This window comes from Eublepharis macularius, chromosome 1 (assembly GCF_028583425.1).
Source record: "Eublepharis macularius isolate TG4126 chromosome 1, MPM_Emac_v1.0, whole genome shotgun sequence".
Lineage (NCBI taxonomy): Eukaryota > Metazoa > Chordata > Lepidosauria > Squamata > Eublepharidae > Eublepharis > Eublepharis macularius.
In genome coordinates this window covers 72,501,743-72,573,831 of record NC_072790.1, presented here as the reverse complement: position 1 = coordinate 72,573,831, position 72,089 = coordinate 72,501,743, and the positions used below count along the sequence as shown (strand labels likewise).

Genomic DNA, 72,089 nt, shown 5'->3' with positions numbered 1-72,089 from the left:
GATGTGTTGGTAGACCACCTAGTGTCCGCCCGCTACCTGTCGGCCCTAGACTTGACGAAGGGCTACTGGCAAGTGCCCGTGCGGCCAGCGGACCGGGAGAAGACAGCCTTTGCCACCCCACGAGGCCTCTTCCAGTTCAAGAAGATGCCGTTTGGTCTACATGGGGCAGCTGCCACGTTTCAGCGGCTGGTGGACCAAGTGCTGGGAGAGTGCCGGGCGTATGCAATGGCGTACATAGATGACATCATCATCTTCAGCCCGGACTGGCCCACCCACCTCCAACACTTGGAAGCTGTCATGAGGGCCCTCCAGCGAGCCGGACTACGGGCTAACCCAAAGAAGAGCCACCTGGGGTTCCAGGAACTCCAGTACCTGGGCTTTGTGGTCGGGGGAGGCCGAGTTCGCCCACCACCAGACAAGGTGGCCTCAATAGCTGATGCCCCCCAGCCCCGGACCAAGAAGCAGGTCCGACGTTTCCTGGGACTACTGGGGTATTACGGGCGGTTCATCCCCCACTTTGCCTCCTGAGCCGCCCCCCTGACAGACTGCTTAAAGAAGGGGCTGCCCAACCAAGTCCGGTGGACCCCAGCACTAGAAGCAGCTTTCAAGGACCTGCGTTCAGCCCTCTCTAATACCACAGCCCTGTGGAACCCGGACTTTGACCGACCCTTTACGCTGGCCACAGACGCTTCTGACACCGGCCTTGGGGCAGTCCTGACTCAGGAACGTGACAGAACCGACGTCCCCATCCTCTTCCTGAGTCGGAAGCTGCAGCCCGCAGAGAGGCGCTATGCAACAGTGGAGCGGGAGGCCCTAGCGGTCAAGTGGGCAGTGGGGGCCCTGCAATACTACCTGGCCAATAATCCCTTTGTCCTACTAACGGACCATGCGCCCCTGCAGTGGCTCCACCACATGAAGGCACACAACCCCCGTGTGCTGCGGTGGTACCTCTCCCTCCTCCCCTTCCGGTTCACCATCAAGTACCGCAAGGGGGCGCAGCATGTGGATGCGGACTTCATGTCCCGCATGTTTGAGTCTGACCCTGACCCCCACAACTCAAAGCTAAGCGGGGGGTGTGTGTCCGGGGTCTGGGTCCCAGCCCCCAGACTTGGTAGGAGGGAACAGCGGGTCAGCCGGGCTGACGGCCAAACAGAGGGGGCAGCCAGCAGACAGCAGGTCAACTGGTCAGCCAGCTGACAGCAGGTCAACCGGTCTGACTGGCAGGCAGAGGGGGCAGCTGGGGGACAGTAGGTCAACCCCTCCCACAGGCAAATGGAGCCAGAACCTGCCGGTGCCAGGGGCAAGGGGCAAAAGCCCAGGGCCTCAGGAGGCAGGGGGAGACGGAGAGAGGCCAGCGAGTCCCACTCCCCTAGGGAGGGAAAGGAGGCTAGGCAAGGCGGAAGGGGGCAAGGGCAGAGGGATTGGGAGCCCAGCAGTCACCCACCCAAAGACCTTACCTGAGGAGGAGAAGCAGCAGCAGCCCCAACAACCCAAAGCCATGCCCCAGCTAGAAAATAGTAGCCTGGCCCAGGAGTTGCCAAAAGCCAAGCCACTCCAGGTGGGGCTATTGGAGGCACTCTGCAGGAAGCCCTGGGCAACCAGCCAAGGAGCCGCAGCTGGACCCACCTTCAGCCATCAGCTCTGCCAGGGAGGCTGGGCTGCTAGCCAGGGGACTGCAGCTGGACATGCCTTCAGCAATCAGCCAAGGCAGGGAGGCTGGGTAGCCAGAGAACAAGGCACAGCTGGTGCTGGTCAGTGGGGCCAGATCAGCTACCCCAGCTGCAACTGCTTGGTGCAGCCCAAGGCCAGGCTGGAAGAGGGGTGGGGCAGTAGAAGGAAGCCCTATAAAAGCTGGCTGGGAAGAGCCCTGTGTGGTGGGTGTGAGTGAGGAGTGATGATGTGGAGTGAGAGCAGTAAGATGCAAGGGTGGAGGTTTGGAGGAGAGTTCTGGAAGGAGGAGATGAAGGAGGACGCAGAGGGTAAGCAGGCCAGGTTGAGCAGGCCAGCGAGTGGACTGAGAGGGAGTCTGGGTGAGGTATACCGCCCCTCCTTCCACAGAGCAGGGTCCTGCAGAATCCCTGGCCCCCCTGTGACGTCAGGAGCAGACCGCCCAGTGCCACGCCCAGCGGCAGCGGCGGCAAGCCCTGACAACATGCATCTGACGAGGAGAACTGGATTCTCGAGAGCTTATGCTACATTAAATTTGTTTTGTCTTAAAGGTGCTGCTGGACTCTTTTTGATTTTCCTTATAATTATCACCATCCCATGGCCACCCAAGACCCATGTGTTCAGTTGGGTGGTTTGATTAACTGGAATACTGGATCTCCCAGCAAGCCAAACAGTTTCTAATCAGTGTGCCCAAACACTTGTCTTATTTGAAGCAATATTCACATGTCGCTAATTGTCAGCCCTAGAAAACATCAATAACTGCAACGGTTAAACGTTGCAGACAATTATGATCCAGGAGCAATATAGGTTTACACGTCTCTCTAACATCGCTCATGTTCCATCATGTCGCTATGCACTCTCTTCAGAGGCGGAGGAACCGTGTCCTGATGCTCAGGAGGAACCGCAGAGTGAAGGCGACTCAAGCTCATTGCAGCAGGGTGGCGGAAAGGGTGAGTTTGGACACATGGAAGCTTGTGACATCTCAGTGATGATTGTCACATTCATAAATCTGCTGTTTTATTAATCCTTATTTTGCAGAAGGATAGAATGATGCTCGGTATTGTCTTTTTCCAATTTTTATAACGGAAGAAGTGATTTTCTGAAAACAGGCAACAAAGGAGCATTTCATATTCACGCGGTGCTTACTCTGCTCGTTATTGGAAAACAGAGCACGCGTGTGGTGGGTTATGAGTGTTTTGTTCAGGGAATGAGTGTCATGACTAAACTGCAACATTCTATCAATGTTGGTTTTTTTTCCTGTGGTGAGATTTTAACAGCTGAGATTATTTTGCCACTGTTTGCTTCAAGAATCAATTTGCGCTCGATGGTTCTTGTTTCCCTACCACTGTACTGAACAACAGTGGTCCAGACCCTTGGTCCATGGTGGTGCACTGTTCTGAGCTAGCAGTGACTGTTTTCTTTGTGTCTCCTTCAGATTCCACATCAACATCCATGGCTGAGGCTTCCCCGGGGTCACGCCTTGAACGTATAAAGAGCAGAAGACGGAGAAATGCGGGATTGTTTGCAGTCGCTGATAAGATGATCAGTCAGGGGAGGAGCATAAGGCCCAAATTGCTGAATGGCGCATTGATAGGGAGGAAAGCGTAAGGTGGCATGATGAGGAAAAAAAAATTCAAAATGATTTTATTGAGGCGACACGTCAGGAGAGCATATACTTTAGGCGGGCGTGGGATGATAACCTTCAGGTCATGCAGTCTGCTGTCCTGACACTGCAAACTCTTGGTGAAATTCTGGTCAATCAACAGAGGGCAAAATCTCCAAAGGAAAAGGCCTTGCAAGATACTGCCACAGAGAACATCGCACCGCGGTTGGGTGGAGCCAAACGTGCCTGTGTTGGCCGTGCCAGAGCTAGACTGACTCTCTAGTGTTTCATTGACATGTCAGTACAGCACGCTATCTTTGGCCTTCTTTCATATGTGTTGCATGCTACAATCATTTGGTGGCTGAGTGTTTTGTGTTTGGTGTGTGAAACAAATTTCTCTTGTTACTAAAAAGTTAACCAGAAATTAAAATAGAAAATGCATCACAGCACCTTGTTTTGACCAACAATGAACACAATAAACTTTATTGTTAAATCACATAAACTTGGTTTTGTTTTTTTTTTAAATGAGAGAAACTTTATATTTCAGGAAGAGGGTCTGGAAGCCTGGCAGGCACTTGTGTCTCCTCTACTTCTCGGAGGCGCCTCTCCACATTGTCCAGACGCCTGCCAAAACGCATCATGCGTCCCTCGTTGGTGGACATTCTTCTCTGGATGCTGTTCACTGAACAGTAAAAAAAGGAACCTCATGACTATGAGGATTTTTATTTTTTACTGGTGGGAGGGCGGGAATCCAAACTAATCCACTTACGTGTGGCAGAGAGGCGCCGGTCCATACTGTCCAGATTCCTAAGGACATCATCAATAGTGTGCGTTGACACTGGCTGCTCTGCGGTTTGCTGTGTGTCACTAGAGGGGCCGGGTTGTGGGGAGGGTCGTGTCTCGTGCACATCCTCAGTCTCCCCTGTGAGGGCCACAGGAAAAAAAAATGTAACATTGAGGTCACACACAACACGATTTTACCAAATAGCATTGTGATTCTTCAATGCACTGTTATCAAGTTCAAAGAACATGCTCAACACCAACAGCAAAAGTGCAAATTCAAGGTTTCATGACGATATTAGGTGTTGATCACTGAGTGGAAGAAATAAATATTCTTTCAATTGATGCAATAAAGGGTGAGAGTGGACGTCTAGGGAGGAATATATATTGCATGTCTTCAGAATGCTGAGAAATAGTGTCAAGATAACAATTATATCAATTAATATATGGGTGCTGTTATGCCAACAAACCAAACAGACAATGCATGCAAATTTTAAGAATTAGTTGTGGGTTTTCCAAACAATGCCAGATGCATGAAATCTAATTGATGATGTCTGCTCACCTGCGTGGGCGTCCTCTGGCTCCACAGCAGCGCTCCCTGGAGAGGCCTCCTCCTCAGTTGGGTGCTCTGTCGCCTCCTCTGTCTCCTCCTGCGACTCAGCCTCCACCTGAGGCTCGTCTTGGCGGCGAAGAAGAGCTGTAAACCATGGAAAACAGAACAGTGAATCACCACCATCGCATTTTGGAGAAGGGCAGAACATCACATCCTGTCATTTGAGGGGCATCATGATTGTTCCCAATAAAGGTCCCCCATCGCATGATGCTGACAAACTCCCTGGGCATTTTGAGCACACAGTTTATTTTTGGGTAGGATCATGCCAATCATTTGCTGTCCGCCCCTCTTTCTCCAAATTTGCACCTTGACGGTAAGCACAAAAATGTCTACAGCATAGCACTGGTTGGATAAGCATGTATGAAGGGAATTTGGAGGGTTCTATTTACTGAGGGTGGCATTCGAAAGACGTGTCATAATATGGGGTGCTATTCAGTCTTATGAATCGAGAGTCTATCAAAACCAGAGATGTGCTAACATTAACACAGCAGGTGTAATAGTGCTGGTTGTTCAAAGGAGTTTTGAATAAACTCGGGATTGGATTGAACCCGCCACCCTCGTAAAAATTGTCTCCACAGCACTCACCAGCGTGATGGCATGTGCTCCAGCTGGGTTTTCCTGCCGCTTCCCAAAGCCTCATCATCTGCGCGAAGTGGGGTGGCCTCGCTCTCTGCCTGGGGATACCTTGCCGTGCCTCCAAGGAGTCGTAGAAGGCTGCCTTGACTCGTTTGAATTTCGAGCGGCATTGCTCCGTGGATCGCTGAAACCCCATCTCTCGCATACAGGAAGATACGCGGCCGAAAAGATGACGGTTAGGGAGGTGGGTGCTCTTCATCACCTGTCCCGCTTTTCCTGAACGTTGAATGATTTTCAGGAGCGTGTCCACCTCCGAATCCGTCCAGAAAACACCCTTTCCACTGGAAGCCATTATCTCAGCGGGTCGGTATGCCGACTGTGTTGTAATATGGCTGGGCGCGCGCAGGCGATTTTGATACTTTCGAAAATCAGCTGGTTTTTTGGGCGGGAGAATCAAGACTACGGATACTCGGATGCGCATTTTCGCTGAATAAAATACACCTTTTATTTTTTTAGACCCTTGCTCAGCCACCTGAAAATTGAAGTGCGCTTTTCCTGCAAGTTACTGCAACACTTTGACAGATTTTTGAAAATCATGATGAGTCCTGTGGCTCCTTTCAGAATAACTACTTTTATTGTGGAACAAGCTTCAGAGAATCAATTGCTATTCCTCAGCAGCACGGTATTCGAGAACTTGATTCTTGAAAGCTTATTCTACAATAAAAATGGTTAGTCTGAAAGGTGCTACAGGAGTCTTTTAAATTTCTCCACCACAGACTAACACGGCTAACTCCTCCACAACTATGCAAATCATGGACACTGTCAATGTGAGCGGTTCCAGAGAACAGCACAGTTCTATTCTCAGCCAGGGCCAAACACTTTATTATTTTTTTCTTACTTTGCAGTTGGAAAAATATAGTCTTCCACCAATTGAATAAAGGTCCTTGAGAAAAAGTGACTTTTGGGGACCGGCAGAATAAAAAATCTGTAATCAGAGCACCCTTGTAAATCAATTAAAAGAAAGGACAATTTCTTTGTGAATCGCAGCCATTCCCAGTCCCAATGACCGTGACAATTCCATGTCCACTAGCCAAACACACATATTGCAATCTCATGGAAACAGTATTAATGAAGAAGTGCCTCCACCCACCAACCAGCCCTGCTAGGCGGACAAGACCCCAGCACATTTAACTCCAAAAGAACGATGTGGCTGTGTGGTTGATTCCACTATAGGGGGAGCATTCAACCTGCTGAAGTGTGAACAGTGCACAACATCCCGCAGTTCGGGGGTTGTCGCAACAGCGAGTACCCCTCACCCTGTTTTCACTCATTTTTCGACACTCCCACATCCATCTTCACAGCAAAGGGCGGCCATCTCTTAACTCGCATGAGGTGTCTCTTTTGCGACTTATAAAATCCTTTCTTTGGCACCAAAAAGCACACGGACAAGCATCAGATTTTTCAAACAGATAACAAGCTTTATGGTTAAGTTTTGCTACAGAAGAGAAAAACATCTAAAGAGAGGCATTGTTAAAACACAGGTGAGCAATAATTTTTACCAAGATACCTATATCAAAAGAGAACTACAGTGGTGTGCGGCCAGAAGCCATATGCCGAGCCAAGGCTTCACGTACCCGCTTCCCTGCCCCAAGTTGCCCAGCATTAGAGGGAATGTCCTCCTCCTCGTCACACTCAATCCTGACTTCGGCTGGTGACTGTAGTGAAGACAGGACAGGATGTCCCTTCTCTTCGCAGATGTTGTGTAGCACAACGCAAGCTGTCACTACAGAAACCACGTTCTGCTCTCTCACTTGCAGACGTCTGGAAAGACACCGCCATCTTGATTTCAGATGACCGAAACATCTCTCAACAGTGTTCCTAGCCCGACATAATCGCCGATCAAAATTTCGATGGTGTTCTGCAACCGCTGACCTCCCGTATGGCTTCATAAGCCAAGGTCGCATGGGGTACGCACCGTCGGCAATAACGAGTGGTGGGACCAAGACACCATCCAAGTCGAGGCACGGATTTCCTGGGACAAGTGACCCGGCGTCCATGGCCAGACAAAAGGCAGAATGAGAGAAGACAAAGGCGTCATGATTTTTGCCGCTCCAGCCCACCTCTGCATCAATGAAACGTCCACTGGCATCTACAGTCCCCTGAAGAAGGATAGATGAAAAGTTTTTGCGGTTTCCATATTGGTCAGGACGACCTCCTGGAGCGCATATCGGGATGTGGGATCCATCTATGGCACCAATGCAGTGTGGAAAACCCAAATTCCGAAATCCTTCCATTACCTGTTAAAAGAACGAAAAGAAGACACACAAGTAAGCAAATGACAGTGCTTCACAGTAATTCCATCCTCGCAGCGACCTTGATGAACATAGATTCCGTTAAATTTTTAAACGGTTGTTTTTGGTGAAATGCCAAATGCTATGTGCCCGTGGGGCCATGGGTGAATGAGTGGTCTGAAATTGAGAATATAAGTTAGAAATTTGATTTCTGACAGGCGGGGACAAAGAAAAGGAAACAGTCAGATCCCAGTACTGCCTTCATTGTGCGCTGAAAGATTCTCTGGCGAGCATGTTCATTTTTAAAAGAATGCCAACATTGAAAAGACAGCAAGTCAAAACACACTGCAGAGAAAAAACTGATGGCCGTGGACTCGCACAGCTAGCGTCAACCACCCTTTTATTTGTGGCCTGCATATCTCGCCCATCATAAGGAACAGCAAGCTTAGAAGGGGCAAGTGTCGGCCGAAACGATTCGGTGGACGGTATAGCGGCAGCACAGCACCAAAATTCAAAAGTACTCACCAAGCCAATGTCGGGACCAAGACAGACGGTTTTGGAAAACAGCTCTACCTCCACGGCAAAACAGAATTCCATCAAGGAGGCTGCCACTGTGGAGCGTCCTATCCCAAACAGGTCACTGGCCACCTAAAAGCTGCAGCCATTGGCAAGACACCAAACCGCTACTGCAACTCTTCTTTCTACTGAGAGAGGAGCGCGCATGGTGGTGGTCTGGCGCTGGAGACGCAGGCGAAGAACCTCCACCAGTTCAAGAAAGGTCACCTTTGTCATCCTGAATCGCATCATCCAAGCATGGTCATCCCACTGTTGCGACACTATTCTGTCCCACCAATGGAGGCTCCTTGGGCATACCTAATGCTCCCTTGGCTCCTCCAGCTCCGCCAAAACATACCAGCGGCGTATCTTGTTCCTAGGAGGAGCACGGGCCAGGCGATGGAATGTTGAACGCCGGTGGCGAAATAAAAGAAGCATTGCTGCTGCACGTCTACGACGGGACATGTGCCACCTGTGAAATAGCATCATGGACGTGGTGCACCGCAGCATCATCAAAACTACCTGCGCCATAAGGAACAGGATGGTTTCACGAGGAGCCATGATGTGCAATCCGAAAACCCACCTACTACCCACAGAGATGAAAACTCTACGGACCCAATATCAAAAGACATTTCAAAATTGCCCGCCAAAACAGGGGACCAATCACTGCAGACTATCGATGGCGGGAGGAGAAAGAGCCAATCAGCGCCAAATACTGGGGTGTGATTTCGACAGGACATGATAGTATCGTGTCAGTATACCGACCGCCTAACAAAATTTTTTTTAAAAAAAAACAACGCGACTTTTCAGAGCAGAACCACGCCCCCTCCCGTTCATTGCGGGTTTTATTGAGGGGATGTGATCAAGGTGTTGCGCGAAAAAAACGGAAGTCGGAAGGTGATGTGAACACGCGCGTGATTGTTGCGACCTCGGACATGACGCAATGATATCGGAAAACAAGCGGGAGGTAAGGTAGTGTGGAATCGACCTATCCATACATCCGATACAGACTTGTTTCCCTCCTTTTCTCCCCCCTCCCCACCCCAAGAGGAATGACCACAAGAATCATCTACTTTATATCTTTAACCATGAGCACACTCTCTGGAGTTTCGTTAATATGATTTGGTTGGTCTCTCCTCCTCTTACCCATCTTATATATCTAGACCATTTCTTCCTTATCATTAATGTCTTATTTTCCCATGTCTTATCCTGTTTTAGTATCGATAGAATGTCTGATTCGATCCATTCATATAAATACCAATTCCATCTTTCCAAAGTCCATTTAGAGGCATCTTTCCATCCATACGCTATTACACCATGGGCAGCTATAATCATGGCTTTTAACAAGGGCTGTCTGTCTTCCTGTACTTTATTATTCCCCCAGATGCCCATAAATAGGATCTCCCCATTTAAATTTATCTCAGCATCGCAAAGCTCCTTCACCTTTCCCAATATCATTTGCCAGAAGACTGTTACTTTAGAGCATTCCCACACATCCCCAGCAATGTCCCTTTAAAATGCATGCGGTTAAACGAGGTAATCGGCAGGGCTTATTATAAAAGATAAGGGAGTGTCCTCCCTCACTACCGATGTTGTATCTGGGAACCTATTGTGGATGTTGATTGTGGAGAAAGGAATACACTGGAAGGCAAGACATGTGAGTATTTAATATCAGAGCATTAATTGGCAGTATGATAATCATAATACTTATGAGGATTGTATATTTTAGGGCAAATTGGCTGAATTTGGACCCTCTTGATAAAGCCCTGCGAAACAGGACAATTGCTAGCGCCTGTTGAGTGGTTCTCAGCAGCTTTTGGACCCTGTCTGCACCTACGTTGGTGGCCCTCCTCTACAGCGTTGCCTCACCAATTCTTATTGAGAAGAACAGAGGATTAAAAACCATCCTGCAGAGGCTCTGAGGACTGTGCCACACCCCAGTAGGGTAGTGGAAGGGCACTCCCTACTCTCTTCTCTTAAGTGTACCTTATATATATTTTGGAATTGTAATATTGTGGAAGGAACTTTTCATTGTATGGTTGCACTTTGTAAGAATTGTATATGCATCTTGCATTTGCACTTTATATAAGATTCATTGCATTTATTTTGTACTGGATTGAGTTGTAAGTAGTGTTTACATCATATATTGTAATTGCTTATTTGCACGGTGCACTTTAAATATCTTAATTCTTAGCACAGGAGTTTTGTGTTCTTATCATCCTGGTTGGTACTCGGTGTCATCCCTCCTTTTAGTAGTCCTTTTTCTTAACAGGCTATTTGGACAAAAGTTGGGCTTATTATAACTGTACTCCAGAAGTCCATCCTTTCCCTAGGCTGCACCAGATGCCTTGTCCACGATTACATCTGAATACAGATCACTTCATGGAGGAGTAAGATGCTATAATTTGTAGAGTGACAGCCAAGCTTCATCTTGGCCTTCATGGTTGTTACTGTAACCAAGCATGCCCAGAATGTCTGGTGATGACTTCTCTCCCTTGCCTTTTGTCCTGCTGCCATTCACAGGGACAGAGTTCAGTGAGAAGGGGAAAGTAATTTTAGAAAGGGAGCATTGAGACTGAGTAAGGCCCTTTCTTGGATATATTTAAGATTAAAATGTCAAAAGGCACACACTTTAACTGCATTTGCTACTTAAGTTTTTCCTCTTCATAACTCGGAACTGTAGCAATGTTATTGATGCAGGTCAAAATCATATATGCATACCACGTACACATACCATTTAACTGAGTACAAAAATAGTCAGTCCATGTGTAGAACTAGGCAGTCACACACACATATGTACGTCTGAGGAAATCACATGTTATGGGATGTGGATTGCCAGTATTTCCTCCCTAAACATAGTTATTCCACTTTCCATTAAAAGTGCTTGGCTATCACCTGAGACACTTTTCCCACTCAATTTTTGTTTTTCTTAAACGGTTCTTGCAATGGCACAGTTCCCATCCCCTTCTACAATGTGTAAAACCAGGGCTTTTTTTCAGCAGGAATGCGGTGGAATGGAGTTCCAGAACCTCTTGAAAATGGTCACATGGCTGGTGGCCCCACCCCCTGATCTCCAGACAGAGGGGAGTTTAGATTGCCCTCCTCGCCGCCAAGCACCAAGCTGTCTGGAGATCAGGGGGTGGGGCCACCAGCCATGTGACCATTTTCTCCGAGGGCAACCCACTGAGTTCCACCACCTCTTTTCCCAGAAAAAAGCCCTGTGTAAAACAGATTTGTACAATCTTTCATCTACCAAAATGAAGAAAGCTCAAAAGCCCCATGTATCAGATGTGTCGATGACTCCTGCCTATTTTTCTTTTCTTTTTGAGGACTAGGCAAAACAGCAAAAACGCTTCATTGAGTCATTGGCAGGCTACCATGTATGGCTTGTGGGCTGCATTTAGACACCCTCAAACAACACATCATGAGTGAAAACATAGTTACTCTGACATGTTTTTAACAGACCAAGATTGCAGGTAGCGACATTGGTCCAAATCAAATGTACTTTGTCTGGTCCTAATAAAAGCTATTACACAGCTTTTGTTGTTGCATCTTACGTATTTATAGCACCTGCATTTGTCCACTTTTGTGAGACACCTTGCAGTTTCTCCAGTCTGAGGATGTGGACAACATTTTTGGAAATCTGAGACCTACCACCAGCATGTATGACCCTTACCACTCCTAGCTGCTTAAATCTTAGAGTTTCCAACCTCCAGGCAGCAGCTGGAGATCTCCCGGAATTACAACTGATCGCCGGCCAACAGGCATCACTTCCCCTGGAGAAAATGGCTGCTTTGGAGGGTGGACTCTATGGCATTATAAGATCCTGTTGAGGTCCCTACCTTCCCTAAACCCCACCCTCTCCAGGCTCCACCCCCAAAATCTCCAGGAATTTCCCAACCTGAAGCTGGCAACCCTATTAAATCTGTTGGTGGGGGGAAGCTGGCAGACTGGATCAGGGAGACAGTAAAAGCTTCCCTGAGAGAGGGGATGATTACCCTTGTCTTGAAGCAGGCAGTGGTGTGTTCACTCCTAAAGAAATCTACCCTGGACCTAGGAGATTTGAATTATTACCCTCCAGTCTCAAATATACCATTCTTGAGGAAGGTGACTGAACAATTAGTGGTTGCCCAACTGCAGGGATTTCTGAATGAGGTGGGTTGCTTGGATCCTTTCCAATCTGGTTTCAGACCTGTTACAGGATTGAAACAGCCCTGGTCCACCCTGGTGGATGACCTGCATTATTACCTTCTTAATTCTCCTGGACCTCTTGGTGGTTTTCAATAGCATTGATCTGTTGGAATATAGGCTGCAGGGTCTGACATTCAGTCATTAAGGGGTTAACGTGTTTACCCAGTGTGCTATTGTTTGTTTTGACCTGGAAGGGAAACCTGGCAGAGACTACTATTAGTCAATTGATCAGGTGATTTTTTTCCAAGGGTCGAAGAAGATAGCCATAACAGCCATGGTAACTCAGTCTAAGTTTGTACTTTGTAATGTCAAGATGTAGGTGATAGATTTCTTTGTTTTGTAGCAACCCATGCACCTTTTTCCTTTAGAAGTAAACTTTTCTTAAAAGCAAACAAAGCGTCTGACTCTCCATTGATTCAAGAAGATCCATTGCAACTCTGAATTTAAACTATTTTTTAACCTTTTTCCCAACACGATCATGGTATCCTTCAGGACTGGCTTTTGGGATTAGGAATGGGAGGCACTGGTGTTTCTGGTCCTACCTCAAAGGTAGGTTTCAGAGTGTGGTGCTGTAGGACTGCTGCTCTGCCTCTTGTTCTCTGGCCTATTGCCTTCTGCAAGGTTCCATCTTGTCCCCCATGCTTTTCAACATCTATGTAAAGCTGCTGAGAAAGGTCATCCATCTCACTGGCTGCCAGTTTGTTTCTGGGTCCAATTCAAGGTGCTGGTATTGATTTCTAATGCCCTATACAGTTAAGGACCAGCATTCCTTAAGGACCACCTTCTCCCTTAAGAACCTACCCATCTGGTCTGGTCATAATTGGAGGCCCTGCTTGGGGTGCCCCTACTGTTTGAGGCTAGATGGGTGGCAACCCAAGAAAGGGCCTTCTTGATTGTGGCACCAAAAGTTTGGTACTCTTTCCCCAGAAAGATTGGCCTGTCTCCCTCTTCTGTAATCTTCCACTAGCAGGTCTAGACTTTTTTGTTCTATTTAGCATACCCCCAATAATGGATCTTGTCCTCTTCTCTAGATTTTGGTGTTATGTCCGTCTATATGTTTTTATTGAATATTTAGTTTAAATGTTTTTAATGCTGAAATACTTTATGTTCTCCACTTTGGGGACCCTATTGGGGTGGAAAGGTTGCTAATAATAATAAATAATAACATTTTCCACCAGTTTTCATTGCCTAAGCACCTCCTATTGCAGAATTTTATATACTGCACTAATTTAATCTGCAATGTCTGGTCCTGCACTGATTCCCAGAATAGGGTGCCTTAATGAGTAGATAACATTTCACTTTTTTAAAACTTTAAAACATATAATTGCACTCTGGGTCTGGGTGTACTGATTAAAGAATAGCTTCAACTGATACAGAAATATTTTCTTTCTGAATAAGTGTAGCTGTATGTGGAAGGGAAATAAAGCATAGGCATTTGGGGGCCATATCCATGCATAAGCACCAAAGTTTAAGATGCGTTCCTTTCCTCTTTCTAGTGTAGTGGTTAAAAGCAGCAGGACTCTAATCTGGAGAGCTGGGTTTGATTCCCCACTTCTCTTCTTGAAGTCAGTTGTGTGACCTTGAGTCAGTTACAGCTCTTTCAGAGCTCTCTCAGCCCCTCCGACCTCACAGGGTGATTATTATAAGTATAATATTTACACACTTTGTAAGCCGCGCTGAGTGGGTGTTAAGTTGTCCTTAAGGGAAATATATAAATCAAAAGTTGTTATTCAGAGATGTGCAGCACTATTGTAAGTATGTTTACTGAAATCTTATAGAAGTCAGTGGATCTTACTCTTTATTAGCATGTTTGGGATAGCCTAGAAACCCAAGAGCATAAACTAAAACCTGGGGAACTCCAGTGCACATGAATATTTTCACAAGGCAAAACAAGGACCATGTTATGTCAAGGGCAGGTACAAGGGGTGTATGCTTTGGGGTGTATTCAATTCTTTGCACGTTGGGTAAAATACCCAAATCAGGCCCAATTCAGAAAGCTTTGGTATTTCCAAATCTGGCCCCAGTTCGGAAATCCCAAATCAAAGCTTCCCAAAGCATTCATAATGCTTTGGGAAGCTTTGGGGCCCCGAGGGTTAAGTTTAAAGGGCCTTTTCACAAGAAGCAGGGTCTTTTAAACTTCAGCTGTCAGGCACGGGAATTCCCCCCTCCTCCCAGCTGAAGTTTAAAGGGCCCTGCTGCTTGCAAGTGGCAGGAGAGGGTCCTTTAAACTTTCCCATTCTCTATCCTTACCCCCCACCCCCCACTTACCTGGCACCGTGCTGGAGGAGGCAGTGCTCCTGCCTCCCTGCTGGCCTCTGCTGGTGATGGCAGCAGCAGCCCTCTCTGCTGGCTAGCTGGCTGCGCCGGCCATGACTGCTCAGCAGAGGGAAGGCCCTCTCTGCCAGCCAGCTGGCCGTGCCAGCTGCGGCTGCGTGGCGGTGGGGAAGGCCTTCTGCCCACATGGCTGCGCTGGCAGGCTGTGGCAGCAATGGTGGGGAAGGCCTTCTCTGCCAGCCATCTGGCCAGCGTAGCAGCAGCTCCAGTCTTCCGCCTGGCTAGGTAAGTGGGGTGGGGTAGGGGTTTAAGGGTGGGGGTGGGCCTTGCCACTGGACATATGCTCCTTTTGGCACCACAATCACACAAAGGCACGGAGCATCCACAAAGACGGGCTGCCGCTCCCGGGGGCCCCACCTGCTGGACGCGGGCCGGAGGCCCCCAGGTCACAGCTATGTGAATGGGCTGTGACTCGGGTGTGACAGGTTGAGTGATTTCAAGCAGGCTCCAGATGGCTCCGTGCCTTTGTGAGACTGGGGTGCCGAAAGGAGCATATGTCCAGTGGCACATTGGATGCTCCAGCTGTGGCCAGCTCCGCTCTCCCTCCTCACTCCCTCTGGTTCACGGCAGGCAGCAGGGTGGGACTTCAAGTGTAGCCTGTGTGTGTCTAATGGGGGTTGCCATGGAGGACTCCCATTTTCCAACAGCTCTTCTGGCGTCTGATAAGTCAGGCAGAGGACCACTGCATGCAGGGAGCAAGGTTGTGGCCGGGGGTGGAGTGAAATATGGAGCAGCATCTTGAGATCTTCCCTATGAGGCCAGACACCTCTTATGTCATGGCCCAGTCTGAGAGTGAGGTCTCCTCTGGAGGAAAGGAGCCTCGTGTAGCCAGCCAGGACTCCTCAGGAGAAGAAGAGTTCTGTGTAGACGGCCCTAGCCCTGACTCAGCAGAAGCCGGCAATCAGGAGCAGCAGCTGCTGGCTGATCAAAGCTCACAGCTAGCAGCTGAGACACCAGCACCCTCTAGCCCCAATACCACAGGGGAAGCTCAGTCAGGGACTGCCAGCACCACAGGGGAAGCCCAGCCAGGGGCTTCCACCCCCCCCCCAGGCTCACCCACACCTAGAGAGCGCTGCAGACAGCGCCAGAAACTGGAACTGCAGGAGAGACGGCGCAGTGCTCGTCTCCTGAGCCAACGCCAGCTGCTGGAGAGTGACGATGAGTAGCATCAGGATGGAGCCCCAGCAGCTGGCTGAAAATCAGGCCTGGCTATAAAAGCCAGTCAGGAACAACTGCCAGGCGTGGAAGCAATGTGTCAGTTACCTGCAACCACTTCCTGGTACCGTGCATCTCGCTCTCGCCTGCACCTTGCCTTGATACCCTTGTGTTCTGACCTACGGACTGGACTTGGCTTTTTGGATCTTGGACACACCCCTGGTGTTTACCTTGGGCTCTGACTACAGACTGGACTCGGCTTGTGACTCTTGAACACTCCTTGGCTTCATGTTAGTACCTGGGCTACCAGCTTGGGCGGGCCCAGCCCATGACATCTTACATTTGCTCTTTGCAAAGGTTGGGATGGACTTTGTGGATATTTTGCTGAGGAGTGGGTTGGCGGCCCCCAGAGCTGGTTGTTGGGTCCCACAGACCATCATTCCATTCTTGGGGTGTCATCCCGGGACTAGAGAATGGCTCGCAAGGTCCACGCTGCATTCTCCTCGCACCTTTACAATGCGGTGATGTATAAAGGAGCTGCTGCACATTGATGGGCATTTATTGCTCTCATCACGTCCAATGGTCCTTCCAGTTTCTCTGATGGTTACCAATGGGCAGTCCTGTCAGTTGTTGCCCCTGTGGGCAAATGAGCTTTCCCTCATTCCCTACGGACAAGTGTGGTCTCCATTATTCCATAGAGGCAATTGCTGTCCCCATTATTCCCTGTGGACAAGCAAGTATTCCATAATTCCCTATGGGCACGTGTGGTCTCCATTGTTTGTAAGCCTAGCTCCAGACCACTTTGCCTTTAATGCTTCCCACTGTTTTTTGTGGTCCTATCATTTCTGTAGTGCCTGTTCAAGCCTGTTCCATAGTGTTCTGGGAGCATTTTGGCAGAGGAAGGGTTAATAAAAAGCATGCCACTTCAGTATTTTCACTTCTAAAATATTGTTCTGCAGGGTCTTTAATGCTTCCTACAGGTTTTTTTGTCCAATGATTTCTTTAGGGGCCGTTCCGGCCTGTTCTCTGGTGTTCTGGGAGCATTTTAGCAGGGAAAGGGTTAATGAAAGCATTCCAGTTCAGTGTTTTCATTTCTCAAATCTTGTTCTCCAGTGTCTTTAACCCATCCCACTGTTTTTTGGGGTACCACTATTTGTTTAATGCCTGTTCTGGCTTTTACCCCTTTCTGCTCTCCTGTGCATTTCCTTTGCCTCCTGCTGACTCGGCATCTTTAGTAGAAAGGAAGGCAGGTCCCCAGAGGGCGAAATAAATAACACCATCAGCCATCTTTACAAAGGGTGTTGCTTTAGCTTCAATGGTGCTAAATCAATGAGCCAGGACAGCCATTTCAACGAGGGGCAAGACGCCTTCCAAACCCAGACTAAGGAAACGACGGCCATTACTGATAAGGGCAATTTTGCTTCAAAGCCATGTAAAAGACTAGAGAGCGGCCGCTCTGTTTTCTAGGGGCAAAAGTATACGCTCATCATGAGCTGTCCCCGTGTGATCAGCCTCTAGCTCTTTTTTTAAAAAAAATTAAATCCCCTTTAAGAAGTGGAGAATCAGCGCCCTGCAGTTCCTCTTGGCTCCTGCTGTGTCCGTCGTTAAAAAATTCAGTCTTTTTGGGAGGGGCTGAAAACAGCCTGGGGAAACCAACTACCTGTGAGTAAGCGAGACGGCAGCTTGTAACAGGCTGTCGATGGTTGAATGAATGTATGAGAGTTCCTCTTCCTACCGCACAGCCGATGCAGCTTTTCTCCCTCCCCTCCTGTTGCTTGTTGTTGGCGGGCTGGTCGCGGGGCGGCGGGGGGGGGGGAGGTCTTCGTTTTCAGTTTTCGCACCCTTATGAAATATCTGAGGGAGCGTTACACGTTTCAATCCCGGCGTTGTCCATTATAACAGAAGACAAGAGCATGAAAAGGGAAGATGTCAAAATTGCCCAGCCAAATTCGGCCGGTGTGTGTGTGTGTGACAGCGTTAAAAGATGCGATCATATCAGCGCCAGAGAGCCTCTTGCTTATATTTCTGTTCCCGTGCCTATATTTCTCAAGTGGTCTCCTGTGACATCGTGTCGTGCCTATGGAGAAAATACACAAGGGATATTTTTCCCATTCCCCGCCCTCCTCCTTCTGCTTTGACTACTTGGGAGATCGTGCTTTAGTTGTGTAAAGGTTTTAACTTGGTTAAAACCGAAGTGCGGTTGCACTAAAAATTCTGTTTACCATGCTTATGGATGATGTATGAGGCTGTCTAGTCATCCGAAGCTGCTGATAATTCCATGCTTCTTTCACATATTTTATGTTACATTTTCATGGTTTTCCCCTCAGTGCTCACAAATAAACCAACAGATATTGCCTTACAATTCTAAAATCTGCTTATATTTCCAGAGCCCATGAACGGCTGATAATGAATTATAAATTAATATTTTTTTTCTTAATAAGAAAATAGGTTTGTCTTGTTATAGAACACATAGTGGGCTGTTAATTTCCTTATGTTAAGGACATAAGCCTGAAACTAATGACTGTAATATATTCATTATAGTAGGGTAGATAATATGTGAGGGATTTTGAATGATAAGTATTAAAACAGGACAAGCTGCTAGTCATTGGTTTCCAGGCAATTTTTCCTGAGAGTTTCTAGTTCCAGAGGTTAAATACCTTTCAAACAACAACTATTCCTCCTCCATGCCAAAACAGGCACTCACATGAACTTAATGAACTTTAGTCCTTTTTGCAGCTGTTTTCCTTATCATATTTCTTGGAAGTATATTCTACAATACAGATTGGCATCTGAAGGAGTTTTATTTATGAGTTGGTCATCAGTATGCCAAGTTACTCTTTCCCCTGTCTGTCCAGGTCTTAAGTGTTTTTGTAACAACACTTATTATAGAATCAGTTGCACTGATGGAAATTGTCATGTAAAAAACAGCTTTCTAGAAACATGCATATATCTTCCTTATTTTCATCATACTGTAGTTGAACAAAGATGCTCATGGCATATGAGATTAATAGGTGCAGAATTTACATAATTATCATTGGATTGTGCATGGGAGAGTTTTCCATGCTGTCCTTGTCATGGACCGAACAATACCTGGCGGAGTTTAGGCCTTTTCACACAGCCTTTGGAAACTGTTTTGGTTGCTGGTTGCTAGTGGATTCTTTGTGCCATTTCAGACACAACCAGTTTGGTTGCCTATTAGCAACGGATTTTTTTTACCTTTTCACAGGGTTGAACCAGTCTGATTCACTGCAGTTCACTGTTTGAAATGTTTGTGGCGCTTCTGCCAGTGCCACATTTTAATTTTTTTCTAGCCATTTTTAACATGGGCCATTTTCACACGTCTTTAAAATAGCGCAATATTCACAGAAGGCTGCTGGCATCTTCGTGCGATTTTTGATGCCATCCATTTACAAAACGGAGGCAGGCAGTGATGATGCCACTTTTGTGGCATTTTGTAAACAGATGGCATCAAAAATCATGCGAGGAAGCCAACAGCCTTCCGTGAGTATCGTGCTATTTGAAAGACATGTGAAAAGGGCCCATGTTCTCCCCTACTGCGCCACTTTCTTTTTGAATGGATAGTGATTTTTGCTATAGTATTGTGCATATGGTATGGTATCAGAATATTAGTGCATTGATGCTGTAGCACTAACGTTTGGACCATTTAAAAAACCCTGAAGCACTACCAGAAGAAGCAGTGCTGTTTGAAATGGTCACAGCGAGTCACATGCAGTGCATAAGATGCAAATGCTGTTTGAAACTGCTGTCCACACACTGCTTTACAGGGAGTCAATAGAATTCAACTGGACCACGGTGTGAATGTTAAATTAACCAAATAACACCGTGCTGTGAATGGGTAATTAACAATACAAAGTTTACTTGTAACAGTACTTGATAGTTGGATATAACGTGTACAGGCAGATATACGACCACAAAACCAAAATCATTCACAAGATACAGAAAATATTCTTCCCACAATATCAGTCCTTAGTCTTCAGTAATGCTGTTGACGAACACACAACCTACGCACATCCAGTCTGAGACTCACAGAGATTCAGAAGCTCTGCAAGGGTGGGGGCCTGATTAGGATGGTCTGTCTCTGGAAGTGGATGGATCAAGATGGTTTCTTGACATCTATTGAGTGTTGTCTGGTCTGCAAGGTTGGTTATCTTGTTGCAACCCTGGTTGATCTGTGGAATACAAAGAGGACCTGGGCTGTAGGCACAATTGTTCCGGAGTACCCTCTGCCCTCTTGCACAGCCTGGAATGCTCCTTGGTTTACTGAGAAGGGTTGGAGCAATGAAGCAGTTGGGCAGATGGTTAGAGCACAAGTGGTGGAAAACTCAAAGTGCATGTGACCCAGCACAGGTGAGAGCACATTATCATGCCTACTGTGTGGTACTGATGGCAGCAAAGCAAACTCACTTTTCTGCCGCAGTTGCATTCATGTAGTGCTGTCCAGCAGAGCCTCTCCAGGTTGTGAAGGGGATCTTATCCCAGGCTTCTGAAAATGTAGACTCCCAAAATATATATGCCTGCCTTGATGTTTTTGTGACGCATTTGTGGATAAAATTGTTCGCTTCCACTGTAACTTAGATTCCACAATTGGTGGGGTCCTATGGGGTTCTAGCTTGTCCCCCATGCTATTTAATAAGTACATGAAACTGCTGGGAGAGATCATGAGGGGATTTGGAGTAAGTGCCACCAATATGCAGATGACATGCCTCTCTCCTTCTCCTAACAGTTGAGTCAGGTAGTCTGTGGAAGTCCTGGAGAAGGCAATGGGATGGATGAGGGCAAAGAAACTGAAGTTCAGTCCAGACAATGACAAAACTGTTCAAGGACTGAGGATTCAACCTGTCCTGGTGGGAGTTGCACTCCCCCAGATGGAACTGGTTCGTATCTTGGGGGTACTGCTGGATCCTGGTCTACAGTTGGAAGCCCAGATCTCCTCTGTGGCACGTAGTGTCTTATATCTCTTTTGAGCTTTAGGAGGCAACTGAGGACGATTTTGTTTAGAATGACATTTGATTAGTTTATTTATTGGTAGTTTTAAACTGTGATTTTAAATTAAGACTTGCTTTTATGTATATGTATGTTTGTTATAAACTGCCTTGAATGTTGTAAAGTAGAAGGATTGCTAATAAATGTCTTTAAAAATAAATAAAATCAGCTATGGCCATTCCTTAAAAAACATGATCTGGTCGTGGTGATCCATGTTCTGATTACTTACCGGTTAGACTACTGTAATGCACTTTACGTGAGGCTGGCTTAGAAACTGGTCTGGAAACTTCAGCACATCCAGAATTTCTAGGCACAATTCAGAATGCCGGCTCTTACTTTTAAAGCACTAAATGCCTTGGGGTCAGGGTACTTAAAGAACTACCTCCTCCCATATTGTCCAACCAGTTAAGATCTGCCTCTCAAGCCCTGCTCTTTGTGCCCCTGCCTTCAGAGGTGAGGTCAGGCAACCACAGGCAGGGACTTTTCGGTAGTGGCACCTCATTTGTGGAACGCTATTCTCCCTGAGGCCAGCCTGGGCCCTTCGTTGCTTTCTTTTAGGTACTAAGTCAAAATATTTCTATTCATCCAGGGTTTTTTTATTTACATTATTTATAGTTCACCTTTCTCAGTGGGACTCAAGGCAGATTACATAGTGTAAGTCAATATTAACTACAGCTGGAATATCCCATAAACAATGCAATAGGTTACAGCAACCATAGTATAATCTGCAGTTAAGAGTTTCCAGGTGTCTGGTATTCATCTGGACAGTTGGACTGCCCGGGAAAACTTCAAAGGAAATACTGGATATATAAATGTCTGATATTTTCATGCTGGGGAGGAGGAGCAGCCAAGGCAAGCAAGACAAGCTTGCCCGCCTGCCCCCCTGTGCTCAGCAGCCTACTGGAGGGCAGCACAGTCCCTCTTTGCCAAGGAGGAGAGGTAGGGTTGCCAGGTCCCCTTACCCTCCCAACAGGAGTGGGGGGATCCAGCACTCACCTTCTTCTTTGCCTTCGCTTGTGTGCAGGCCCAATTAGGCCTGTTTGAGGCCCAAATCAGCCCAGTGTGAAGCACAGGAGCAGCACAATGACATCACTCCTAGGATGAGCAAAGCTGCTGAGGCGCAGAGAGAGAGAGAGGCGGTCCTGAAGATATGAGGGGCCAAGGCCATGAAGGTCTTTATAAGTGATAGCCAATACCATGAACTGAGCCTGGTAACTGAGCCAATGGAGTGACTGCAGAATGGGAGTAATATGCATACTCTATCTAGCTCCTGATAATTAAGGAGTTAATTTTTTAAGCAAAACACTGTTTTAGTCTAGAAATTTATTTTAAGCTGTCTGTGGTCTGTTTTTATGGTTTATGTTTTTATGCTGGTCTGGTAGGGGGTTAATGCTGGATTTTCATTAATATCTTTTAATTTTTAAAATCTTGTAAGCTGTCTTGGGCAAGTTTGTGAAAAGGCAGCATAAAAATGTTCTAACTAAAGATGCACTATCTAATTGTCATCGACCAGTCTGGGCTCAGTGAAAGTGAGGACTCCTCAGGAGGAGAGGAGCCTCATGTAGCCAGCCCTGACTCAGCAGAAGAGGGTGATCAGGAAGAACAGCTGCTGGCTAATCAGAGTCCACAGCCAGCAGCTGAGGCACCCTCCAGCCCCAACACCACAGAGTAAGCTCAGCCAGGGACCTCCAACATCACAGGAGAAGCCCAGCCAGGGGCTTCCACCATCCCCCAGGTTCACCCACAGCCACAGAGTGGTGGAGACGAAGGCAGAAAGGGGAACTGCAGGAGAGACAGCACAGTGCTCTCCTCCTGGGCTGACGCCAGCTGTTTGTGGATAGTGACAATGAGTAACATCAGGATAGAGCCCAAACCACACCTGCAAATCATACCTGGCTATAAAAACAAATCTAGAGAACCTGCCAGGTGGGGAAGCAATGTGTTGCATTCTTGCTACTGCTGTGGCCACTCCCTTGCCTTGCTCTTGTAGCTTTAGACCATTTTATCTTTGCTTGCATCTCGACCTGATCTTACTGGTAACTGACCTGTGGATCCCCTGACGTGGCGTTTGGATTTTGGACTCACCTCTGGCTTGGGACTTGTGTGCTGACTTTGGACTGGACTTTGACAACTCTGCCTGGGCTGGCCTAGCCCATGACACTAATGAATAAATAAAGGTGATCCATGGAAGCCAGTGTGGTATAGAACAGTGGTGCTTACTAGGATTACCAGGCATGCCATCACAACCTGCGGGAGCCCATGGGGCAAGGAGATGGGATATGTAGCAGCAGAAAATGGGAGCTGGAGGCAGGAGATCCCTTGTCCGCAGTGAGAACCTGGGAACCCTAGTACTCACTTTGTGGCTTGTGGAAAGCCATGTTCACAATTACCACTGACAAAAGAGCCATGTGTACTTCCATCCCTGGCATGAGGCTTGAAGATTATCCATTCCTATATAGTGGAGGCTTTTTCAAAGTGGGAACCACAAATTCCACTAGGCAAAGGTCTTGGCCTTTTACCTGAAATATGGAGCAGGTGCAGCTGCGGCACCAGGGTTTTTTAGTGTGTGCAGCCGGCCGGCTGGCGGGCCAGGCACCCGTGCACACACACACCGACCTGCGTGATGACGTCACGTGTGACGTCATCACAGGCGCACGCGTGCTGCCAGCCCAATTGCTGTGGTGGGCGGCTGGGACGGCGTGCGGTTGGCCTCCGAGCTCTCCCGCTCGGTTGCCCTGCGGCTGCTGAGCCTGGCCAGGGTCATGTGCTGGTGGCGGCGGCAGCGGCGCAGGGAGGGAGGGCTAGGAGGCTGCAGCTCCATGGCGCGCGCTCCCACCCCCACACCTCCTCCGGCACCCCCTCCAGCACCCCGTGACCTGAGGCCACCGCCTACCTGACCTCAATGTGCACGCTGGCCCTGAGCAGGTGCCACATTGGGGAATGGTACTCAGAACCGCCACAGGGGATGTATCAAAGAGCCATATGTGGCTACCATGACACTGAATGAGTTGGGGTTAAAGTATCGGGCTAAGATCTGGGAGACCCAGGTTTGAATCTCCACCCTATTATGGAAGCTTGCTGGGTTGTCTTGGGTTTATGATTGCCAGCCTCCAGGTGGTACTATAACAAGAGAGGACCAACCCCAACCAGGTCAAAAATATATCACTAGTTTTACTACAACCATTTAAACTGACAAGTGCTCAAATTTCTATACAAAAGACAAATTCATCAATTACAGTCTTGAACAAATTACGTATAGTCTAATCCTCTACACATCAGGTAATGACTCCGGGATACGAGGTAAATGTGATTAGTGCAAAATATTGCTTTATAATGTCCTATTTCTTTCTTTCCTTCAGCTTCAAATTCCAGTCGACAGACGGACAGATGGTGATCTGATACAGATGCCCAAACTGGGGCCAGCCATCTTACACACAGATTTTCGTCCCATGAACCTCCCCAGGGGCGTGTCTGTAGTTTGCTGTGTCCTTTACAATTCATTCATTGTACCCGGAGAGTGACGCTGGTATCTTCTACCTGGAAATGGGACATTATAAAGCAATATTTTGCACTAATCACATTTACCTCGTATCCCAGAGTCATTACCTGATGTGCAGAGGATTAGACTATATGTAATTTGTACAAGATTGTAATTGATGAATTTGTATAGAAATTTAAGCACTTGTCACTTTAAATGGTTGTAGTAAAACTAGTGATATATTTTTGAACTGGTTGGGGTTGGTCCTATCTTGTTATAGTAGGCTTGGGCTGGGTCTTGCCTTTTTGTTACATACTGCTAGCCTCCAGGTGGTAGCTGGAGATCTCCCGTAATTACAGCTGATCTCCAGGTGACGAAGATCAATTCCCCTGGAGAAAATGGTTGCTTTGCAGGGTACACTCTATGGCAGTATACCCTCCTGAGGCTCCTCCCCTCCCCAAACTGCACCCTTTCCAGGCTCCACCCTCCAAATCTCCAGGAATTCTCCAACCTGAACCTGTCAACCCTACTTGGGCTAGTTATACACTCTGAGCATAACCTACTTCACAGGATTGGTATTGTAAGGATAAAATGGAGGAGGGAAGTCCTGCTGAGTAGAAAAGCAGCATATAAATATCCAAATAAATGAATGCGTATTCTACTGGCACCCAAGGGAAATGCATAAAGTGTGGAGGCAAGACACCATTCTCCAAACATGTAGTTGGCGTTTGCCTCAAAGTGTCCAGGCACATACCACTCTACTTCATATTCCACAGGGAATAATAATTAGGGCAGCAATATTATATCAATTATTTGCTTATATTAATTGATTAAAACACTTTTGGTCAACTAAAATGCCCTGATTCACTCATTCAACAGGCAGCAAATTTTTAAAAAATATTCAGTTAATTATTTCATATAGAGGTTCTTATAATAACTGCACGTGGCAGGTAACATTTTATCAGGTACTGCCATTCTTTCTTACATTGAAAAGAACACCATTCCTATGACAGTGTCAGCTAGGGCACCTATGTGCATTATCTAAAAACAAAAGAAGAACGCATTTTTCCTTCAGGTTAATTATATTCATGCACCAATGTATTAGGGTTGCCAACCTCCAGGTGGGGCCTTGTGATCTCCTGGAATTACAACTGATCTCTAGACTACAGGGATCAATTCCCTTGGAGAAAATGGCTGCTTTGGAGGGTGGACTCTATGGCATCATACCCCATTGAGATCACTCCCCAGCCTCCACCCCCAAATCTCCTGGAATTTCCCAATGTGGAGCAGGCTGCTCTAAAATGTATGCATATCTAAATGACAGATCGAATGATAAAACTTCACATGATTAAGATGAAGGTTTCAATCCTCTCCATTCTTACCTGGGAGTAAAGCCCAGTGAGTAAACAAATAAAGGCGTGTACTGTAAATCTGCAATTTTATGCATACTTATTTAAAAGTAAGCCCTACTGAATGCAATGGGACTTCTGAATAAACATTTAGAGGATTGGATTGCATGATTTATGTAATTGAGTGACAACTCTAATAATAATATTGACCTGAGTAAGAGTTATTGAGGGAATGTATAGGAAATGCTTTGATCGTTCAGAAACAGTTCCATATTATTATTGTTAAGGCTTCATTCCATGAAATATTAATCAACTGGGCTTTTTTTCAATCTCAATCAATATTAAAAGTCTGTTTCAACTTAATAGGAGTAAGACTGGACTTTGAACCTTCCATCTGGAGCAAAATCCTAAATAATGGATTCTGCGTCCCCTGAAATGTCAACATTATTCAACTCGAGCTGCTTCCTTAGGGTCTGGAGATGACCAGTTAGATATACGTAACTCCTTTGTGTTCTAGTCATTATATCGTCAGATTTCAGCATTAAGGGTGAAACGTGAAGTTAAGTGCAAGGAGTCACAATGAGTTTTAGTTTTGTCTTTTTTCACAAGGAATTTTAATTTTTGAGTAACAATTCTACATTTCTCACCAGGAAAGGATTTGGCAACATGAAGCCTGTTATTGTAGTTCACGGAGGAGCTGGCCGCATCTTTAAAGAACGAGAAGAAGGAAGCCGTTCCGGTGTAAGGAGAGCAGCCCTGAGAGGTTACAGAATCCTTAAATGCGGAGGGAATGCATTAGATGCAGTTGAAGAAGCTGTGGCAGTAATGGAAGATGATCCACATTTTAATGCAGGTAATTGCTGTGTTCTTTCCATTTCAGGAAAGTGAAATTGCAACCGCACAGTTTATATATAGAGTAGCCAACTTTTTTGCACTGGTCTTGCTCCTATGTCTTGTAATAGCAGCCAAACATGCAGAGATTAGCAAGTGATACTTTCCTCCCATTGCTTTTTTCCCATGCTGCAAAGAGGTTCCTTCCTTCATGTTCTAACTTTCTTCAAGTCTGACTGCTGTTAAGGCACAGAAGTCAAATAAATAAAAATGTTGGCAACTCTAAGAGGCATATTTAAAGAAATTTACACAAAGACAAGCTTATCTACACATGTCCTGTTACAAGTGAGCTGTGAAAAAAAAAGGCTTAATGCCATATGGGTCTATTCTAGACAGCTATGAATACTAGCCAGATTTGAGAACTATTTGTAGGTGGCAATAACTATGGCAACTGATATATGCTATCCAGGCTCACCCCAGGGGGAACCTCCCCTCGCCCAAGTTTGTACTCCTGTATCTGGTATAAGAGAACTGTGCTGTGCCTTCCCAGCTGAGAATACTCTTTCTTGCATTTTGTGTTTCAGTTCTCTACATGTGACGTTTGGTACAGAATTATTCACTCTAATATGATAAAACAGAGCACCCATGCTTAGCATTCTTGCAGGAGACCTCTCTTGTAATCTGAGGTGCAAAACCATTACAAGTACCTTTTTGAAAGAATAGCACAAAATTGACTCCCTCTATGATAATAGGGGTCTATGCCAAGTACTGGTTGTATTTCCTTCCTTCTATGCTCGTGCAACTCCACTGGTTTTAACTAGGAAGGCAATAGACTTTTTAACTAAAAGGAAACTATATGCCAAGGATTCTCAGATCATGTCATCTAGGAGTAAAACCTGTCTTTGATGTCCCCATCTGTTCTTGTTCCTGTCAGCCATACTGATGGTGGTGAAGGACACTACAGGCGCATGGAAATGGCTGCCCTGGAGGAACAGAACTACTGAATGTTGGTAGTGGTCCACACACCCATACAGAAATGTTTGGGAAGTGAATAAGTCAGCACTTTGCTTCCCTGAGCAATTCACTTAAGGTGGGAGCCAAAAAAGAGCTAGGATAGGCCAGGAGCATTTAATCATCTCTCTGTGATGAGGCTGTGGTGCTTTAAGGAGGCTGCTTCATGCTTTGCCAACAGCAGTTCCATGAAGTAGTTCTGTGGTTCAAGGGTGCAATCTGCATCACATTGAAGTCAGAAGCAGCCCCCCCCCTCTTTTAGTAGAATATTTGGATGGACTCTGGGGTGTGTGTGGGGTTGCTATAACTATAACATCATAACTTTTTGGCGTGAGATAATCAGAGTTATAAATTGATAGTAGCTTCACCACTTAGCAAGTATATAAAATGTAGGATTTGTGTGCAAGTCTTTCTTTTCACAAGAAACCCCCCCCCCCATTCTAAAATAATCATACCTTTTCCTGAGAATACTTCCTCCTTGTTCATTTAATTCTTTATTTTGGTGTCCTGTTAGTAATTTGCTTCACACATCCAATTATGGTGATGCTTGGGAAAAACAGTAAGTCTGTGGGACTGCAGTGGTGATAAGCAACCAGCTTGTTGAAAGTTCAGGTGCCCTGGTATACATAGCCTCTAGATCATCTGCAGTCACTCATGTCTATAAAATACAGCCATTCTAAGTGAACAGGATAAAATGAACTGTTTAAAAAAGGCACCTGACTGGAGTTGCTGTTTGAAATCCCCCATGTGGAGTTTATTTTCATAAACGATGAAGCAGTTTGCATGTAATGATTCAAGAAGAAACTGACAACATTAGGAATCTACAGGAACTGGGGGAGAAAGAACAGCAAACAGGCTGAGCTGGTCAGGCAGTTGTTGAATGAGTGTCAAAGGGATGTATAGAATAGAATAAAAATGTGGGAGGAAAGCAGAGGGTTTGGGGGGGGCTTTATATTAGGTTTCTGTGATACAAAGAGAAGAGATGTGTCATCATGAGCAAAAATATGCAAGGCTTCTATTTTTAGTAATGGGATTTGTGGTTGCATTTGCAAGTGTTTCTGCAGAATGTTGACTTTTCAGATACTGCCACTTTAAGAGTATTAAGACAGAAATCGATTAAAATGTAATCAAATTGATTGTTATCATGGTTGGTTAGGAAGGGGGCGCAGTAGATTACATGTCTTGCACTTCGAAAATCCCAGGTTCAATTCTTGGGCTCTCTTAGTCAGAGAATACCAGGTGCTGGGAAAGACCTTTCTCTGGAGATCCCTTGCCAGTCAGAGTAGAATATTGAGCTCCAGGGGGCTCATATGGTATAAGAATAGTCATGGGGATGGCTATTACTGACCTTTTTATATTTGGATTTTAGGTTGTGGCTCTGTGTTAAATGAGAAAGGTGAAGTGGAAATGGATGCCATTCTCATGGATGGAAAAAACCTAGCCTCGGGAGCAGTATCTGCAGTGAAATGTATAGCTAATCCTATAAAACTTGCTCGGCTCGTCATGGAAAAGGTATACTGAATGTGCAGTTTTCTTGAAAAAAGAAATGCTATTTTTCTTATATCCTGAGCTATTTCATTGCCTGCATCTCTAGACAGGTCTCCTCATTCAGCAAAATTAGGATGAAATGAACTGTACCACTGCCGTTGGGGGAATCCCATTTTTGTTACTGCTTTCATATAAACAGAAAACCAACACACCCGTCAAAGTGCAGCTCTTTCTCTTTAATGGGCTCATCACTTATTTACAGGGCATTTTTTTAACATGAGGGAGGATTACAAAACAGTTCTTTCTCTCCTCCACACCCCATGCGTAGACTGAAATAATACAGTCTGTTATACTTTCCACCTCATTCTGCTCCATAGATAGAGTCAGCCTCTGTAGTGTGTGATATGGTAAGGAACATGTTCCAATTGCTTTTGGAGAGCATGGGCACGAACATGTGCATACTTGAAAAGAAATAATATTTCAGCATATTGACAGTGGTATAATAGAGTCTCCTGGCTGGTATAGTATGTATAATTATCCTACTGTTGTCTCTGATAAATAAGTCTGGTGGATATGATAAAAGATTACATACCCATTTTGTTTATACTTCTGTAGCATAACCTTTGGTCCTCTTAGAAGCTGGTTGACATTTACAATAGCACTTACATGATCATCCTGAGAGAGGATTGCCATAATCATGAAAATCATGGCAGCAGCAACGGACACTTCATTTCATTTATTTATTTTTGTTAAAACATTTATATTCCACCTTTCATCTTGCTTCAAGGTGGCTTACAATCAATAGTTAAACCAAATAAAACTGAAAACCACAGTTACCTCCCTCTCCCTTTAAAAGATTCCGCCCACTCGTATCCCATCAAAATCCCTGGCAAAAAAGCAAGCCTTGCAATACCTTCTTCTAAAGCCCAAGCTCTTAAAAACAATCATCTGTCTCCAACTAGCCATCTTTTTATGTATTTACCTAAGTGTTTTCTTCAGTACAAACTTTCAACACACACAGACACACACATATATAACATACTTTCCTAAATCTTCAGACTTGGAGACAAATTGTTTTGCAACTTGGCCCAGGAAGATAGTGCTTACCCCCACCCCCATTTCAGAGTAGAAGACAACCATTTGTATAAATCACAGAAACAACACAGGAGCAGACAATCCCACAGGAGACTGACTTCATTAGTATACCACTTCCTGTATATGGAATGTTTTATAACGCTGGTATCATTCAGCCTTATCAATCCCTGTGAAGTAGGTAATAATGTCCTTGTTACAATCAAGATATTAGACTGAAAGGTAATAACTCACCAAGGAGGCAGTGCACTGTCCATGGGAGCTTAGACAGGAAGGCAGGCCTCCTGTGTCTAAATCTATCATCTCCTGGGTCACAAGTGCCTTCCAGCCCAGTTCATGTCTACAGTGCCATTTTCACTTCACCCTTCAACTGCATAACATTAGTAAAAATCCCAAGGTTCAGGAGGCAGCCCCTCAAGTCACATGACCTCTGCCTTCTGGTCTTTTTCTGTGATTAGAACAGTTTGTGCCTAACTGCAGAGAATGTGTCTTACTGGATTGATTGTTCAATTGAAAATACGTATATACCTGCTGAGCATCACAGGACTCAAGGGTGGTAATTATTGAGGTTTGATGATACAACAACTGTTGTATCTGTTAAAACAACAGATAAAATAAAAATTATTTTAAAAATTAATTAGTTTTTTTATTTGAAAAACCATTTTAGAAATGCCTTATGCTCTCACCAACAGGATAGTCTCCACTTACAGCCCCCAAATCCATGTGGATTGAGCATTTTGGCAGGTGGCATGTACAATCAGGCTGCTCCATTCTAATACCACCATGTTAAAAGCATGTTGCCAATACATAAAAATGCAGAATAAGCAAGTTGAAACCAAGTTTTACTGTGCTCAGCTACTTCTTGGGTTATGCTCAGAGACTGTCAAACCTGTTTGGGCAAAGAGCCCAACTGTTCTTCATCATAAAGTCATTATCTGGGTGTAGTCATCATAGCTTTAAGCCACCAAGTCTAGCATTTTTCTCACTTTTTGTACCTTTGGCTTGCCTGCCTGTGGCTCAGGACTGCACAGCTTTTGAGCCCTCCAAGTGAGGTGAAGCTCGCCAACCCTGCTTGGAAGCCCACCCAAGCCTTGACAAACCTTCCAGCTTTGCTGCTTGCTTGACACTGCAAGAACGGGAGCCACCAAGCACAAAACAGGGCTGGGGAGGTCTACATGAAGCTTAGTGGGTGACATATTGTGCAGCCCCACCATAGCTCATTTCTTTATCCTGCCAGTTGGTCAGCAGCTGCAAAAGAGGCAGATCAGTTATTTGGCAGCAAAACAGAAGTGTAGCTGCTTCCACTGAAAAGGCACTGATTACACAGCCCTTCTGCAAGTGCCATGTAAAACCAAAGAGGTACGGACAATAGTTTCCCAAAACAACTCACAGATACATTAAAAAATTGAGAGCCTTTTTGAACCACTCACTGAAGTTACTCTCTCTAAATACAAGGGTGGTTGTTGCACAGCTGGGGGATATTGTCTACTAACTTTGTAGTTAACTACGTGGATTTGTTTTCCCTGTGGTGAGTCTGAAAGAATGGAAATAAAAAGGCTAATTCCCATGGTAAAATTTTCAGACATCAAATGACTCCCCTCCCCCCACAAATTCCCACGCCTACGGATGTGTATTGTAGATTCAGGTTAATTCCCTAACAAATTGCATCACTCTAGAGTGCTGCAGAGAACAAGCCATTGGGAAATAAATCATTCACACAATGTATGCAGCCTGGAATTACTAGTAAAAATAATTTTGTCAAAACTGTACTGTATGAATTGTAAGACAAATAGCTTTTTGCAGTCTTTTCTTGCTTCAGTAAGGAAAAATGTTTTATTTGTTTAGGAAATGTATATAACCGCCTCTCCAGGGTCCTGAAAAGGGCCATTTACAAGTAATATCATGAAATCATAAAACATCACACATTATCAGTATGAAAAACAAAAGCTATTTAAAAAAACAAACCAGGGACATGAAAGCCGCATAAAACGGCCACTGAACACCCTTTAAAAAGCCATAAAACAGACCCCACACTAGAAGCAGTCCACAGAACAGCTAAAAAAGATAAAACTGCATAGTTACTTTCTATAGACCTGCTGAAGTCAAAATTCAACAGAGGAATTTAGGCCAAAATATCCAGGAATAGGGCCAGAAAGAGTTTCCAACCCTATCATTTAATAATCAGGTGTGGAATTGTTTCATGCCCTAATTCCAGATGTTTGGCTTTAAATGCCAAAGCTAGAGTTTCCGTCAAGTTACAGACTAATGCTACCCTTGCATGCTGCAGTGTTGGGACCCTAACTATTAGAACAGAAAATAATTCCCAAGAGGGTTGGAAATGGATCGGCTGGAGATGGATCTTTATGGGGAGAACATCCAATTTGAGTTAAGATTTCCTCTAACTGAAAAATGGATATGTTGAATTTTGGGTGCATGAGATAGCTGACTTTCTACAAAACCAGTAACTATTGCTTGGATGAGGACCAGTTTTAGCTCAAAATGTGTCTGATTTTGGTGAACGATGTTAAAATAAAGAACCATTTCCTGCACTCCAATTATCTTCTGTTACATTTGGATTTGTGATGCAACTCTTTTTGGTCATGACCCAAATAGCTTGGTAAAATGAAGTCTCTTTGTTGGTAGTAAAAACCATCCTCTTGTTCCTTGAATTCACTTTGAAGGTCAGCAAAAAAAGTGCATATTTGCATTCTACACAGAAAGAAAAACCTTACAGAACATCTCTCTTCCTACAGCATCCTGCACTCCAGTTGCTCATTTGCTGGCTAGAATCTTGTTCCCTTTTTCTGCCCTCTATGTATCTTCCCACTAACATATCAGTACCCAGTGATCCCTACAGCACACAAGATGGTGCTGTTACCACAAACATGGCCTTTTAAAAATGTTACAAAGCATCCAGGCACCACTGCATCATGCTTAAAGCATTGTAGACGTCTCTATCAAGGTGGTTTTATTTTTTTGGCCTGTAAGTATTTCTTCATGCAGCCTAATAATATACCATGCACTCTTAGGTGTGAAGATTCTTTTCTTTTTTCCTTCCTTCATTTGCACCCCACCTTTCTTCCCAAAGGGAACTCGGTGCAGCTTACATCAGTCTCTTTTCCTCCATTTTATCCTGACAACAACTCTGCGAGGTAGGTTACACCAAGAGTGTGTGACTAGTCCATGGTCAACCAGCAAACTTCCATGGCAGAGTGGGGATTTGAATCTGGGATTCCCAGATTCTAGTCCAGCACTCTAACCACTCAACGATACTGGATTTTCAGCCCAGATGTTTAGGGAAATCTGTAACTCATGGAAGATATTTCAATATTTTTTTAAAATCAGAAGATTAAGAATCTTTCTTTTCAAATTAGGATTAAGAACCAAAGGATTTAAGAATCTTTCTTTTCAGATTTTCATTGGTCCCTTTGAAAGTTTCGTTCTAAACCAGAAAAGTTAAACATATTCTTAATTATCAAGATTCCAGTTCTGCTTATGGCTACAATATGGGCTCCATCTGGTGGCTAAAATAGATTTCTTCAGATTTTGTCAAGCAACGCCCATGAGGTTTGCTTGTTAAATAGTCCATTGAGATACATTTCATTAAGCTGCGCCAGCTATTTCCTGTCATGAACTAATAACTCCTCAGAAGGACAGATCTGCTAAATAATTGTTTTTGGAAATGCACCAAAATCTGGAGACTTCAGTGATGTGCTTTCCTTATTTGCTGTGGGAGATACACAAGTAAATGAAAATAAATTATAGAAAAGCATCTGGGTACCAGCCAAAGGCTATGGCCCAACCAAAGCTAACTTAACCAAAGGTAACTAATTTATTGTGGCCCAAGCTTCCCTATAAAATGATCCATTTTGAGATGCACAATGTATACACAGAAGGAGGTCATTTTTTATGTACCTTATTTGAAAACTAAGGTGGTAACATTGCAGTCAGAGCTTTGTTTGGCAAGTCCTACCAGATATGGGGGCTTTTGCTGCGGCATTCCCGATGGAATAGGGTTTGGTCTGGGTAGGGGCAGAGCAGAGCAACAAGCTTGAATAGTCAGCATATTTGATTAACCGGCCACACACATTTCCTAAGGGTGCTGGAAACAAAGCTTCTCCACCTGTATTCTGGTGCAGCTCATGCTGAGACAGAAAAGTTTCCAGTAAATCATGCCCTATATTAACAAAGTGAGGGTGTTAATTCCATAATTCCCGGAGCACTATATATTGGGTAGGATCCAGCGAACCAGGAACAAAGTTTTGTTCCACAGTGTAGAAGAGGCAGGGCTGTGTATCCTGAAAAGCCTGTCCTGAGGGTTGGAAGACTGTGAAAGAGCATGGGTATGACACTAATAGGATGGCAGCTGGAGAGGGGAATTGGCGGCAATTGCCTTCTATTTGTGCAAGAGAGTCTCTGGATCCTGTGTGGATCCTAATATGATGCCGACTAGGAGCCCATAGATTTTATTTAATGAAATTATGATCTTGAAATCTTAAAAATAAAACTGGACGATAAACAAAATCCTTGTCAGATTAAGAAGGACAGCCTCTCCCCACATGCCACTCTGCTCCAGTTACACTCTACCGGTCATTCCTCTGACGCACCAGGGTTGCTTGCCCAGCATATGCTAGAGCTTGTTGTTTTTCAGCAGTGTCCCCCTACTTTATGGAATGGGCTCTCTGAGGAGGTAAGGGGGACATCTTTGGAGGTTTTTAGAAAGTGCTGCAAAGCCTTTGTCTTATGATGGCGTTTAGTGGGACCTGAGCTGGACGCATGGGGTTCTTATAAAGAGTTTTTATGAGTGATGTAATTATATTTATCATTTTAATTGAAATATTTATAAGCCACTTGGAGTCACAATGGGTAAGCCCCAAACATTTATGAATGTTTTACTAAATAAATATATAAGTAAAATAAGATTTCTTACATAAAAGACATGAAATTCCTACCTGAAGATCAGATGTTTCCCCAAAATATGTGTGTGCACACACATGTGATACATGCACAAGTGAGGGACCTGTAAGGATTTGCAGGGGGCTCATTTTCCCCTCCCCTACAACCTATGCACCAACCTACCTTTTATCTGCCCTCATCTTCAGCTATATTTATTATTTATTTAATACATTTATACCCCACCTTTCTCTGCAGTGGGGACCCAAAGCAGCTTACATCATTCTCTTCCATTTTATCTTCACAACAATCCTGTGAGGCTGAGTGTGTGTGTGACTGGCCCAAGGTCACCCAGCAAGCTTTCATGGTAGTGTGGGAATTTGAATCAGGGTCTCCCAGATCCTAGTCTGAAACTCCACCCATTACACCACACTGGTTTTCATGTGGTGGCTGCTGTTGAACACTAGCAAACAAGTGGGCCTGAGAAATTCATGGAACGTGTGTTATATTATATTACACAGTGGTTGCTGGTGGACCTGGCCTCAATGAGTCCTCCCTCAAAGGCCAAAACAGACTGGGAAAGGGCCCCCGCTTTTTAGTGAGAGAAACTAAGGCTTCAAATGTGGTAGTTGCCTAGCAATGGCCATAGAGAGAATTTGTTTCTTAAAGCTGCAGCCACTGTTTCTATTATTTTGGGAGCTTTTAGCCTCCCAATTTTTTTAAAGATTTCAGATGTTTATGCAAACCTGGTAATTTTCTCAGGTTTGTCTGTTCTTGACTCTATTCTCTGGATTTAAGTATCCACAGATTGGTCCCATCAGATACATTGATGCAGCATTTAATCCTCCTGTAAGATTTGAAATCCAGAGATATCATGCATAAGTTGAATTGAAATCAAGTAAAGTTAGTTGTGAATACCTTGTGTCTCATTAATTTCAGTGGTTAACTTTGTTTGGATTGGAGGCAGAATGTATAATTTGATGAAGCTGAATGGAAACTGTATTTAGTCTAAATATTGGGATTACTGCTGCAACATACTTTAATAATTTTTTAAAAATCAGTTATGCAGTCACATTGTCTGCCCTGAATCTCTTTTTTGTATGTCTTTTGAATCTATTTCTATAATATTTATCAGGGCTTTTTTCATGATGGTAATTGCTAGTATATTGAGTACTACCACCTTTTTTTTTTGAGGCCAGTCAATCAACAATAGAAAACTTTAGTGCTCATTTGGAAAGGCAAGTACAAATAAAACCAGAATATCCTCAGATCCACTCTCTTTGTACTCACAGGTAGCCTTAGGGTAGATGAGCCGCAGCTTCTCAGTCTGTTTACACCCTGGAGATAATACTGGGCCGTCGTCACACGGCCATACATTTAGCGCCAAACTAGCACCATCTCCTGCTGAATTCTCACCTTATTCTGGCTCTCTTGCGATTTCGCCATTCTCCCCAATTCACGCTTTGTGTCTTTATCCACTTCCATGTGAATGCCCTGGATCGACTATGAATGCTTTGCAACACCAAAACGCTTACTCTCCCTGATCATCTGTCTCACCTAACACTGATTCTCCTGCCCTACACTCCCACAAGCCCCAGTGCGACCGGCAATTAAGCCTCAAAGTAATTTTTTTTTTAAAAACGTCAGCCTTATAACGCTATAACGCTATAGCGCTATTCTGCCGTGGGTGGGAAACCTCTGCTACCTATCACGGTTGGCTTTTTGGTTGGCCCAGCACAACATTATAATAGAAGAGTGATATAACGCAAATATGCAAAAAAAAATTTTTTTAAAGGGGGCGGGATTTTTAGGGCCCCGTTTCTGGAGGCACTTTGACTGACCGCTGAATTGTGCTTTTCCCTTTTAATGAGACTGACTGGAAGCGCAAGCAGTCGTCAAAAGATGGGAGAATCCGTTCTAATAACGATAACAGAGGAAACGATTTCTAGTGCAAAACTGACAAAATAAGGGCCCGTGTGACGACGGCCCTGATCTACTTTACAGGGTTGTTTGGCCTGTATCCAACCATACCATTAAGAAAAAATAAGTATCCTTTTCTTAGAAGGGTGACAGCAGTGATCCCTCTCTTCTGCTGTAGCCTACTCAGCCCTCCAAAATGTTGTTCCTTTGGGTTAGCCTAGTGGGGCTCTGCAGAGGGTGGGTGAATTGGCAAAAATTAGTATAACCTAATATGAATACTGGCATTTTTAAAACAAAAAAATGCTGATAGTTATCATTTAGACCAGATATACTAACCTGAGACAACGGCATGCATCTCTGGGCTCCTTTGTAGATCAAGGTATTTTTGACTGGCATTCACCAGTAAAACAAAGCAATTTTAAAATAATATGTTCGTATATACATACAGAATGCTGCCGTTCAGATGAAAGAAAAAAGATATTTACTTTTTGTTTTAAAAATCAGCCAGGAAACTCTATTGTGTAGTTTTTTTTAAAAAAAAAACTGACTAGGCGTCTATTGCCTGTCTAGTATTGTAAGTAGTTAGACATTGTCGAATATTGTTTAAATGATGTAATAACATTTACCTAGGAGTAAGTCCCATTCAATAAATATTCCTTACTTCTGAGTAAATGTGTATCAGTTACATGGAACTTGGTGCTTTATTTAAAAAGGCAGAAGAGGGCAGTATTGCACAAGGAAGTATTGTTTAGTACTAGAATATTCCAGATTTGTGAGAGGAAACTGTCCTCATTCGGTGAGGCTCATTGTTTTGCTTTGCTTTGCATATGTTAATATATGTTCCAAGCACCGGTACACAGCACCTGCATATCTGTATTGTCCTAAGATGGAGCCTCATAAGCCACTTTTGTTCATATTTCAGAAGAGGAAATGTCTCTTTCACAGAAATAAGGGGTTTCTTTTGTTGGTTTGGCATCAGGGGATTGATCCTGAGGAGGCAAGTGTGTGTGAGTAACTGTAGTAACCAAGTAATTCTAAATATGTGCGGTTCATTTCTAAAATGGTACCATTCTCTGTATTGAAATTACCAATCTGCATATGCTGACAACAAGATGTTCGGCACAACAAAATTAGCAGGGAGATCACAGGCTGCAAACGTTCATGAGATGTGCCTTAAAGAGTGTGTCCTCTTCATGTAGGCAGGCACCATCAGCAGATTACATGGAAAGTAGCCAGTGCACCTATATACAGTAATTTGAAAAACATATGAGTGAATGAAAAGCAGGAGGTTTGCGGGCCTGAAAAGTAGCCATTTTTTTTAATGTCCATGAAATTCTGTTGCTTTTTACTGAAACCAGCCTGGAAATGAATAAACAGTAACCAGAATAATTTTGATAGCTCATGGAGAAGAATATCTTAGGGTCTAAATCTTGCCCTGTACTATCTATGGAGGTTTCTACAGTTCAGTGATGTGAAGAAATTTTACAACTGTGCAACAATAACATGGAGTAGCCATATAACAATTTTGTTTTAAACCTGTCTTGGATCTTTAATTTATCTCCTTCTTATGTTACCTTAAATTTTTACCTCAGCGGAGCCTGGTCTCACAACCTACACTCCTTTTATTTCCACTCACACAGAGCTTCAGGTTTTCTCTACTTTACCTGGAGAACACCTTCCCTTTGGGGGTTGAATCCCACAGCTAACACCACCTGTGGTGCTTTGCTTCCTTCATGTGACCTATATATTGCTGCTTCCCAAGAGATTTTCACTCGCACGAAAAGCCTTAGACTTCCTCTGTTTAACTGGTATTATAGGAAGGCTTTGTTATAGATAGTAGTATGACAAAACAATCAGCATGTGAGGGAGGCTGTGAGATTAAAAAGAGATCCTTTTTTGGTTACTGAAAAGTAGAATTTATTTATAAGTACATTACCTTTAAGCATGATGGTTGCAGAGTATTGTTAAGCGTATTGTTTTCAGAATCATTCTGAAGCTTGGAGATATATCTTCTTAAAGGTATATTCACAGACACAGTCACAAAGACTGATTTTGCACACCTTTCGCACAGCTTGCTTTACTTAGATAGAATAACCTCTCTCTAAAATACACACAGGCTTCCACACAGTTCGCCTAACTTAGCCAGAATGAATACTTTGCCTCAGCATTCAGCTTAAACTGCAGTTCACTCTGCCTCATAGGATACAACTCTGTCTAATTGTAGCACACTCCATTCACCCATCAGCCCCCCCTCTTTCTTCAGAAGCCTGCATTTAAACCCACAGTAACAAATATTTAAAATCCTCATATTAATACGCACAAACTTATTTATATGCAAAACATTGCAAGCCGTCTTGGTGTGCTATCACTCCAGACTGAACTTGGAAAACTAGCACATCCTGAAGATAGATCTGAACCAAACCATCTTCTTGATATCCTAATTTTCTATATGGTTGGAGAGTTTTAAAGTGTATGTATTTATTTGACATGAAGGAGCATTCTACACGCACCCTCCCAAGTTCATTGTGGAGTGGCATAGCATCCTGTCCGATTATTAGCGCTGTCCCTAACTTTGCTCTGGTTGCTGGAGGAGATAATTTGACAAAACATAAATTGCAGTGATTGAGGTGTTCTGGTACTTAGCAAGCAGGAGACAGAAAAGAGAGATGTGGAGATGAGCAAGCAAAAGGACTGCCAGGTCTCTTTACCCTCCCAGTAAGTGCCGCAGGTAGCTAACCAGACTTGAGTTAGGGAAGTCTAGACTCAGATCCCATTGCAGACACCACCACCTTACTGTGCGAGGAATGGCCATGGCAGATCATTGTGTCTTGGCCTCCCAATGTGTAAAATGTGTGTGTGGGGGGGGGGGGTTAACTATTAGAAAAGGAGAAAATGGTTTAGCAGCATTTGCAAATAATTTAATAACTTTGGAACTCTTTCAAGTATGAGCAAGAAAAAAAATCTAGTATTGGTTTAACTAGTGTTACAAGATTTTTTATTGAACAATACTCATATTTTACTTTACCAAAATCTGTCAGCATCCATATGGAGGGTTTTTTCCTCTCTGGTTCTAAATTGCAATGTTTTGGGAGGGGGAAGGGGGGAATAGCATCCACCCAGTGTCATCCTTTAGTTGTTCATGTTCCATGGTTTCCCCATTCTCAGTATGCTTTCCCTCTAATCTAGTCTGAGACTGTCTTTCTGGAAATAATGCAGTCTCAGTGAATTACCATGCCATCACTATGGCAAGAAGTGTATTTTATTTCTTTATTTACTTCCTTTGGGCCACAATGGGAACCTGAAATAGTTTATATAATTCTCCTCTTCTCCATTTTATCTTCACAACAATCGTGTAAAATAGGCTGGCTAAGGGTAAGTAGTAAAGAGTCCAGTAGCACCTTCAACCAACTGTACTGTAGCATAAGCTTTCAAGAACCACAGTTCTCTTTGTCAGATGCATGATTTCGTCACATGCATGCATCTGATAAAGAGAACTGTGGTTCTCGAAAGCTTATGCTACAGTAAAGTTGGTTAGTCTTAAAGGTGCTACTGGACTCTTTACTATTTTGCTACTACAGACTAACACGGCTAACTCCTCTGGATCTAAGAGTGAGTGACTGCACCCAGCAAACTTCCATGGCAGAATTTGAATGTTATATGGTTCCGCTCTTGCCATTTGCCTTGCCTCAGCCCCAGTGGCCACTGTCCTCCCCATGACACCATCACAGAGCTTTACAATCAATCAATCAATCAATCAATCAATCAATCAATCAATCAATCAATCAATCAATCAATCAATTTGTTTATTAGCGACCTTTCAGCCTTTCGACACTCAAGGAACATTACAATGTAACGAGCCCAACAATCAAGAACAAATAGCTGGGGGACAATTTAAGTCACTGTTTAAAGGCTGCCACTATCTGAACGGATTAAACGAATCAAATACCAGTTTAAATGCAGCCCTCTTCGCTCAACCACCCAACAGCCTTTAGCTTTCCCAACATCTCAATTTCTATAGATAAAGGAACACGCTCTCATGACATCCTGAAGTGGGCACCTTGCTGGCAGTGGTCCCACTCTTGCAGGTGCCCAGGCTTTATCCCAGAATCCCAGTGATGATGATGCCAGTCTACACAAGAAATTGTTGACTCGGAGACTTGCTCTTGTAAAAAGGCACAGACATCAGGCAAGAGCCACCCCCCCTAAGGTCTTTGGCAGCAACAGGAAACAACTACATGGTGTAGCTTCCCTTTTGTCTCCAGGCAAGTTGTCTCTGGACTCCTCTTAGCTGGACAGTTGAGCATTTTAAAAATTGGTAATTGCTATTTCCCATAAAGTGTGAAAATGTGATAAATATCTGTTACCGTGATCTATTAGTTCTTCTTAATTCTTCTGCTTTCATTTAAAAAATCTGCTTTCATTTAAAAAAATGCTTCTGCTTTCATTTTAAAAAAATGAAAGATGGGAATGTAATAGATTGTTGTAATGTTGTTACACTATAGTGTGACTTTTGAAAAGTCCTCCCAAAGCCCTCAGGTGGCCGGAAGGCAGGGAAGGATGCAAGGAAAATGGCAGCTGATGGAGGAAAGTGCACATACAGCCCCCGAATGAATGCTTATCGCCAATGTGAATGCCTCTGCATTTGTGGCGGCAATGACAGGGAAATGACAGGGTCCTTGCTGTATGGATGCAGCTTTTGTTGTGCCGCTTAAAACTACAAATGAGTTTTGCAGACAGATATTAAATAAAGGGAGCCAAACACCATTGGCTTGGGATAATAAAGGGCCAACTTTAATGAACCTCCACTCAGTAGCTACAGCAGACAAGGGCAGAGAACACACTCCATAACTGTTTTGCAGTGGGGGACTTTGAAAGGATACAGAAGAGTCAGACCTTCTCCGTCTGTATATCCCTGACTGGCTTGCCAATCTCCAGGTGGAGCCTGGAAATCTCCTGTAGTTACATCTGATCACCAGACTACTGAGCTCAGTTTCCCTGGAGGGTGGATTCGGTGGCATTATACCCAGCTGAGATCACAACCCTTTCCAAACCATGTCCTTCCTAGTCTCCACTCCCAAATCTCTAGGAATTTCCTAGCCTGGAGTTGGCAGCCCTAATCCCTGTTTTCTGACGGAGACCACTCTGGTTCCAAGCTCTGGGTTGTCAGGTTATATGCAGCCCTGGCTCTTCCTTGCCAAGCATTTACTAGTGCTTGAGGGAAGTGTGCCCCACAAAGTCTTTGGGTTGAGGATAATGGCACCTTTCAAGGGCTTACTGTCCCAACCCCACAAAGGCTCTATAGCCCCAATTTTCTGGTCTGAGGTTTGCCCCTTCACTCAGTTAACTGACGCCTCAGGATGTTCACCTAAGCTTTATATAGAGCAACCAACCAACCTTCACCTCCACTGCTTTCACAAAGTAGTGAGATTGGATGACACTTTTGTCAAGGGCCTCCAGAGCCATTCCTGTAATGTGCAGTTACAGAAGAAAAATGTTCTTGGTCTGCAGTCTATCAAGCCAAAGGGCAAAAAACCTACTCTGAATTGTTGGGAAGGAGGGTGGGTGAGTACACTGTTAGGACAGTTGGAGAACAAAGAGGGGTGAAGATAGGCTTGGTGAGCCTTTAAACTCTTGCTCCTCACCCTCGTGTGCCAGTCTGCCTACTGCATTGCATGGAGGATGGAGCAGAATTCAAATTGCCCTTTTTTCATTAGGAATTTTACTATTCCTTTCAAATAGGAGGAAGGTTAGACAAGTAGTGTACCTCTTTATTTTGTTGAAAAGTCATGTTTAGTTGTTTTGTGAAACTATATGACTGAGAAGCTGCTTACTTTCGTTCTGCAGACAGACCACATGTTGCTGACTGACCAGGGGGCATTTGCCTTTGCCAGGGCCATGGGATTTCCTGAGGTTCCAGGGGAGAAACTGATCACGACAAGGTCTCTTGAGAGATGGAAGAAAAACCTTGAGGCTGATTCGAACCCTCAGGAGTTTCAAAAGTAGGTATACATTTTGGTGCATTGACAAATTCCTGCCTGTTTGAACAAATCAAAATAAAATAAAATGTAAGGAAGGCTATGGCAGCATGGCAACTGCATTACAGAAATAACTGCTGCGCCAACTGGCGTACATTGTGAATCCATTATTTAGTCTTGCAAGTGTTGATCTTGGAGAAACACCGGGCTCAGATATAGGAAGATGCATTTTCTCTCCTTGCCACGTTTCTAGAACAGCACTGTAGTTTTAATTAATGTACTTAACATTGTGACATAGAAGGATACCACATAGAAAAATGTAGCTATTGAATCTAGCTTGCTGCAAATAAGGTATAATAGCATGGCCTTGTTTTTAAGTTGCCTGTGTTGCATAGTTTACATCATTTTTGATATTAATGACAGATGGCCTTGTATGTACTTACGTGTTTATGTGTGTGTATCACTTCAGTCATGACAGTTAATTGATTAATGATTGCTATCTTGTTTTGGGTCAAACCAGACAAGCTGTTGCATGATTTCCAATGCCTTTTCTCTTGGCAAATAACTGCTGCAAGGCTCCCTGATTCATTAATGGCAGCTCCAATGGACCATTTGAGGCTAGGATAATGGCAAGAGTTCACACTCTTCCTTGTGCACATCTTTCTCTGTGAACACACATTCATGCTGCAGCTCCAACCCAAGTCAGGGAGCCCTGCAGCAGTGCTTTATGAACTCAGAATACACCCTGGAGATCCAACCACAGATTTTCTAGCAATCTTGTCCAGTTTTATCCTTAGTCTCTTAAAGGCCCCCATGGCTTTTAACAGCCAACTGGGAAGAGCATTACTCTCAACGTGCTTCTTTATGACTTCTGCTAATAAATGTGCCTGCATTAAAGGTCAGGCATCAGACAGAAGAATTCTGTTGTCGTTTCATACTTCAGAAAGTCTACCTGTGAGAATAAACGTAGCGTGCTTTTTGGCAGTCTCTGATCTTCAGCTAATTGTTTGAAATGCTGTTTTTGGCAGAGACCTTGGAACCGTTGGAGCCGTTGCAATCGACAGTGCAGGAAATGTAGCTTGTGCAACATCAACAGGGGGACTTACTAACAAACTGGTTGGCCGTGTTGGTGATACAGCCTGCATAGGTAGGGAGACAGTAAATGGAAGCAGAGTTTATTTTCTATCTCATATAATGTGCCTAAGTAATCATGTAAGAAACCTTGAGGGCTGTGGTCCAAAGGAATTACAGGAGGGCTTGTGGTTTCTTCTTAGGCAGCAGTTCTTGCAGTCTCTTATTAACTGTATAGCAGCCATGGGAACACTGAAGCAGAAACAGCCAGCAAAATTCCTTGGACCCAGTCAAAAGCTCCTGTTTGTATTGAAGGGCCTTTCATAAAATGGCATCTAAAGCTACAAGTTTATAACTATAGCGAGATTAATTTCAATGACCTATAATATGCCTTGATGATCCCAGAAATTTTGCAAATTCCGTTCAACTCCTTAACAAATCTAAAAACATTTCAGGAAACAAGTAGTGTACTAGTCATCTATCCACAGAAAACACATTGAGGGCTTGTTCAGATTTTGCCACCTTGTGAGCAGCAGGTCTGCCACACTGCTAACCAATCTGTAGGTCAGTCATTTTTGTAAGGTGACATATGGGCTGCTTTTATCCCCAAGGAGCTGCAGCGGTGATGTGGAAACTTACCACCCTACATGGAATGGCCAAATAGTGAGATTATCCATGTGTTTCTACAGCTATGTGAAATCCTGACCATGCCGAAAAAATTCTTGGAGTTATCCATCTAGCTTATTTTTATCCCACTGTTCCTTCAAGTTTCTCAGAGTGGCATGCATGACTGTGCCCCCCTCCAGTTTATCCTCACTGCAACTTCATGAAAACTATGTGACTACCCCAGAGTCAACTAGTGAGTTTCATGACTGAGTGAGATTTTTGAATTAAGGTATTTCTGTTCCTGGTTTGGCTTTTATGTATTCTCCTGCAGTAATAAATTGGCTTCCAGTATTCCAGCTGCTTGAAACTAATGAGCACTTCATCCCTACCAATTCACGTCTCATCACTGAAATGTACATTCCCCTCTGTCTTCTTGTCCTAAATCCACTGATGTGCATACGTCAGTCTGAGGCTACAAGTCAATCTGGTTCATTAATCTGAAGCGACAAGAGCTACTTTTGTAATTGGCTTTATTTATTTATTTATTTATTTATATCCTGCCCTTCTACAAAACACTCTGCTATACAGATTAAAAGCATGAACAGTTCAAAACAAAAAAGATTATGATTCTGAAACCAATACTATTGGTTTGAGATATGGGATACTGAAAATGTCACCTTTTTGTTTTTATTCTTTTATCAGGAAGTGGAGGTTATGCAGATAACAGTGTCGGTGCCACCTCTACCACTGGTCATGGGGAGAGCATTATGAAAGTGGTTCTAGCCAGGCTTGTCCTTTATCACATGGAACAAGGTAAAGGTTGGCGTTATGCTTGTCTTAAGTTACAGAAAGAATAGGGGTACCATATTTTTACCAATTATTAATGGAACTGGGTTGTTGTCCATTTTTTGTTCCATGCTGAGAACACAGACTGAAGGAGATGCTTGGATATTACTCAAATGTTGAATAGAATTAGAACAAATGGCCATCATATATGTACGTATATGAAGCGCTTAGATATGCTGACATTCAGATACCAGTAATCTTCAGGAGGTTAGCTACAGCTGCAGTCCTGTGCACTTTAACTTGGGATTATCACACTGAACTCACTGGGACACTCTTGAGTAAACCCAACTGTAAATTTAAGGTATTATTTCTCAGATTAGAAGCCATGAGATACAAGCACTTGAGACAATTTTCATACTCCAGGTGACAATGTCCAGATGACATAAAATGGATTTCCCCCTTAGGGCTAGATTTTTTTTGTTACCCCGGATCCAACAATACTAACATCAGCAATGTTGTTTCCATATTAGAAAGCATTTTTTTCAGATAAACGCATCAAAGAGTAGGCTACTTTTAAAAGGACAAATATGGAACTTCCACAATGAAGTCAGTCGGTTTTTCATTCCATATGCATTCAGCTTAATTGACAGGACTCTGTCATTGCTGATGAGCTTTATAAAGCCCTTTTACATCCCAGTGTCCTGATTTCTGTTTAAAACACAGTAATATGAATAAAAGTAAGTGCGCTTATCTGCGTACTGCATATTGAGTAGAAAGCTGGCCGTGATAAACAGCTAGCAACAAGATGCTCATATGATTGTAACATAATCAGGCCACAGATGAACCTGGAGAAGTTTACCTTTGATGTTATCCAAACTCTTGAAATATATTACAAACCATAAAATAATCATTTGGCCTACTTCTCCCAATATACAGATGCAGCAGGCATGGCCACTTTTGAGTGATCATCCTTTGATCATAGTTTAACTTATGTATAACTGCTACCCTGACATGGATAGCTCTGGTTGGTACTTGAATGAGAGATCATCAAGGAAGTCCAGGCTGTCTATGCAGAGGCAGGCAATAGAGAGCCACCTCTGAACATCTCTTGCCATGAAAACCCTGTAGAAGAGAGAACTTTATTGATGTTGTTGTTAATAGTCCACCTTTCTCATTGACATCCAAGGCAGATTATAATAATGCGAGTGAAAACACAATATAAGCAACAACTAGGACATTCACTGAGCAAAGTACAATAATGAACAGCAGTTAGGACATTCAGGGAAACAGGTGGTTGCACAGATATGAGGGTCCAAGGCCATGAAGGGCTTTGAATGTGATAATCATGACCAGGGCCAGATCAAGGGGGGGCAGGGGGGGTAGTCTGCCCCCGGCACCACCAGGGAGGGGGCGCCAGGAGCAACTGCCAGCTACCAGAGGGTGCAGGCAGCAGCGCAGGCAGCCTCACAGCCCCCCGCACTGCTTTTTGCCTGCCCCGCAGGACAAGGGGCGGCTGGCTTGCCGCGCACCCCCTGTCCTGCAGGGCAGGGAAAAGGCAGCGTGGGGGGCTGTGGGGCCGCCCGCACCATTTGCCTGCCCTGCAGGACAGGGGGCGGCCGGCTGCCCTGTCCTGCAGAGCAGGTGAATGGTGTGGGTGGCCGCGCTGCCTTTTGCCTGCCCTGCAGGGCAGGGGGTGCCTGGCAAGCCGGCTGCCCCCTGTCCTGCGGGGCAGGCGAAAGCAGCGCGGGGGGCTGTGAGGCCGCCCACGCCATTCGCCTGCGGGAAGGCAACTGGCGCGGGCGGCTTCCCAGCCCCACATGCTGCCTCCGTTCTGCCTTGTGTGATGACGTCACCGAAGTGACGTCATCACGCAGCACGGGGAACACGCGCGCGCACGCGCACGCGCGCGAGTTAGCCGGCCAAGGGTTGCCCCAGGCGTGGGCAACCCTAGATCTGGTGCTGGTCATGACCTTGAATTGAGCCCTGAAACTGATGGGATGCCAATGGTGTGACTGCAGAATGGGAGCGATATGCATTATCCATCTAGCTCCTAAGAGTAAACAAGTTCCAGCATCCTGTACCAACTGAAATCTCCAAGTCGACTTTCAGGGGAAACCTATGTAGAGTCTCAATATTACTGTGCCATGAATCCAGGTGGCCAGATCAGCCGTGTCAAGGTAGGGGGGCCATCTTCCAGTCTAGTCTGAGTTGTGAAAAGGCCTTTTTTGCAGCTGCATTTACCTGTTTCTCTAGAGCAGTGCTGGTCTCATATAACCCCTAGGTTCTTAACTGAGTCAGCCAGGGTCAACTAAACCCCATCAAAAGTCAGAAGCACAATGTCCTTCAAGATCTCTGCTTTTCCAACCAGCATCTCTCCCATCTTGTCTGGGTTCAGTTTCAATTTGTTTGCTTTCAGCCTGTTGACAACAGCTATCAAGCAGTGACTCAGTACCTTTACTGCATCACCAGGGGATTTGGATAATGAAATATAATGCTGAGTGTCACCTGCATATTGATGACATCCAGTTCCAAAGCTACGAATAAGCTCTTCTAAAGGCTTTACATAGAGGTTGATTAACATGTGGAATACGATTGTGCCCTGTGGAACCCCTCAAAATAATCCCCACACTGAGAATAGCTTGTCTCCAATAGCAACCCTTTGAGTCCATCCCATGAGGAACAATTTAAACTAATCCAAGGAACATCCCAATACCTACTTCTGCCTCCAAACTCCCAAGCAGGATGATATGGCTTACTACATTAAAGGCTGCAGACAGATCCTGGAGGTATAACAATAAAGCATGGCCTTTGTCTACATTCAGGCCGAGGTCATCAGCTAGTGCCACCAGAGCTGTCTCTTTCCCATAGCTTGGCCTAAAACCAGACTGAAAAGGGTCCAAAGCACCAGAGTTGTACAAGAAGGCCTGGCGTTAGTTAGCTATTGCTCTCACAGCCAATTTGCCCAGAAAGGGCAGGTTAGAGACTGGGCGATAATTGGCTTCATCATTTTTGTCTAAGGGTTTTTTTTTTAAGTAATATATGGATGGCCGCCTCTTTGAGAGGCTGAGGGAAGGTGCCTTGAGTTATGATAGACATCAAGGACTCCTTTATGTGGTCTTTGCTAGATTTTAGTAGCCAGGATGGCAAGGATCCAAAGTGCAAGTAGACGCCTTTACAGATGCTAGTATTCTGTCATTATCCGTCACTGTGATTGTGTCAAAATGATTTAGAAATGGACCAGATGTGTGTTAAGCATTTCTTCTGGATTGCCTATATTACAGGTGGCATCCAGATCAGCAAAAAACTTTGCAAAGATGTGGCGGCTAATTGCCTGTTCTTGAACCAGTGAAGACTCGGATTTAGGGGTAAAAAAATGTTGAGATACCTTAAACTGTTGAGATGGATCTGAATGAGCTGAAGCTAATTGGCTGGAGAAAAATGTTTCTTTGCTGCTATCACCATTGTTTCATAAGTCTTCCAATGGGCTTTGTAGTATGCTGTATCAGATTCAGCATGAGTTTTCCACCAGCATATTTTTCCAGACGTCTTCCATTCCTTTTTAGATCACCCAGCTCTGTGGTGAATCATAGGGATGGTTTCTGCTGCAAGGAAGGGAGGGATTAGAGATGGGCACGAACAGAAAAAAAACGAACATGATGTTCGTTGTTTGTTGCCATCCACAAACAGGGACTCATGAACAACCACGAACATGGCCCTGTTCACGAACATGTTCGTAGTTGGCTATTCGTGGGGGCCAGCAGGCTCTCCTCCAGCCATCATCCAAGTCAAGATCCCTACCGCACCACTCCCAGAAACCTTAACTGAGCAGGCATCAGGAAAGGTACCAATAATAAATAATAGCTTGGCCCCAGAGCCTGGCAGCAGCCCTGGAACTTGAAGGGGTAGATCCCTACCGCACCACTCCCAGAAACCCTACCTGAGCAGGCAGCAGGAAAGGTACCAATAATAAATAATAGCTTGGCCCCAGAGCCTGGCAGCAGCCCTGGAACTTGAAGAGGTAGATCCCTAAGGCACCACTTCCAGAAACCTTACCTGAGCAGGCAGCAGGAAAGGTACCAATAATAAATAATAGCTTGGCCCAGAGCCTGGCAGCAGCCCTGGAACTTGAAGGGGTAGATCTCTATCCCACCACACACAAAGGAAATTCAAGCTCCAATGCACTCTATCAAAATGCCAACAGCAGCTCCCTCTCCCTCTCCCTCTCCACTGTCAGCAAACTAAGCCAGAGCTAGGAGCCCCTCTCCCCCTGGTCTTTTCTCCCTTGTAACAAATTTGGAGCTCCACACTTGAAAGGAAGACCTGCCTATCAAGCTAAATTGGGCTTAGATTGGGGTTTCCAGGGCAACAGCAGGAGTTCAGACAGAGTTCAGACAATCCCTGCCTAAGTTGCCAAGGGAATTGATTGCAGGTGCCAGACTGTCTGTCTTGACGAACAGCAACGAACAAGGCTTGCAACGACCACCTGTTCGTTTAGAATGGGGCCTCACGAACAGCTTGTTCGCGAACAGCAGATTAGGCTGTTCGTGGCTTTTTTTGGTTCGTATTGCTGTTCGTGCCTATCTCTAGGAGGGATCAGCAAGGAGCAATCAGTAGCTTCAAGGAGCTTCAGCTTCCATCGCAGCCTCAATAGAGCCTGAGTTGGAATTCGAAAATCCCCCAGTGTGTTTTGGAATCCAGAAGGATCGATGAGCCTTTGTGGGTGGGCCATTTTACCTGGGGCCCCCTTTTGTGGGATACCAGGGCCATATTCACCCTTGACTTCACCAGGTAATGGTCAGTTCATATCAAATATGTATCAAGCATGATATCTTCAAAATCTTTGCATACAACTACCTTAACAAGGATGCTATTTGCCCCTTGGTATTAAACTTTTCATCTTAAAGGGCCTGGCATGTTCAAGTACCATCAGAAATCCAAGTATTAGCAAAAGCTTCTTTTTTTCTCTTTCTGGAACAATTCATACAACTATTTATTTATTTATTTAGAAAATGTTTCTGCTGCCACTCCAGGGAAACTGCTCGAGGAGGCTTACAAAATAATAAAAACATAAAACCCTACAAGCTGTTAATTAAAACTTAGGTTATGAAAACATAAAAGATTGAGCAGCTTAAAATTAACAATTTGCAGGCTAAAAACACATTGTAAAAATGATGGTAAAAGGGTGAGTTAGGGAAACCGAAGTGGTTTGGCCTGGCACCTAATAGAGAGTAATGCAGGCAACCAGGTAAGCCTCAACAGGAAGGGAATTCCACAGGCAAGCTCTGTCTCTGGTTGCCACCTTCCTCACCTCTGAAAGTAGAAGTATAGAACAGAAATACATTATTTTAAATTTAATTTTCATTCTTCATAATGGCAAACTATCATCACTGTATTGAATAGTAAGCTGGATGGTCCAGAGCTATAAACAAAAGCAGCCAAGTCAGGCCATTCACCAGGACTGAATGTGCTCCAGGAGGCTCCAGGAGGCTCAGAATAGCCATTTAAAGGGGGAGGAAAGGGGCGGGGGGGTAAACTTAAAATTATACAATAATTTTCTGCATTGATTTTTTCAAAAAATTTCAAAGATGTATTGCCTTTTCTTTTTATTTGGCAAGATTTATATCTTGATAATGAACACAATCTGAAGACGCTTTCCTTTTTAAAATTCAGAGTGGGGCTCATTAACTATTTGGAGCTCTGCTTTTAATTTTTAATAAGAAATATAGTATGCATTTGTAACCCCCTCCCGGAAGAAGGGCATTTAATTTCGGGATGATATTGAAACTGTATACCAATTTCTAGGTGGCCTTCACGATCCCTGAAGAAATTAGAGGTAACTTTCCCCAGATATTTGTTTACTTAAAAATAAAACATTAATTTTGTGGATATGATTTCTTTGTAAATGAATTTGTAGTTTTGAAAATTGTTACAGGCTTTGATGAATATTTGAGCCTTGATTTTTGCATTTTTAAATCTGTCTTAAAAAAATAATTTAAAACAGTATAATAAATAAAAATATACTCCTTGACCTCCATTAGGGATGACCCAGATGAATAGTAATGCTTCTGCATTTCTTTCACGTGGTCATCTGTGATTTGCTTTCACTTGCCTTCTGCTACTGTGACTACATAGGGAAGAGGAATGATCAAGTGGCAGGGTAGGCTCCAAGCTGGATCAGGCCCTCTAAACCAATTTTGTCCATCAAATTTTAATCTTGATATGTTAAAAAGTTCCCCTGCTCATTTATCTGAAAAATATTTTTTTAAAACAAAGGAAACGAGATTCCACGCTTTAATGCTAGTTCTCTGATGGGTTTTATATGTAAATCCTGTACATTTGAATGGTTCGGTACTGGTGTGAGATGGTGCTAACTGTATGAAGGAGCCATTCTTTACTTGTAACAGAGTTAGTCTCGGCAGTAAACTATATTTCTGCTCCACTGTCTGGAAAAGAAAGTCGCCTGTGAGAATACAGATGTTTGTCATCTTTGATGTTTAAGTAAGACTAAGTAAGTAGAAAATGAGCTTATCAGATTGCCCACAATAGCAGGATATCTCCCGGACAACAACACCCCTCTTCGCTCCAGTAGGAGAAAAATTGTGGTGGGAAGAAATGTCATGTAACATCACAGCATCACTTCTGGTTCTTCCCAGAAGTGATATCACAATGCTCTAGGAATTCTATGTTTTTAAGATAAAGAATTCCTAGACAGTCATGAAGTAACTTCTGAGTACAACTGGAAATGACATTGGAACATCATGCAACACCTCTTCACTCCCGCCCATTTTTGTTTCCGCTGGAGCAAAGAGGTCGTCTAGCAGTGGTAAAAAGAAAGTACATAAATGTCTCAATATATGGGATTCCAACAGATCTCACAATCACTATATTACTATATTATATTGATCCTATCTTTTGTGTACAAACATGATTCCAGTTTGCATAGCAGTTCCTCCATATGAATGCAACTGTGTGCAGGCTTGATGTGATGACATGGAGGCTGTATCTTGGAGCTGCCACCCATGGACCAACCTTCCTAAAAATTTGCTCTGGAATGTTTCATTTTGGTGTTATTGGGCCTATGCTTTATTGAGGTAACAAGAACAAAACACATCGCCTCATTCTTAATTTTGGAATGTGTTTGCCCATTTCAGGATCATTCTATCGCCAGCATAGGCCTCCACCCACCAGTTCCTCCCGAATCAGTCTACTCCGTTCAGATCATAGTATATCACAAGTGAAGAGCAGGTGCTCCACTTAAGGGTATAAACTGAATGATCCTTTTTGCTGTAGTTGGAATGTATAAGCGTTATGATGGCAGCTGTTGCCTAGATGAAAATATCCTTCCTGTTAGTGTTTGGAAATGCTGGGACTTCAGTTTCTAAGCATGAGAATAGTTTCCATTCAAGGGTATTTGGGTTTCATTTTTATGCAGATGAAAGGCAAAATCTTACGTCTCTCTGTGTTGCTATTTCACATCTGATGCATCCTGAATATTCATACCAAATGATATTCCATATCTTGAATTGAGTCTGTTTGTGAGGCTGCTTGCTGAACAGAAAGGAATACTTTAAAAATTTTTACTTAACAGTGTTTAATATTTCCTTTTAAATTAATTTTTAAAATCCCTCTTCTTTAGACACTGATGTCTTTGATACTCACTATCTATGTGTAATTTAACCATTTTAAAATCCTTGGTTTATGAAGTTTACTTATTTTATTTTTATTTATTTATGTTATTTATAGTACACCTTTCTCACTGAGACTCAAGGTGAATTACATAGTGTAAGTCAATACGATGAACAGCTGGGACATTCTGTAGACAATGCAAATTTGCAGAAATTAGAAATCAGATATAGAGCTGAAACAAAGCATAATAAGTAAGTGAACATGACATATTAAACAGCACAGAAGCCAACCAGTAGGAGCATACTTGCAGCAATAGAGATTATATAGCAGTATCATCTATAGTCCCCAACTCCTTAGCATCAGACCTATTTGAACCATTTCCCTGCAGTACAGCCCTCCTACCTGTGTAAAAAAGATGGGTAGAATAACTTAGTTTTACACGGTTTGCAGAAAGCCTGAAGTGTAAGAGCCCTCTTCACCTCATTAGACAGGGTCTAAGATGGGGTCCACAACAGAGAACATGTATGTACAGGCAGTTGATTTTGCCCATTTGTACCTGCAGAAGGCCTGATCAGATAAGTGAAGCTGCTATGGTGGAACTTAGGGAGATAGTCCTGCGGATATAAGGGATCAAACTGGTGAAGAGTGTATTATGGTAGTATAGTCTCAATGTTACTGTGGTGTGGATCCAGGCGGCCAGATTGCTTTTTTGTGTGTAGCTGCATTAACTTGCTTCTGTAGCAGCAATGTTGGATCCAGCATAATCCCTAGGGTCTTAACTGGGTCTTCAAGGGTCAATTGAACCCCACTGAAAGAGAAGAATCATAATGCTGGAAGCGTTCTTACAGACCATCTAATCCAACCTTCTGCCCAATGCAAGTACAACTTAAAGCATCTCCAGTAAATATTCATCCAGCCCCTCCTTGAAGATTGCCAATGAGGGGGAACCTACTACATCCCTAGACAGCCAATTCTACTGTTGAATTAATCTTAACTAGAGGTGGGGCATGAACCGGGGAAATGGTGGTTTGTTGCAGTTCATGGTTCATTGCATTTCACGAACCACGAACTGGCATGAAATTGCCTGGTTTGTGAACCGATTCATTTGGTTCTGGGTTTGTCACTTATGGGACAGCAAAAGGTCTGCAGAAAGTGCCCCGCGTGTGCGCCCTGGAGCCGGCCTGGTGACGTCACTTCCAGAAGTGATGTTGCTGCGCCAGTTGGGAGTGTGCACAGAGCGATCAGTGGATGAGGGGGCAAATCCTACTGTTGAACTGAAAAATGAACCACCCTAAAAGTCATCATAGTTCATCAAAAATGTTCCCCAACAAACTGTTGGTTCGTGAACCTCGAACCAGCGTGGTTCGTGAAAAACTTTGATTCGTATTTTGGTTCGTGCCTATCTCTATTCTTAACATGAAGAAGTTTTTCCTAATGTCCAACCAGTACCTTCCTTCTTGTAGTTTAAACCCATTATTGCAAGTCCTATCCTCTGTTGCCAACAGGAACAGCTCCCTCCTAGCCCCTAAGTGACAGCCTTTTACATACTTTTAGACAGCAATTGTGTCTCCCCTCAATTTTCTCTTCTTCATACAAAACATTCCGGAGTCCCTCAGTCTTTACTTGTAGAGATTGGTCGCCAGGCCCCTGATTATCCTGGTTGCTCTTCTCTACACCCATTCCAATTTGTCCACATCCTTTTTGAAATGAGGCCTCCAGAACTACACCCAATACTCCAGTTGGGGTCTGACCAACGCAGTATATAGTGGGACAATGACATCCTGTGATTTGGCTGTTATGCCTTCATTAATTCACCCCAGGATTGAATTTGCCTTTTTTGCTGCTGCATCACAGACTGCTTATATTTTGCTTCCCATCCACCTGTACCCCCCCAAGATCTTGTTCACATACACTGCTACCTAAAAAAGTATCCCTCATCTAGTATGCATGCTTTGCATTTTTGTTACCCAAGTGGAGAACCTGGCAGATGTTAAATCACATCTTTTCCAGCGTGTTCACTTTTCCAGTGTGTTCAGATCTTGTTGAATTCTATCCCTATCTTCAAGGGTGTTTGCTACTCCTCCCAGTTTGGTGTCATCTACAAATATTATGAGTAATTCATTATAATTCCTCCACACTCTCGTCCAGATCATTTATAAAAATACTGAAAAGCACTGGGCCCAGAACTGAGCCCTGCGGCACTCCACTGCCATTGACAACTACTCTTTGGGTACAGATATCCAACCAGTTCCCTACCCATCTAACTATACTAGAGTCTAGTCCACTGTCCTCCAGTTTACCCATCAGAACATCATAAGGAACCTTGTCAAAAGCTTTACTGAAATCCAGATATACTACATGAACAGAATTCCTGCAATCAAGTAAGCCTGTCACGCAGTCATAGAAGGAGATGAGGTTGGTCTGGCAAGAGCTGTTGGGCACAAATCCGTGCTGACTTCCCTGTATCAACATTTTGGCCATCAGGTGCTTGCAGGCTGACACCTTTAATATGTCCTTCAAGATGCCTTCCTTCTCAACCAGCATCATTTCCATTTTGTCTGGGTTCACTTTCAATTTGTTCATTTTCAGCCATTTGACCACAGCTGTCAGGCAGCAACTCAGGTTCTCTACTGCATCGCCAGGGGATTTGGATAGCGAGATATAGAGCATACTGATGGCATCCAGTTCCATAGCTATGAATTATTTCTCCTAAAGGCTTTACATAGAGGATTAAAAACATGGGGAGAAAGATTGTACCATGTGGAACAATACAGTATGATTCATAAACTGCAAATAGTTCATCTCCAACTGCAACCCTTTGAGTCCGTTCCATGAAGAATAATTTAAATGAGTCCAAGGCACATCTTTGATATCTGCTTCTATCTCCAAATGCCTCAATGGGATGGCATGATCTATTATATCAAAAGTTGCCAATAGATCCAGTTGAAACAACAAAGAAGCATGGCCTTTGTCTACATTCAGACAGAGGTCATTAACAAAAGCTACCAGGCCTGTATCCATCTCATAGTCCAGCCTTGTTACCAGAATTGGTCTCCAATTTGTGGGAGAATTAGCAAGCAGGGAAGACAGCTTATGCAAGAGGCCGGTAACCGCAGGGATCGAATCACCAATTTCTACAGGGTCCCCTCCTTTATAACAAATGAGGCTGGTACTTAAAGTCCAACAACAACTTTTATTAAAGAACAAGATTTCATGCACATATACACACAGAGTTATGGGGTAGAATGGTTACACACATGCACACAGAGTCCTAGGAAGCTTAGACAGAGGTTGGGAATAGAGAGAGGGAGCAAATATCCGACCTATCCGACGAGCAGGGAAGTCCGCAGAGGGAGAGCTTCAAACGCCAGCGTTTTCGGCCAAGGGAACAAGAGGCTTAGGGTAAACCTCAAGGGAACAGCGCTTTGGATCCGGTAAGTGTGTACGAAGAGAGAGAGGCTTAGGGAAGTGACCCTAAGGAAGCAGCCAGGAAGCATGCACAATTTGAATGAGCCACGGCACTACTCTTATAGAGTAAAACGTGCCCTGAGGTGGGAGAACCCACCTAGCTGTTAGAACAAAGACTCCAATGGTCAGTTCCTGGGTTTGACAAAGGGTTTGATTACTTTGATGGGTAGCTGCCAGGGCATGTGAAAGCAAATGCAAAATTTGTTCTAGTTCTGCACAAAAGGGATAGTTTGTTAGTGAAGTCCACTGGAGCTAAGTTGATAAATTTAGGTGGGGACTGTACTTTCCGAGGAACAACTGTACATACTTATGAATGTCATTTGATTAGCTCCTCAATCAAGGACAGGAGATCTCATCATGGAAGGAGGGAAAGGAATGTGCGAAGTGGGAATGACTCTGCGAGACCTTTATTGCACTGGATTCCTTATGGGCTGAGGTGACTGCAAATCCAATCACTTCTAATCACTCCACATTCCTCTGCAGCATTCCATACATGCCGGGGTCTCCCGGGCGGGACTCAGCAACTGTTGGAGGTCCTCTGGCTGCAATACAAACTGCCATGTTAAATCCAGAGGCCTGGTGATTTTTAATGTCACACGTGGCCATGTTAAAATGGTTATTAAAGATGGTGGAGACCGGGCCGATTGTTTACAGCCTAGGGATGCCAGATACCCTGGAGCCCAACCTGGAGGATGGGGGGGGCACCAGGAGGGAGTACCACTTTAGCCCTTCCTTGTCACACTGGGAATAATGCCATTTACAGCATGACAAGGAAAAGCTCCAGAGAGAGATCCCACTCACTCCAAAGCTCCTGGGCTCATTCCCCGCACTTTCCTCCCCACCAGCCAGGTGAGTGGGGTGAGGGATGGAGGCTGGGAGTGGGAGATACCCCGCTCCCACCAGGGAACTGATAACCCTAGTTCAGCCTGAAACCAGACTGGAAAGGGTCCAGAACACAAGTGCTATCCAAGAAGACCTGGAGGTGGACTGCTAAGGCTCTATCAATCATTTTGCCTAGAAAGAGCAGATTAGAGACTGGACAATAATTGGACACATCATTTTTGTCTAGGGATGTTTTGTTTTGTTTTTAATAGTGGGTGAATAACCATCCATTCGAGTGACTGAGGGAAGGTGCTTTGAATTAGTGACTGATTTTATGATAACTGTGACAAGAATTACCACAATGATACTTTGATGGATATCAGTGTTCAGTAGCATCCTAAATCCTAGTGGCAAGCCATGTACTGTCAGGGTTTAATTTTGAGGCAAAGGTCCATGATGACTTTAGCTCACAGGCTCAGCAGGGGCCCTCCAAAGTAGGCTGTAGCTTTGGATCTGAAGTCAGCATTACCATCCCTGTAAGCTTTTAAGTCCAGAATCTAAAATGACCTAACCACTAAATTCATTAAAAATCACTGTGTGCAAGGAAACACTGAAGCAAACTGGAAAAAATTGCAAACACATGTTACTGTAGCTGTATATGGAACTCCGGTTGTGTTACCATTCTACAGTACACTTATTATGCCTGTTCATTATATGCATAATTTCCTTTCTTGCTTTTTAATACAAAATAGAAAGTCGTTTGTCGTATTCTGTCTTTCATTAGAACAGCTGGCTAGTGGAATATTGTTATAGGACGGCTGTGGAATCTCCTCCATTTGGAGGCAGTTACGAAATGGCTTGAGCAATGATTGCCAGGAGTGAGTTAGGTTTAGTAAAACATAGCTAGAGGTTGGACTACAGTTGATTTTACAAACAGGTGTGATACATTGAAAATAGGTTTGCTATTACTCCCATAGGAGCTGAGCAGGAACTCTGTGCTAATTGTATTGGCTGTGATCCAAGGAGCTACCTAGGCCCATGCAAGCAGCTTGTGCTAGCCCAGTGGAATGTTTTTACTCTGAACAGCTGACTCCCATGCTAGATCCCAAATGGCTTTTGAAACTCTTCTCAGTTTCAAAAGAAGTGTGCTATGTTGCATAAGGGAATGAATGCTGAGTGAGGAAAAAACAAGTCTAACGCCTCCTTACGGGACTAGACACACAATTCTTGGGATCCTTCTTTAAGAGGTTTATTGATCTTGTAAGATCTTACTGATCTTATTTCTGAATGTTAACTTCTACAAAAGACTGTTGTTGGCTAATATGACAGGATGCAAACTTTAAAATTATGTAATTTTTCATATATTCTAATTTTTCAGGGAAGTCGCCGGAAGATGCTGCTGACATTGCCTTAGATTGCATGAAAACAAGAGTTGGTGGGTTGGGTGGGGTTATTGTGATCAGCCGTTCAGGAGACTGGGCTGCAAGGTTCTCCACCAAGCAGATGGCCTGGGCCACAGTAAAGGATGACCTGCTGCAGTGTGGCGTTTATGCTGGGGAGAGGCATAAGGAATCTGCCGAAGAAGCCCTTAGCACCATGGGATCCTGAGCATAAGGGAAGGACGAGGAGGCTGTACAGGATAAAGATCAAACACCCTCACTGGGAAGCAAATCTGTTGTCCCCGTTTTGAAAGGACAACCCCTTCATCCAGTTCAGTCGAGATAACATGTAGTGGGTCTAGGAAATTAAGAGTACAGAAAAGTGGCTGCATACTGCATCATTATAGCATCATTATAGCAATGATACATCGCTGTTCTTCAGGATCAGTGTCTTGAAGGCAACTTCTCACTTTATGTGATTGTTATGATAAACCTAGAATTCACATTTTTACTACTAGTTTAGGTGTGCACTTGAATCCTGACTGAAAGATTTCTCATGATTTATCATCTGTGCTTTGTGTATCCTGCTGCAGAACAAAGGAAAACTAGCCTAGAAACCACTGACTTGTGATTTTACTGGTTTCTGGTCACATAACACTTTTACAATGTAGTAGAGGAAAAAATAGTATGAAAGCAGCCTCTGGGCATTGTAGTCAATCACCTGGAGGATCACAATAGAAATGAATAAACATACTGTGTGGTAAATTGTCTTTCATCTTGGCATGCACATCTTTAGATGATGTGTTCTCATGTATTTTAAGAAGAGAAATGCAGGCCCTCATTTCTACATATGTAATGATAAAACCCTGGCTATTTTGGTGATGATGGAGAGATGAATACCTGACTAATCGTACCATGCTCTTCAGATTTTATTCTCTTTATGTGGGCTGTTTGCCACCACTGATTCCTGCCAGATAAATATTCCAAAATGGGAGGACTTCGACCTAAAATATTACTAGGATATTGACAATTTGCTTGCAGAAAATGGTAATTTGTGAGGTTGTGGGGGAATGAATATAAATTCCAAGATCTCTTAGTTAGGGAAGCATACAAAGAACACAATTTTTTTTAATATACTGTATTTTAAAATCCATCTCTTAGAGATTGTATGACAAAGTCAGAGGTTGTAATGACCAACATTTGGTTTTAATAACAATTTACTATATATAAATAAGCAGCTATCTAATTGCAGTGATTATTAATTAAAAAAAAGTTTCCCTGTATAAAGTTACAGTCATGTTCTATGGAAAGGCATTTTTGAGATCCTTTTATTATTTTCAAAGAACAGAACAATAAGGTACACTTCTGTGCTTAACTATGTACAAGATCGAGGCAAAAAGCAAAATGTATAAATAAAAAGAAACACCTACCTTATATCCAGATTGATCTGGGGCCTAGCACAAATCCTAATTACTGTTGAGGATTGTGGCAAAACTGGAAGTCTTGTCTGGCTAACTTGCACTGTTCTAATTGGTTGATCACAAAGTACAACAGAAAGTTACAAATGAAATTTCTGATAGCCGTATAATATTTGAAAGGGAGATGTTTCACTTTTAGGCAACTTATTTGCATTTTATTCCATTATTTTATGTATTATTTTCATATTAATACAATTCAGTAATGTAGGTCATAGTTAGATATTGCTTTGGCCTCATTCCTTCAATCTGGGAAATAATCAATGGAATCAATGGTTTACCAATGTAGAATATGCTTTTTATGAATAATCCCAATAAAATCTACACACTTTATGACATATTACTCACGTATACTTTTTATTGCTCAAAGTGAACAAGTCAGGTTTGTCGTAACCAACATATAGATGTAGCAAGCTACTACCCTTTGTCACATCATAAACATATAAAGAACATTGCAATTAAAACAGACCAAATGTATTAAGTACAAAAGCTTGGAGAAGCTGCCCAGCATTAGGTGCTCATTCATTTTGGTTACAGCATTTATTTTGAGTCTATAAAAATTTCCATTTTAAACTTAAAGAGATCTTTAATAGCGGAAACAACAGTGCCAGCCATTAATTCTCACCTCAAAAGTAAGTGAGGACAACACCATATTGTAGAGCAGGTTTCTCTATCCTCTCACTTGTTCCATTATCAAGGAGTGTCAACCTATTGTGTGCCTGAAGGCGTGCTGTTGAGTTATGTAGTAAATAAACATGACTTCCTGTCTCCAACAGGGCAGTGATTCTAGTTATGCCTTTCATGAACCAGCCCTATCAAACGCCTCTTTTCAAAGCAACCACATCCTGACAAATCACAATGCCATATAAATTTCTAGGATTGGCCATCACTTACACACAGTTATTTTGGCAGCAATCCAGGTTATTAGCAAGACTTGGGGCTTTTTGGTTTGACTTGCTGATCTAACATGCCTGACATTTTTTAAGGCTGATCTTTCTGTCCAACTTACTCACTATGCCTGAATTCATACCAAAGCTTAGATCACAATCCTGAGAATTTCATTACTAGCTCACTATACCCATTGAAACTTTTATAATTCATTCTTTCTGAGCAGTAGCCTTTCCACTCTTAAATGACAAATTATTTTTAAAACTTTGAAAAGTTTCAAAACATGTTTAGATTTTGCCGGGGAGGTGTGTGTGTGTGTGGGGGGGATCTGTACAGTTGTGCATTACAGCATATTTCAGCAACAGCTTTTGTAGAACAATGCCTCATGTCAGCACATAAAATTCAGACTATATACATGTTGCTTTCAGATAGTTAGTTGCTGCATTGTTTTATGGATACAGGAGGAGTCCCAAATCACCCCAAAGAATACTTGAGAATGTCCAGGTCTGTGTTATTTATATTATGTCAGAATACATTAGGACCTTGGATCCTTGCGGAGACCATAAAATTAATAAATAGTTTCTAGTTTAGCACAGGAGTGACCCAGATTTCTACACATTGAACAGGGCAGAGCAAATGGGAACAAAAATCCTGTGTAAACTTTTTGATGTATCCTGCCAGTTTCCTGTTTTTTTTCTATAGTTCCCAAACCAATTTATCGCCAAGTTAATTAGGTGATAACATAGGGCGTGTATTGTTTAAAAGTCATAAGGAGCCACAACTCAAGCATTCTAGGATTACCCTTTAAATTAATCATCTAGACATAAAGTTTCTGCTTCAGAATCTGTATGATTCACTGCAAGTCTTCCTCTTCTGAGGCATTGGCTTTTCTCAGAGTTCTTTTTTTTTTTTTTTTGAAAAATTTTTATTGGGTTAGAATCCATTATTTCCACATTTACATTCAATTTTCCCCAATTTTTTCATCTCTAACCCCCTCCCTTTCCCCCCCCTTTTTGTTGACTTCCAACAGCTTTCCAACCCTTTGTCCCCTTTCCCTTACTTTTATTAGCTTCCTCTATCTAAAACAAATATATATTTTCCATTATTCTAAGCAGTACATCCTTAACTATTTTTAACATTATATGCCCAAACTGTAAGCCTTTGTTTCCATCTTAGATAAACAATTTATCCCAATTTTTCAATTTCAGGTATTTCTATATATCATAAACCATATAGATCATACATTCGTTTATATCAAACAATTTGACTTATTCTCTATATATATTACTCATTCTATCTTTTTATAATAGTTCTATCTTTTTATAATAGTTCTATATATCTCTCCTCACGTAGTCAATCAATTTGACCCATCTATATCTTCAGACATTCAGTTTGGTACAAAACTTGTCAGAAAAAAAAGAAAATATTGTTAGTTAATCGCTCCTTATATTTAGTCCTTATAATTAATTATTTTCTCTATGTTCTGTTTGTTAACCTATATATATCTATATATATGTCAATCTATTAATCTGACTGCTTATTAATTCACATTTATCTCTTCTCCCCCCGGTAAAGTCTCCCCCCTCTACTTCAATACTTCAGTAGTTCTCAAACTGCCACAGTTTTCCTCCCACCTCCCATTTCTTCTCCAGGTATTGTTTCAGCTTCTCCCAGTCTGTGTTGAACTGCCCTGAGTCCAGATCTCTCAATTTTCTTGTCATCTTGTCCATTTCAGCCATATACAGCAATTTGTAAGTCCAATCTTCAATAGTTGGCACTTCTTGTACTTTCCATTTTTGCGCATACAAAAGTCTAGCTGCTGCTGTCATATAAAATATCAACGTCCTGTGTTGGGCTGGAATTCCCTCCATTCCCAAGTTCAGTAGCAGGAGTTCTGGGTTCTTATTAATTTGAAATTGTAAAATTTCACTCATTTCTCTTATTATTTCACCCCAGTACTGCCTGGCTACCTCACACGACCACCACATATGATAGAGGGAGCCCTCATGCTTCTTACATTTCCAGCATTTATTAGAAGTATTCAAATTCCCTAGCGCAATCTTCTTTGGTGTCATGTACCAACGATAGATCATTTTATAAATGTTCTCTTTGATATTAATACATGTCGTTGTCTTCATTGTAGTTTTCCACAAGTATTCCCATGCCTCCATTGTTATTTCTTTATTAAAGTTTATAGCCCATTTCACCATTTGTGTTTTAACTATCTCATCCTCGGTATACCACTTCAACAGTACTTGGTATACCTTGGATATTCTTTTCTTATCTTCTTTAAGAAGGGTCTGCTCTAGTTCCGAATTCTCTATTCGTATACCTCCCTTTACAGAGTCCGAATTATATAAGTCTCTGATCTGTCTATACTGGAACCAATCGTAGTTAGGTGATAGTTCCTCTTGTGTCTTTATTCTAAGTTTGGATGCTTCAGTTTTAGTTATTTCTTTATACGTTAAACATTGTTGTTCATTATCAACAGCTCTCGGGTCTATCACCTCATATGGAACCACCCACAAAGGGGTTCCTTCTTGTAGATAAATTCTGTACTTCTTCCAGATTATGTATAAACTTCTCCGAACAAAGTGATGCAGGAACATCGAGTTGACCTTTACTTTGTCATGCCATAAATATGCGTGCCATCCAAATATTTTTTTATATCCCTCTAGGGCTAATAGTTTCTTGTTCTTTAATGTCATCCATTCTTTCAACCAAACTAGGCAGATTGCATCATGATAAAGTCTCAGATTGGGCAGTTGCATTCCGCCTTTGCATCTTGTAAAACTTTCACTTTCACTCGAGGCTTCTTGCCTGCCCAAACAAAATCTGATATTTTCCTCTGCCATTTTTCAAATTGTTTGGAGTCTCTGATGATTGGTATTGTCTGTAGCAAAAACATTACTCTTGGTAACACATTCATCTTAACTGCTGCAATCCTGCCCAACCATGACAAATTCAATCTATTCCATTTAATCAAGTCTCTCTCTATCTGAGTCCATAGTTTTTCATAATTGTTTTTGAATAGATCTATGTTCTTTGCAGTTAATTCGACTCCCAAATATTTCACTTTACTTGTTACTTCACAATCCGTTGTTTCCATTAACAATTGTTGTTTCTGCTTAGTCATATTTTTGCATAATATCTTTGACTTCTTTTTGTTGATGAAGAAACCTGCCAAGTCTCCAAACTCCTTGATCTTATCTATCACTCTTGGCATGTTCTCCAATGGGTCCTCTACAATTAACATTATGTCATCCGCAAATGCTCTGACCTTGTATGAATAGTCCTTTATTTTTATTCCACGAATTTCATCATCTTGACGTATTTGTATCATCAGAATCTCCAATACTAAAATGAACAACAATGGAGATAACGGGCAACCTTGTCTTGTTCCTTTACTTATCGTCAATTTCTTGGTCAATTCATCATTCACCACAATTGCTGCAGTCTGGTCTCTATAAATTTCCTTAATTGCTCTGATGAACCTTTCTCCCAATTGTAGCTTTTCCATAGTGGCAAACATAAAGTCCCAGTTTAAATTGTCAAACGCTTTTTCAGCGTCAACAAAGAAGAAACCAACCTCTTTGTCACAACGCTTGTCATAATATTCAATAGCATTGATCACTGTCCTTAAGTTGTCTCTTATTTGTCTGTCTGGCAAAAAGCCTGCTTGTTCCTCCTCTATGACTTCCGAGAGCCACCCCTTCAATCTCTCCGCCAATATCTTCGCAAAAATTTTATAGTCATTGTTGAGTAGCGATATAGGTCTATAATTTTTCACATTAGTCAGGTCTTGGCCCTCTTTTGGGATCAATGATATATTCGCTTCACTCCAAGTTTCTGGAATCCTTTGATCCCTTAAAACCCCATTCATCACCTCTTTTAGGAATGGTGCCAGTTCATTAGCCATTGTCTTATAGAATTTAGCTGTAAGTCCATCTGGCCCTGGCGCCTTTCCTAGATTTGCAGATTGTATTGCCTTACTTATTTCCTCGTCAGTTACTTCACTATTCAACTTATTTCTCCAAGCTTCCGAGATTTCTGGAAGTTTGGTTTTCTCCAAATATGACGCTATTGATTCTTTGTTTACTTCTTTTTTATTATACAGCTTAGCGTAAAATTTATAAAAGGCTCTACTAATGGTAGCCTGCTCCAAATACGTTTTGTTATCTTCGCAAATTTTATTTATTATCTTCTTTTCCCTTTTCTTCTTCAATTGCCATGCCAGGTGCTTCCCAGGTTTATTAGCACCCTCAAACGCTTTTTGATTCAGTCTTTTGAGATTCCACTCCAATTCTTTATTGCTCATTGCTGTTAGCTGTTCTTGAAGTATTTTAATTTCCTGGTATACCTTCTTTTTCCCTGGTCTCTTTTTTAGCTGTATTTCTTTGGCTTTTATTTTCTCCTCAATCTCTTGTCTTTTCTCCTCTTTCTTCTTTCTTGCTCTACCATTTAAGTCCATTAGTATGCCCCTTACAACCGCCTTGTAAGCATCCCAAACTTTATTGGTTGGTACTTCTTTATTCACGTTGTATTGTATAAAAAACTTTGTCTCTCTTCTCAGTATTTCCATATTCTCTCTTTCCTGTAACAAGTCCTCATTTATTCTCCATGCTTTCCTTTTTCTCTTTTTTCCAAATTTCCACATAATTGGGTTGTGATCTGAGCCTACCATAGGCATTATTTCTACCTCCTTAGTCCATAATGCTAAGTCTTTTGAGGCCCAGATCATATCAATTCTTGATAATGTAGAATGCCTTGCAGAATAAAAAGTAAACTGTCTGCTTTTAGGATATTCTCTCCTCCATACATCTTCAAGAGTCTCTTGTTGAATCAACTCAAAAAAAAGCTTTGGTAATAGTCCTCTTTTCTTTTGTGCCGTTGTAGTCTTTTTGTCTAGTTCCAAGTCTGTCACTCCATTGAAGTCTCCAGCAAGAATTATCTGGTCGTATACAAGATCGTCTAAATGCTTCCTTAAATCCTCAAAGAAGCTTTCTTTTGCACCGTTAGGTGCATAAAGTCCGACTACCAACACTCTCTTTAAATTCCAAATACATTCCACTGCTACAAATCTAGCTTCCACATCTCTCATAACAAATTTTGGCTGTAGCTCCTCTTTTATGTACAACACCACTCCTCTTTTTTTCTTGTTGGAGGCCGCTACATATTCTTTGCCCAATTTTCCAGATTTTAAATATTTTACATCCTGCTTTCTGATATGGGTCTCTTGCAAACAAACAATGTCACATTTTTGTTTTAGTAGCCAGTGAAAAGTATTTTTCCTCTTATTCGGTGAGTTTAGTCCATTTACATTCCAAGATAATACTTTACACTCCATACTCATGATCTTGTTGGTAAGTCTTTTTCATTGTCCTTAATAAATCGCTCCATCTCTCGCTCAGATCTGATGCGTTTTTTGGCCCCTCCAAACTCAAAGGACACTCCTTCCGGTAACTCCCATCTGTACCTGATTTTCATGTCCTTCAAAATCTGAATTAGCACTTTATATTTTTTCCGGTCCAGTAACACTGATCTGGGCAGTTCCTTCATTATAATAATCGTCTTGCCATCAATCTCCAATGGATCTTGAAACTGTTTTGTCACAATCCTCTCTTTCATATTTCGTGTTGTAAACTGCACAATCACATCTCTTGGTAGTTTCCTCTGGGTTGCTATTCTCGAATTCACACGGTATGCCACATCTAGGATAGCCACAACTTCCTCCTCCTCCTTCCCCAGGTACTCAGCCAACACCTCAGTCATCTGTTCTTGCGCTGACTTTCCTTCCACTTCTGGCAAGCCACGAAAACGTAGCTGCTTCTCCATATGTTTAGTTTCTGCAACTGACATTCTCCCCTTCACCAATCTCATCTCTGTTTGTTGCGTGTCTGCTAAATTCTCCATCGCGTCTTCTACTGTTTTAACTCTCTGCTGCGTTCCTTGTAATTCACTTCGTATTGTTTCCATACCTTTTTTCACTTCTGACAGCTCCGATTTTACTGTCTGTGTAACCTCTTTAACCTCTTTTATCAGCTCCAATTTCGTGTCCTTAAGTTCTTTAATCATATCTAAAAGTTTTTTGTCCAGGTTTTTATCCAGGTTTTCTATTGCCGATTGCCACTCTTTTTTTGACATCGTGGGGCTTGCTTTAGCTCGCTCCCACGAATCCGCTCTCTTCCTTAACTCCGTGGCGTAAAATTTAACGTTTTTCTATTTTAAATGTCCCGGTCTTCTTATAGAAATTAAATTTTAAAGAGTCCAAAATGTCGGGCGTCTTTTCTCTATGGTTTCTCTATGATTTTGTACTCCAAGATGGCCTACTTCCTCTTCCGCTGAAGCCGCGACCCTTCCCCTTTCAAAAATGGCGATTCCCTACTTCCTGCCCTCCAGCAAGGGCCGCTTCTCTCCAGCCACTCTATTGTTATTACGCACTTCCTGTCTCCCGTCTTCCCACAGCAGATCTCGCGATGGTGTCTTTTTCTCACAGCTCCAAAGCCACAGGTATTCAAAACAATAGTCCCATTTCTTTAATAACTTCTTTAAACTTAGTCTCTTTTTAAATTCGATTCCTGCCGAGTCTTCCCCTCCTTTTCACTAGTCTGTTGCAGTTTAAAAATCTACTTTTTTTACTCTCTGTTTTTATCAATCTGTCCCGTCTCAGAAGATAATGATCTTTACCTTCTCTTCACTTTTCTCGGGTTGTAATCGCTGTTTCGATTTTAAGTTCTCCTCTCAGCTTCTTCCCCCAATCGATGCTTGGGTATGTAGGTCTTATGCCAGCCGAATTGGCCCCAAAACTGCCGCAGAGATTATAGCCGACCCGTCGCAAGGTGGGACCTCAAGGATCGGGGGGAGACTCGTTGTGTAGAGCCCCCCCTCGTCCGAGATCTAGCTCACCCTAGGGTCTTGAGCGTTCTTTGCCTGCTCCCCGCCTGAGAGCAGTCGGCCGCGGGCTATTTTCACCCCGCCGGCCGGTTAAAACGGCAGTCCGGTCAGCTCCGCAAGTGGAGCTGCGTTAGACCTCCATGGATCCCAAACAGCCCTCCATGGATCCCAAACAGCGGCTTTTCTCAGAGTTCTTGAGTAATTATCAGTACCTTGCTGTGGTGTAAAAACCATCTCTGTACGAACCAGCCCTCAAGCTCTGCACTTTTGACCCTTTATTGCTAGTGCTTTACTGGAGCTTAAACCATGTAATGCATTGTAGCATGCGGCTCATTAAGTACTTGGCTGCACTCAGATATAATGAGCATTGTGCATTATGCATGCATGGCAACATAGCAAGCTATCTGCTTAGCAACACTGATCATCACAAAACACACCACTCTGCTCTGGTATACATGTGAGGTCCTTTTGTATAATTTGCATTCGCTGTAACACACACAGGGTTAAGTATAAACAGAAGCATGTTTGATGCTCATTCTTCCTGCCTATTACTTGGTTGGAATTCATAATTTGTTTATAAGTTCTCCACATTTATATAATGATTCTTAGTTACGGCTTGAATCATACGCCAGACTTTATAGTTGTTTTAATATTTTTAAAAGCTAGCTCAGGTGAGATGTGGTATAATGATGCATTATCAGAATGAGAAGAGCAATGGTTACAGCAAGAAAGAGTACCTTATGTTCTAACAAGGAACCGTAACTTCTGTTTTTGATTTGTTGTCCAAACTAGAAAGAAGAGGGAAAAGGTTGGCAAGGGCCCATTTTTTTTTCTAATAATGTGTGTAGGTTCTTCTCTTGGGCCTTCAGACTGACACTTCAGTGCATAAAATAGGAATTTTGCATACACAAATGCTGAATTAGCATTTGGTAAAAAAAACTGTCATAGAAGAATCAGAACTTCTATAGTTCAGATTAGGACACAGGATCAGATATTTCCTTTAAAATCCTGCAACAGGGTAAGCAGTTGTTAATTAATAGAAGGTTATAGCTCTTCTTTGGATTTGTTAAAAAACACCAGCAATGAAGCCAAAACAGTCTTGCTCCGCTCAGATGGAGCAAATGCAGAGTAAAATCAGCAACTGCTTCACAAACAGGTTGAATAAAGGTTTTTTAAAAGCAACATGATGCAGCAGCTTAATGTAATTTGTCCGCAAGCCAAAAGTTACAAGCCCTGCTGAATCTGTGAATACCGCAAAAGTGGTTTCCTTAGCAATTACAGGCATGTGAAAGTCAAAACTTCCTTTCCTCCTTATATGACCTTTTCCCAAAGCAATTCAGATGGAGGACAATAGCAATGAATTCCAAACCCCCACAACGTTCATGAATTGCTAAACAATGCTTTTGCCAAGTGGTCCAAGCTTTTCAGCCTTTTATTAAAAGTGAAATTGCACTTTTTAGTTCTTTTTTCTGTGTGTGTTATTTGGTATGCAAGCACATTTTCTTTTGTGTGTTGGGTATGCTATTTGATTTCAAATGTTTTGTTATTCTTAAACCGCACCTCCAGCCTGCAACGTAAGAAAATTCAAAGCTGTTTGAGTATTCAAAACTTCTCCTGGTAGGAGAAAAAGATCTTCATCTTGCTAACAGATTTTTATAGATAAACTTTGGGGCATGATCAGGCCAAAGCTATATATTTTAAAGTCTCATTGATAGGAAAGATCTGAGAATGTGTTTCACTTTATCATTGAAATCAGTGAAGCACAAAATGCTGAACTTTGAAAAGACTGTGCCCCTAAAGTTTCTGATTAGTCATTTTACATGTAATTTAGCTTTTCCTACACAGCATTAAAACTAAGCCACACCTTTGCCAAAATCAAGCGACAGGAAACCTATTCCTTTCTACCTGCGAACTAGATACAGCCCAGCCTGGCCCAACCCAGCTTATGCTGTGGTTATTGTGACCTTGTAAGATCTCACATACTCCAGTGGAAGAAAAATGTTTCATGAATAAAACAAGCAGCAGCAGCATACAGAACAGTATTATCCCTTTGTATAACAACTAAAGTAATCATTTAAGGGCTTTAAGGCATGGCGACACCCAGGTCATGTGCCCTGTGTGCCTTCAGTTAAAGTGAACAGCTTCATAAAACCATTTTCTTTTACAGATGGACAGATAACAGATATAGCAAGGTTATTGGTCCAAGGATCCCAGACTTTATGCTCTAGATCTGATTCTTGACTATATAAAGAAATGCTTTACTTTTTTTTACTAGTTGCACAGGAAAGGGGCTCCTGACCCCTCATATGAACTTTTAACCACTGTAGTGGTTTTTAAGCTGTAGTAATATTAAAAAATCATTTTAAGAATCTTTAATTTTAACATGGAGGATGGTTCTGTCCCCCCAAATGCCTTTTTTGACTAAAAAAGATATCTGTCAAAAATTCATGAAGAGAAGCAAGCCAAAACTGACCTCCTTTTCTGCTTCCCAACAATAATTTAAAGACAATCACAGAAAAAGTAAATCTTTCTGTTCTCTTAGGAATTAAGATAACAACAGTAGCAAAGTACAATGGTAACTCAGCGGCAGCCTGATGATACGGATTTTTACTTCAGAGTAACAGCCATTTTGTTCCATGGAACATTTTTTGCAGATATGTGAACAAGTACATAGCATCATAAGAAGAACCATTATGGTCAGATGAAAGCAATCTATACTGATAGATCCTAGATAAATTTACTCATAAATAAACCCTACTAAGTTCAGTGGTTTATTTACAAGAAAGTATGTTTGGAGCCTTGTTCTCTTTAAAGGTGTCCTGACTTACAGGATGTCCAATAGGTCCAGTACGGCACAGCAGTGACCATATGAAGCTACACTGCTAAACATCTTCCTGAGAGGCAGCAGCTAAAGGTGTAGGATACCCTTAAAGTAGTTATGTCAGACTTGCTGCTATTCATCATTTTGGAAGTAATAAACCTCATATTGAGGGGGAAATGGTGGAAGATTTACCTGTATGAAGTCCAACATATAAAGAACAAAGATGAAGGTCAGAGCCTTGGGACAGGGCAAAAATCGTGAAGGACAGAGGTCCCATGGGTTATATGGAGCCCTCTTGCAATTTTCCTGGCACCTGCCAAGGAAGGTTGTTAGCTCCAGATTGGGAAATTCCTGGAGATTTGAGAGATGGCGCCTGACAAGGGCAGAGGAGAGGGGAGGGCCACAATGCCATACAGTCCATCCTGCAAAGCAGCTATTTTCTCCAGGGGAAATGATGGCCTGAAGATCAGTTGTAACTCTGGGAGATCTCCAGGTCAGCACAGCATGTCATTTGATCTTGCACACATTGTATAAGATAACACCGACTGTAATTACAATGGTAATATTATCCTCAAATGCAGTCTGCCTCAAGGATAGGCAGCCAACAAGCCTTCAGATAGCTGAAGGCGCATTCCATCAAGGGTTTTGCCCTGCTCAGTGAGTAATCAAAGCACCTCTCCTTACTCTTCCTGGGTCTCCCATATGGCTTCATAAGCCATTGTCTCATTGGGTAATTGGCATCAGTGGTGGAATAATCACACTGTCCAGAGTCTAAGTGGGGTTGCCATGCACAAGCATACCAGTGCCCATTGCTGTGCAGTCTGAGGAGCTGGCAAACACAAAGGTGTCGTGGTTCCTGCCACTCCAGCCCACCTCTGCATCTGTAAAGCAGCTATTGTGCCCCATTCTCCTCAGTGCTTTTTCCTATTGCAAAAATTGGTCAATTCATCTCCCAGGTGCCCACATTGGAATGAGCGTTTTGTCCACCCTGCCTATACAGTGTGGAAAGCCAAGTCATAGGAAGCCATCCATAATCTGAAATGAGACAAATAAAAAAGAGAAGACGTGTTATTTTAGAAACAGGCAAACAAGAACCAACCATGTTGTCATGCCAGTTATAATAAGCAAGGTAATCACAGAACAAATAGCTGAGAAGTTAGGTGGTGCTGTAACCTTGCTGTTTTTGAAAAAGGAGTCAGACTCATGCAGCACAGTAGTGTAGGTAAAGTGGAAGCCTCTTGCAAGTGGTGAGAGGCCAAGAATAAGAACAATTGAAGGTGCAAAAATAAAAATATAAGGATCATATAACAGAAAGTCAAGGTTTGCAATGATGACTACGATGATCAGCATTGAACTATTTTGAGAAAGGAAACGGTGGGGGAAAAAAGGGAATGGAATGTGCAACCTTGCCTCCTCCTGTCCCCAAGAAAACGGTTTTCCATAGCA

The 72,089-nt window shown here is 43.1% G+C and overlaps 2 protein-coding genes across 2 annotated transcripts in view; both read left to right on the top strand.

The window, feature by feature from the left end:
- Positions 1–3,276, top strand: part of LOC129324216 (zinc finger and SCAN domain-containing protein 29-like) — a 7,692-nt gene extending 4,416 nt beyond the window's left edge. Inside the window, exons 3-4 of the mRNA XM_054971334.1 lie at positions 2,535–2,618; positions 3,104–3,276. Of these exons, the coding sequence (XP_054827309.1) occupies positions 2,535–2,618; positions 3,104–3,276 (257 nt within the window). The remainder of the gene's footprint in view (positions 1–2,534; positions 2,619–3,103) is intronic.
- Positions 3,277–17,242: 13,966 nt separating this feature from the next.
- ASRGL1 (asparaginase and isoaspartyl peptidase 1) lies at positions 17,243–60,373 on the top strand. The gene is made up of 7 exons (XM_055001307.1): positions 17,243–17,428; positions 26,248–26,450; positions 28,809–28,951; positions 42,677–42,831; positions 43,836–43,954; positions 45,187–45,297; positions 58,565–60,373. The coding sequence occupies exons 2-7, from the start codon at positions 26,264–26,266 to the stop codon at positions 58,792–58,794; spliced, it is 945 nt and encodes a 314-aa protein (XP_054857282.1). The 5' UTR covers positions 17,243–17,428; positions 26,248–26,263; the 3' UTR covers positions 58,795–60,373.
- The last annotated feature ends 11,716 nt before the right edge of the window (positions 60,374–72,089 follow it).

Excerpts from the sequence above, each read along its gene's own strand:
- ASRGL1 (XM_055001307.1), top strand. The coding sequence starts at position 26,264 with ATGAAGCCTGTTATTGTAGTTCACGGAGGAGCTGGCCGCATCTTTAAA. Across the intron at positions 42,832-43,835 it reads AACCCTCAGGAGTTTCAAAA|AGACCTTGGAACCGTTGGAG; the intron begins GTAGGTATACAT and ends TGTTTTTGGCAG. Across the intron at positions 43,955-45,186 it reads TGGTGATACAGCCTGCATAG|GAAGTGGAGGTTATGCAGAT; the intron begins GTAGGGAGACAG and ends TTCTTTTATCAG.